Genomic DNA, 72,089 nt, shown 5'->3' on the forward strand with positions numbered 1-72,089 from the left:
AATTAAAAAATATTGTGCATCATAGCCAATAATCTATAGCTTCGTACTGCCATGTAATTTTTTGGAAAGGAATAGAAAATTGAAATCATTCTTGGGTATTGAAAATGTTTATGTGTTTAGTCTATGCGCCAATTCACAATTTAATTCTGATTTTTGAAAGACCCATGCTTTGTGAGCACAATGGTTAAGAAAAAATTGTATTTATTGTGATACATTAGCAGCTTGGTGCAAAGCAACCCCCCAAAAGGAATGGCTGAATAGACAATAGATGGTACAGGCATAGTGAGAAAAAACAAAAACCAAGTGGGGCAGGGGACTAACTGTTTCAGCAACAACTATCAGCTCTCCACTGCCGTCATCTTCTCTTCACTGAAGCATCACTTGTTTTGTATTGCTTGAATGACTCGTGTAAATGCTCATCAATATCAATGATAATATTTGCTGTACATACTGTGCTTTATGCCTTATAAAGGCTTTTCCTTTATGAAATGTAATGTTACATGAAAAACCACCCAGTGAGATAAACGGGGAGAAACAGTGACTTCCATTTTTATAGATAAGGACATCAGTCATAAGAAAAGTTATTGTGAAATATGTTGATTGTCACAAAAGTAGCAAAAGGAAGATGCATATTTGACTATGAGTTTAATGTTTGCCATTTGGAGACAAGGTGTTTTGCATATAATTGTGTGTTCCTAGAGTGGAGGGGCCGATAACAAAGGTGCAGGCATGACATGACTGTGTCTATGGAAACAACATCCAGTCTAGTGTTTGAATCATTACTATTGCTAGACTTTTGGTTCTGTGAGTTCTATTTTTTTTTTTTTTTTAATATGAGTAATTTTGAGAATTTTAACTCTAGGAGGCTGGAGTATCCATGTTGAATTTTACTTTTCAACCCTTTCTTTTACCATGCCCAGAGCTCCTGCCATCTACTGTTTCTTGAAGTATTTGTCTCTGGACTCTTGATTATTGATCCATTTTTTTGTTTTAAGAACCCTACTTTGTCATGTGTCTCTTTGAAAATCTACTCATGATCAGGAGATGCAGATCGAAATATAGACAGACACAGGCTTCCCAGGGGGCTCAGTAGTAAAGAATCCACCCACCAATGCAGGAGACATTGGTTCGATCCTTATGTCAGAAAGATCCCCTGGAAAAGGAAATGGCAATCTACTCCAGTATTCTTGCCTGAAAAACCCCATGGACAGAGGAGCATGGAGGGCCACAGTCCATGGGGGTCGCAAAGAGCTGGACACAACTGAGTACACAGGCATAGACAGACACCAGCATAGATGTGAACACTGGAACGCCTGGTTGATTATTACTCTTTATTGGAAGACTACAGTCTGTGTGGTCATGTGGCTAATACAAGATTTTCCCCATGTGATATGGTTAAAAAAAAGAGGAAATTTTCTTTTTTTCTTTGGATCCATTTGTTTTGACCTCTCAAGAGATCAAACTTAGCCAGACCAATGGAAATGACCAAATTCTATTGCAAACATGCTGAGGATTTATTTGCTAATACTTTAGTTTCTCAGTTACTGATGCTACCACTAGTATTTTTGACTTTTTTTTTGCAAGCTGAATGTTTACACAGACTTAGCTTTGCTTTGGATCTTATTTGTTCTCTTTGGCAGCTCTCTCAAGACAGGATTTGCTATCAGATGATAAGGCTCAAGAAGTAAGAACTATTGATTAAATTTTAGGCTGGTTAATTTAATTAAAATTAAATTAAATTAAAATTTGCAGGCTTGGATGAAATAACTAACTTCCTGTACTCTCTGTCCACCATTTCCTCCATGCTCACCTCTTTTCAAACAAGGATTAGAGGACAAAATCATTTTGTCATCTTTATCAGAGAAGAACTGCCATGGTAGAATATAATAGGTTCCCCTAGCTTTAGGTTTGTTAGGTAGTAGAAATCAGCCTTCACAGAGATCTTTCATTTCCTCAGACTTTAAGGATCTAACTAGTCATGTCCTTGTTTTCCTAGTCAAGATGGCAGGTTCCCTGAAACTATCCATGGATTTGCTGGCAAGTTGGCTCAGATGGTAAAGCGTCTGCCTACAATGTGGGAGACCCAAGTTCAATCCCTGGGTTGGGAATATCTCCTGGAGAAGGAAACGGCAACCCACTCCAGTATTCTTGCCTGGAAAATCCCATGGATGGAGGAGCCTGGTAGACTATAGTCCATGGGGTTGCAAAGAGTTGGATATGACTGAGTGACTTCACTTTCTTTCTTTCTTTCTTTCTAATATAGCTGTCCATGTTCTCTGGGTGACTCTTGGGTAGCTGTTGATGCTCTCTGCTTTTTGATAGGAGGGGCTTGAATATCTGAGCCTGGCTTATAAAGGGGCTTCCTGGGGTCATGGCTGAATTTTTGAAATTGGTAAGTTTGTAAGATTTAGCATGTATCCATGCCCTCTGCCCTAAATCTATTTTCTGAAGAACTTATTAAAAATGACATACTCCTGGGACCCATTAAAGAGATTTTGATTTGTGAAGGTTTGGACTGAGGTTTGGTAACCTTCATATTCAGCAAATACCCAGATGGATGTGATAATTTGGGGAGCAACTGCCTTAAAGGTTCTACAGCTATGAATGGAACAGATAAGCACCCTGAAGCTACCAGATGAAAGGATATGTTTCCCCAAAAGTTTCCAGAAACTTGGCAGATTTTGAGCTTAGTAATTGGTTGAATTTCTGCTGGGTGTCCTTTCAGATGAGGTTTAGCTCCAGGCAGAGGGTATAGCCTGAGAGTCTATGTTGTATCATTTAGTTCTTGTTAAGGGCAAATGGTCTGGTGATTTCCTTTAGACACCTGGCTCTGAAAGTGATGTGAGACTGGCAATCTTCCCATGGAAGCGTCTTATCTATAAGAAAGGTGGTATAAAATATTTTCCATAATGTTGCTACAATAAATATATAAGGCAATGCATACAAAGCAATGAGCAATGTGCCTGGAAATAGTAATGCTAAATAAATGTTATTGTTGAAGGCAACAGATGAAGCTTAGTAACCAGTTTTTAGTAATACTTTACCTTAAAGTTTTTAATATATTCTTCAGGCATCTATTAGTAATTACTTGTGTGCTATGATCAAAGTACTCTGGTGTGGCCAATGTTACCTGAATATAAGAGGTGTATATAAAGATGACCTCAAAGGGATGTACAGGCCAGCTTTGGTAGGACATAGGCTAAGATGAGGGTTTGGAAACTATGGTTAAGGTTAAGAAGGAATTCAGCATCCTTGATTATTTGAGTGTCTAGTCTCAATTCCAAACTAGGGCTGATGAATCCTCTCAGGTCTGAATAAACCCTGGTCCAGGGTTATAAAAAGGGCAAACTGTAGGTCTCTTATAAATTCTAAGTTTTAATAGTTTTCATAATCTGTTATGATTTTCACTGTCTAAGGGTTGGATAACCAACAAAAATGTTTTGAAAATAAAATTGAAGGATGATCTTTCTTCCTTTATTTATTTAAGAATTTTATTAACCAAAAATTTGAACAGTTGGGAATAAAAATGCAAGACAAATTCTTAACAAAACTAGGTAGTGTTATAGAGTTGATCCTTGAACAGTAAGTACAGCTTTGAAAAGCATGAGTCCACTTATATGCAGATTTTTTCAATAAATAAATACTACAGCACTACACAGTCCCCAGTGGTTGAATCCATGGGTGCAGAACCACCAGTATAGAGGGCTGACTATAAAGTTACATGTGGATTTTTGGCTGTACAGGGACCATTGCCCTAAACCTCTGAGTTGTTCAAGGGTCAGATGTACTAATACAATTCCTGGTCTGTGGATGTGGAGCTAAGTTTATAGAGGGCAGACAATGGGACTTGGGCATCCGTGGATTTTGGTACCTTTGGCAGGTTCTGAAACCAATCCCTCTGCAGATACCAAGGGACCACTGTGTATTTTCCTTGCTGGTATATGGCGGTGAAAAGGATTTCTTCAAGTTTGATGAATCTTATTGAGGTCTCTCTGGCAAGTCTTCCTAATGAGAGAACACTTCCTTTGACAGACTAATCAAAAACTTTGCAAAACATACAGAAGTCACTGCCTGAGTTAGAGATGGATACTACACAGATTATTCTTCCTAAAAGAAAGATTTTTTTTCCCCTATGTCTTTCAGAAGTCTGCAGTGGAGGAGGAAAAACATTAAAATAATGTTAACTAAATCTGAGTTCTATGGTGCCTAAAAATCTGCAACCCAGAGATAAAGAATTCACATTTTATTTTAAAGAGACACAATACTGGCTGAAGAGTAAACACAATTACTTCTGCTTGAAACAGGGTCCTGAGAGAGGAAAGAAGGGTCTTGGAACCAGTTCTATTTCCTAACTGCTCTGAAGCTCCTGCCTGCTTCATTAGCAATGGGCAAGGTAGTCTGTTTAATTAAGAAGTCATTTAAAATAATTTGCAAAGAGCAGGGATGTGTCAAATGTGCAAAGTTCCTCATAGAGAAGCACTTCAGGGCTAAAATGATGAGACTGATGGCAGTTTGGGACCTCAGAATCTTTCTTTGGCATCTTGAAAGAGCACCTAATTAGCACTTGTGGTTCTGTTAAAAATAAAATAAAGGCACCAATGTATAGTCTTGGGCCAGGTAATTTTCAGTGGCAAAATCCCTTCATGTGCTTCAGGAATCCTGCTCTTCTAAATAAACGAATCAAAATGAGGGCAAGTTCCCTTTACAGGGAAATGAATATCTCAAGTGAAATTGCAAAGAAAAATAGCTCAGCAAGTGAAAGACGCTGCCAGATTTCGGGGGAGTAATGTCGATGAATAGCAGATATTCTCTATCAATTTGGTTCTATTTTAGCTTGTAAAAGATTTTACCCTGGTACCTATAATGTACTGTCTTTCATGATTAAAAAAGGTGATAGTGGCCTATCACTTCAGACTAGTTTCATTGAAGGGATTTGTGAATCAGAGGGTCCTCTGTTCAAATTTTTAATTTGCCACTCACTAAATGAATGATACTGACTCTTAAAATTCTTATTTTAAATGATGATAAACTTAATTTTCATTTTTTTTAACAACATGTAATAGTTTATTCTAGAATTGCTTCATATTATAGATTCTTTATTATGACTTAAATATAATTATTATTTATATATTCAGCATATTTTATCTGATACAAAATATCCAGGAAATCTTTTTATTGAAGTATCATTGATGTACAACATTATATAAGTTACAGGTGTACATATGATTCATGGTTTTTAAAGGTTATACTCCACTTCTAGTTACTGTAAAATATTGGCTGTATTCTCTGTATAGTCCAGTATGTTCTAATAGCTTACTTTACACATAATAGTTTATACCTCTTAACCTCCTCTCCCTATGTTGCTCTTCCCCTCTTCCCTTTCCCTACAGGTAACCACTAATTTATTCTCTTATCTGTTTTTTTTTTGTTATGTTAACTAGTTTGTTTTATTTTTTTAGATTCTATATATAGCGATATCATACAGTATTTGTCTGTCTCTCTCTGATTTATTCACTTAGCATACTACCCTTCTAGTCTATCCATGTTTCTGCAAATGGCAAAATTTTATTTCTTATGGCTAAGGAGTATTCCATTGCATATATGTTCCATGTTTTCTTTATTCTTTCATTTCCTGATGAAGTCTCAATTTGCCTCCATATCTTCACAGTTGTAAATAATACTGCTATGAACATTGGGGTGCATGTATTATTCCAGATTAGTGTTTTTGTTTTTTTTTGTATATATAACCAGGAGTGGAATCAGGGAGTCACTCACATGGTAGTTCTATTTTATTTTTTGAGAAGCCTACATTCTGTTTTCTACAGTGACTACACCAATTTACATTCCCACCAACAATGTACGAGGGTCCCCTTTTCTCCACATCCTTTACAACATCTGTTATTTGTGTTCTTTTTGAGGATAGCCTTTCTGACAGGTAGGAGGTGATATCTCATTATGGTTTTAATTTGCTTTTCGCTGATGATTAATGATATTGAGGCTTTTTTCATGTGCCTATTGGCCATCTGTATAACTTCTTTGGAAAAATCTCTATTTTTTTTAGCCTACTTTTACATTGGATTGCTTTTTTTTCTTTTGCTATTGAGTTGTATGAGCTATGTTTATGTTTTGGAGATTAAACCCTTATAGGTCATATCATTTGCAAATATTTTCTCCCCTTCAGTAGGTTGTCTTTTTGTATTGTTGATGGTTTCCTTTGCTGTATGAAAGGTTTTAAATTTAGTTATGTATTTGTTTATGTTTGTTTTTATTTCTCTTGCTTTAGGAGACAGATCGAAAAAGATATTGGTGCAATTCACATCAAATAATATTTTGCCTATGTTTTCTTCTAGGAGTTTTATGCTTTCTGATCTTACATTTAGATCTTTAATCCATTTTTTAGTTTATTTTTATATATGGTATTAGAGAATGTTCCAACTTCAGTCTTTGACATGTAGCTGTCCAGTTTTCCTGGCACACTTATTGAAGAGACTGCCATTTCTTCTTTGTGTATCCTGGCCAACTTTGGACCTCAATTAACTTCTGGAGTCCCCGTTCTTTTCTGTTGATCTTTGTGTCTGTTCTTGTGCCAGTGAGATGCTGTTTTGATCACTGCCGTTCTGTTTTGGCCTGCAGTTCCTGCTGAAAAGTGAGCTAATAGCATTATGGAAATTCCTTTGTATGTTATTTGTTGCTTTTCTCTTGCTGCCGTTAATATTCCTCTCTTTAATTTTTGCCAGTTTAATGAAAATATCTTCCTCTTAAATTAATCCTCTATGGCAGTAGTCCCAATCTTTTTGGCACAAGCGACCAATTTCATGGAAGACAATTTTTCCCATGGACTGTGGTGCAGGGTATGGTTTCAGGATGATTCAAGCTCATTACATTTATTGTTCTTTATTTCTGTCATTATTACATTGTGATATGTAATGAAATAGTTATGTAGCTCACCACAATACAGAATCAGATCATCAAGCATTAGATTCTTGTAAGGGGCATGCAGCCTAGATCCCTTACAGGTACAGTTCACAGTAGGGTTCCCACTCCTATGAGAATCTCATGTCACCACTGATCTGACCGGAGGCAGTGCTCAGGAGGTAACACAAGCAATGGGGAGTGGCTGCACAGACAGATGAAGCTTTGCTCACTTGCCCACTGGTCACTTCCTGCTGTGCCATGTACCAGTCCATGGTACATGGAGACCCCTGCTCTATGGGACTCTGCACTTCCTTGGTCTTGCTATAATAAAGTGTTTATAAAGTGAATTAAGTTAAAGTGAAGTCACTCAGTCGTGTTCGACTCTTTGCGGCCCCATGGACTGTAGCCTACCAGGCTCCTCTGTCCATGGGATTTTCCAGGCAAGAATACTGGAGTGGGTTGCCATTTCCTTCTCCAGGGAATCTTCCTGACTCAGGGATCGAACCCGGGTCTCCTGCATTGCAGGCAGATGCTTTACCCTCTAGGCCACCAGGGAAGTCCTTGAAATTTTCTGACTCTATCACATTACTCAAAGTTTTGTGTACTTTTGCTATTTTGTTTCTGGTTGGAAAGCTTTCAACATTTCTTATGAGGCAGGTCTAGTGTCAGCCAGTAAAGAATCTGCCTGCAATGCAGGAGATCTGGGTTCGATTCCTGGGTTGGAAAGATTCTCTGGAGAAAGAAATAACCCATTCCAATATTCTCGCCTGGAGAATCCCTTAGACAAAGCAGGCTACAGTCCACGAGATCTCAAGAGTTGGACACGATTTAGTGCTTACACCACCACCACTGTTGATGAACTCTCTCAGGTTTTGTTTGTCTGGGAAAGTTTTAATTTCTCCATATGTGAGTGATAACTTTGCCAGACAGAATTCTTTTGGCTGACGGTTCTTGTCTTTCAGCGTTTTGAGAATGGCATTCCACTTCCTCCTGGCCTGTAGAGATTCTGCTGGGAAATCTGCTGATAGTCTAATGGCAATCCTTTTTCTCTGATTACCTTTAAAATTCTTTATCACTGATGTTTGACACTTTTAATATGTGTCTTGGAGAAAATCTTTTTGCACTGAGGTAATTAGGTGTTCTCTTAGTTTCATGGACTTAAATATCCAGTTTCTTTCTCAGATTTGAAAAGTTTTCAACTACTATTTCTTTAAATAAACACCCCACTCTATCTCTTCTTCTTCTGGGATACCCATTTTCCTAATATTGCCATTTCTAAAAGAATCAAATAATTCTTGCAGAATGTCCTCATTTAAAAAAAAAATCTTATTTTTTCCTTTGTCTACAGGTATTATTTCTGTGTTTCTATCCTCAAGCTCAGTAATTCTCTACTCCTTATGGTCTGCTCTATTTTCAGTGCTTTTCATGCATTGTTCATCTTGTTCATTGAGTTCTTCAGCTCCAGTATTTCTGTTTGGTTCTTTTTTAGAGTTTCAATCTCTTTGGTAAAGTTAAAGTATCCTTTCTGTTCATTATTATTCCTAAGCTCATTGAATTGCCTTTCTGAATTTTCTTATAGCTCATTGAGTTACTTTATGATGGCTATTTTGTATTCTCTGTTAGTTACATTGAATATTCCATGAATTTAAATTTGGTTTCTGGAGAATCCTCACTTTCTTTTTGGGGTAAGGTGTCACTCTGCTTCTTCATGTGCTTGATGAGGTGTTCCTCTGCTGGTGCATTTGAAGTAGCAAACACCTTGCTTTTTAAAAAAATGTATTCTAATGGTTTAACAGGTTAGAAATTAGAGACCCTTTTTTGTATTATCTCGTTTTCTTTTTTTTTTTTTAACTCTTGTTTTCTAAGAGGTGATTTTATGTACAAGTTTTTGGTTTCTCTTAGCTGAACCTCTGGTTATATTTTATATATATATAACTACTCACACTCACTCACTCTCAGAGGAGAGTGGGCAAACAGATGAGAGCTGCTGCTATGGTCCCCTTTGGCTCACCAGTTATGAGCCCATATATATATATATATATATATATATATATATATATACTTCCACACTTCAGTGCCTCTGTCAGAAGTATCATCTGGATGCCCTCATTGCTGTTTGAACCTGGTATCCCTGGCATCATTGCCTGAGATTCTGAATGGTGCTCACTTCTGCAGCATCCAGCATCTCCTGCTGCTGTGGGTGGGAGGTATGAGGGGTCAGAGTCATGGGTGCCTCCATGGTTGGAGGTATTGGTTCCCAGGCCCCACTGTACCTGCTGCCCAGTTACCTGTGTCTACATGAGCTGCAGTGGCTGGGAAGCCAAAGTCTTCTGTGCTACATCCCCTGCTGCTACTGGCTTATCTGGGGCTTGGGGCTCAGCAGCTATAGCTTGTGGGCTGGAAATGCAAGTACAGCCTCCATTGTTTGCCCCCTTCTGCCTCCTCTCTGGTCTAGTCAGCCCATCTTGAGAGGTACAGATGTATGGAATTCTCTGGCATCCTGGTGTATTGGGTAGAGGCATCTTTGTCGAGCTGTGGATGTTTTACTGGTTGTGGATTTAAGGGAAGAGACAAAGGGAGTATTTCACTCCCCTGTGGTGCTTGTGTCACTCTCTACTGTCTCTTTTTTAAAACTTATCTAAGTCTCTCTTTCTTCATTCTTTAATGATAAATACATTCATGCTCACTTCACAGAGCTATTGTGAGGATTGATTATGATATATGGAAAGTACTAAAAATTGTAGCTATTATTATTCATATTGTATAACTTTGGGGATTTGTTCACTCAACAAACATTTTTTTTTTTTTTAAAGAAAGTAAAGTGTAAGTTATTTAAGCGAGAATATACTCCCAGAGTGGAGAAGGCAATGGCACCCCACTCCAGTACTCTTGCCTGGAAAATCACATGGGCGGAGGAGCCTGGTAGGCTGCAGTCCATGGGGTCACTAAGAGTCCAACACAACTGAGTGACTTCACTTTCACTTTTCACTTTTGTGCATCGGAGAAGGAAATGGCAACCCACTCCAGTGTTCTTGCCTGGAAAATCCCAGGGACGGGGGAGCCTGGTGGGCTGCCGTCTATGGGGTCGCAGAGAGTCTGACACGACTGAAGTGACTTAGCAGCAGCAGCATACTCCCAGAGGGGGCTTCCCAGGTGGCACAGTGGTAAAGAATCCACTGTCAGTGCAGGAGACACAAGAAATATGGGTTTGATCCCTGGTTTAGGAAGATCCCCTGGTGTGGGAAACGGCAACCCACTCCAGTATTTTTGCCTGGAAAATCCCATGGACAGAGGAGCCTGGCGGGCTACAGCCTGTGTGGTCTCAAAGAGTTGAACATAACTGAGCGATTGAGCGCACACACACACACACTCTGTCTCACTCTCAGAGGGAGAGTGGGCAAACAGGTGAGTGCTGCTGCTCTGGTCCTCTTTGGCTCACCAGTTATGAGGGGCATATAGATGGAGGGGCAGAAACAAACCGCTTTTGAATGCTTGTTATATCCTAGGCTCTGTATGGTTTCTGAATGGTGGTGTTATTAACATCTATTTGACATTACTTTGTCCTCTAAGTCATAATCAATGAACATGTGCGAAAAGAAAATGATTTTAATATTTAGTCTAGGAAGATATTATTTTATGATACTAGTGGAATTGGTAAAATTTTTCAAAATATGGCCAGTATCACCAGGTTTGGATGCTCCTATAATTCACTGTCCCAGAATAGAAAATGGGAGAATAGAAAACGACTTTCTTCTTCAAAGAATCAACCTTATTAGCACTGAGGATATTGTCCTGAATATGCCATGAATACTGGAGTTCTTCAAGTTGAAGTCTCTAATTGGGTTAGTCAGGACCCTCTCGTTGAAATAATTCTTTCACTTGTTATTTTGAGCAAAAAATTTCTATAATTTGTGTTAGATTTATATAATCTGTGTTGTTTATTTAAAGATCAGACACAAACACACAGCTTATATCATCAGTGGAATTACTATGGATACAGATTCTACTCTGACTTTCATCTTAGTGAAAGGACTTGAGAAGCAGATGACTTTGGACTAAATAAAAATGTGATTAATACTCATTAGGACTTTTGCTAACTTTCCTGGGCAATTAAAAGAACTGGTTACATTCTGCTGTACTTTTCTCATTGGGAGATCACTATCTTTTACCTACTAGGATTCATGTTGTGTTTTTGTGCTGTGCTTAGTTGCTCAGTTGTGTCTAACTCTCTGTGACCCCATGGACTGTAGCCCACCAGGCTCCTCTGTCCATGGGGATTCTCCAGGCAAGAATACTGGAGTGGGTTGCCATGCCCTCCTCCAGCAGATCTTCCCAACCCAGGGACTGAACTCAGGTCTGCATTGCAGGCAGATTCTCTACCATCTGAGCAACAGGAAAGTCCAAGAATACTGGAGTGGGTAGCCTATCCCTTCTCCAGAGGATCTTCCCAACCCAGGAATCGAACTGGGTCTCCTGCATTGCAGGTGGATTCTTTTCCAGCTGAGCTATCAGGAAGGCACATGCTGTGTTTTAATCTTATAGAGGTAACACTAAGCAATGGCTGTCAAACTTCAATCACATTATGTGTGTGTGCATGCTAAGTCACTTCAGGCGTGTCCGACTCTTTGCCACCCCATGGACTGTAGCCCACCCAGCAACTCTGTTCATGGGATTCTCCAGGCAGGAATACTGGAGTGGATTGCCATGCCCTCCTCCAGGGGATCTTCCCAACCCAGGGACTGAACCCTTGTTTCAGACATCTGCATTGGCAGGTGGGTTCTTTACCACTAGAGCCACCTAGGAAGCGCAAGTTGCATCATAGTCATTTGGAAAGCTTGTTAAAATATAGATTTCTTGGCCCCACCCTCCATAGATTCTAATTCACTAGATCTGAGGGTGTGTGGGCAAGAATGTGCATTTTGAACAGGTTTCCAGGTGATGATGATGCTGGTTTGGAGGCCATACTGTGAGAACCACTTGATATGAGTAATCCAGTCTAGCTTTTGTCAGATGCTACAATTACACTAGTACAGGCTGCTGCTGCTAAGTCGCTTCAGTCATGTCCAACTCTGTGAGAACCCATACACGGCAGCCCACCAGGCTCCCCTGTCCCTGGGATTCTCCAGGCAAGAACACTGGAGTGAGTTTCCATTTCCTTCTCCAATGCATGAATGTGAAAAGTGAAAGTGAAGTCACTCAGTCGTGTTCGACTCTCAGCGACCCCATGGACTGCGGCCTACCAGGCTCCTCGGTCCATGGGATTTTCCAGGCAAGAGTACTGGAGTGGGGTGCCATTGCCTTCTCCGAGTACTAGCTAGTACTTGTATAATACTTGATGACAAACTGTTTTCTCATAAAGTCTCATTTTACCCTCTGGTAACCTTGTGAGGTAGGCATTATTAGATCTGATTTATAGATGAAGACTGCTAACAATTTCTAGTTTTTCTTTTTTAATAGGCTGTGAGTTCTTTGAGGCCAGCTTCCATATCATACTCAATTTTCTATCCTTGACAAGTAGCAGGGGTCTGGGAATAAATGTTTGTAGAAAGAACAGCAGGATTGGCTCTGGAGTACACAAGAGTTCATGGCAGAGCTCAATTTTGAATCTGGACTCAGTCTAGTGCTTTTCTACTCTTGGGTATACAAATCAAAAAGCAAATTTACTTTCATACTTGAGAAAATGTAGTAGTTTTTCTGTTTTTTCCCCTGAAATCCTGGGTTTACAAAATGAGGTAGTCAATGTGCCAATGTAATTAAAATTTGTTTTGAACTGTAATGTGCTGGAGAAGACTCTTGAGAGTCCCTTGGACTGCAAGGAGATCAAACCAGCCAATGCTAAAGGAAATCAGTCCTGAATATCCATTGGAAGGACTGAAGCTGAAGCTAAAGCTCTAGTTCTTTGGCTACCTGATGCAAAGAGTCGACTCATTGGAAAAGACCCTGATGCTGGGAAAGATTGAGGGCAGGAGGAGAAGGGGACGACAGAGGATGAGATGGTTGGATGTCATCACTGACTCAGAGGACACAAGTTTGAGCAAATTCTGGGAGATGGTAAAGGAGAGGGAAGCCTGAAGTCCATGGGGTCACAAAGAGTTGGACAGAACTTAGTGACTGAACAAAAACAATGTTAACCACTGACGAACAACAGATCAGTGATGTTGTACACATTTATTCTGTTCTCTTTCATTGTGATTTCTTTACCAAATGCTTTGTGCAGTAGTTCAGAACAATAGAAATGATTGTTCAAGCTGAAACCATAAAAAGTGATCATAATAATCAGTAGGGAAAGTTACACATCCGAACGTTAAGTATTCTCTTACTGTCAATTATGAATGTCTAAGAAAACTTAAAAATGACTAAATTCACTTAATACATTGTAACTTGGAACATGACAAATACTTGCAATATTTATTGAGAATTGTGTTATTTCTTTGTAAATAACTCATCAGACATAGTTTGAACAGTGTTTACTTTCTCATCATATAACTTAATATATGGAGTGAGCATCTTTCATTGCCTTGGAAAATCATCATACTCTTTTCTAAAAGTTTAGATTGGTTTCCAACATTTTATCCTTTGCACTTCGGCATTGTAAAAACCCTGAGAGTTCTTTTAATGTGAAGTTTTTTGCTGGTTTCACTTCCTCTGGGTTATCTTCATCCTTTCATTTAAACAATTTCTTCATTTATACTGATAACTTCTCCTTCATTACGTTTCTCTGGCTGCACAGCTGGAGTCTTTTAAATGGCAGCAGTGCCAGCCTTCCCATGGTCAGTTATTTCTTCTATATCTCATTGGAGTCTGGGTATATGTTTTGCAAAAGCATCTTTATCTGAGCTAATACTTCAACATATGGCTTAAGATTAATCAATTCATGCTGACATAAAACCAGCCTTTACTGGCAGATGAAGGTCTTTCTTTAGGCTCCTGCTAATTATGGTTTTCTTTTGATGTGGCAACTGGGTTCATTGCTTTGGCCTGAATGGTAGCCAAGCTGATTGGGATTTGTTTTTAATTATAGTCTTCAAGCCAAAGTAGAAGTAAATGCCTCACTTCAATGACATAAAGGAGGTTTTCTGTTTCTAATGCAGTTTAACTAAAAAAATGTCAAAATGAGTTTACATTGCATTCTGTATTCATTGGACCATTTCAGTGTGGGTTATACTTTATCTTCTTGCAGGCCTGGGTCTTAGCGCGTCTTTGTCAGCATTTTCTAATCATATATAATTTTACTTTACTTTATATTTGATGCACTTTCATCTTTGCCAATTCCTTCTTTTGAGTATCCATTTTTGTAAAATATCATGTGGGTTTATCGCTTATCGACAAGGAGGCAACACAACTACATGCTTTACTGTCTGTGTGTGACCCGAATGGCAGATGTGGTTTGATGAATAATCTACAGAATGTGGAAGAAGTGATGTCGTGAATCATTGATCATGATGCCCATTGGTTTCCATGTAGTGGTTTGTAGACTGAAAATCTAGTAGTGAAGTTTGGACTTTATGCAATTATTATATTCACAGTTTTTGTACTGTGTCTGAAATTTGGGCCATGCTATTAATATTATTTAACTGAACTATGATAAATAAATTTCATGCTTATTGAAACTGTGCAGTGTGAGCATTCCCTAAAGTAGAGAATGTTTATCTGCATATTGGATGGAAAATATAATTTTGAAGCCATCCATTGTAAAATAGTACTCTCCAATATTCTCTCAGTTGTTTAAAGAAGCAAGTTTCTTTCTTTGGGCTCCAGAACAACTGATTCAATTAAGAAAAATCTGACACACATATTCTAGTATAGCTTAAATATATATTGTATTAGAGAGAGGGAGGGAAAGAGAAAGAGATCTATAAATTCCATTTGTTTTTTAAATTCAGTGTAACATAAATCATTTAAAAGTTGGATGGGATATATGAGGATTGTAGAGATCATTTAAAAGTTGGACATATATGCGGACTATGTTAACATTTAAGATTTGTGCTATTCTAGCCTTCTTCTTATGTTCCTTCCCTCCATGAGTATTTCAGTTGAATAAATAAAACGGACAGTGCTCAGTCCTAGGTGACCTAGGTTCCTTGAAGGAGGGGAAATTTGAACTGGCCTAAGAGATCATTTATCAAAGTCCTTGAGTTTTTATTTTTTTCTGTGTAATGACTTTATGCAGTGTGTGTGCCCTGCTATGATGGAACAGCTGAAGAAGTTTTAAGGCATTCATTCATTCACTGACAAGAATAGTACTTGGTACCTAGTTGGCATTTTATAAACACACACTTTATGGAGTTCCATCCTGGCCCATGAGACTACAAGAATAATTCACACACTATCCTGTTGGGCACAGAAGAAGCCTCCCTGTGCCATGGGTACCCGCATGCTCAGTCACTTCAGTCGTGTCTGACTCTTTGTGACCCCAGGGACTGTAGCCTGCCAGGCTCCTCTGTCCATGGGATGGACGTTCCTGGCAAGAATACGGCAGTGGGTTACCATGCCCTCTTCCTGTGGATCTTCCCCACCCAGGGATGAAACTGCGTCTTCTGCATATCCTGCATTACAGGCAGATTCTTTACCGCTGAAGTCACTGGGGAAGCCCCCGGCCGCCAACCCTGATACCATGACTTTTTGCTAAATCTCCAGTATTGGACAATGATAATACTAATGACACTTCTAATTTATTCAGTGCATCCAATATACTGTCAACTCTATTAGACCTTTGCTGACATTACTACTGTAGTTCTCTGAAGCCAGGATTCAGATGGAGGTTCCACTTTCAAGGTGACTCACTTGCGTATCTGGAAAGTTTGGCTGGTTATTGTATAAGGGGCTCTTTTCCTCCCTGCTGTGCCTCTCCATGGAGCCATGTGAGTGGCCTTACAATATGGCTGCTGGCTACCTTCAGAGAGAGTGATCCGACAGGTCAAGACAGGCGCTGCAGTGCTCGTTATGCCTAGCATTGAGTGTCATGCACTGTTGCTTCCTTAGTATTCTTAGTTTCACAGGGCATGATTCAGTGGGGGAGGGCCCTATACAATGTTATCAGTTCTAGGAGGTTTTATGTTTGTGAGACATAAATTATTATTATCCCACTTTATGGATAAGTAAACTGTGGCACAACTAGTAAGTGGTAGCACTGTGATTTGAGTGCAGGCATTCTGGCTCCAAAGTTCATGTTCTTAATCATCATGTTATCACGTAAGTTAGACTTCAGTATGGGCTATCATTATTAGATGCTGTTTGCATGTATGCTGGGTATCATGAGCTCTTTGTTCTATTTTTGCTGGTCTGTTTTTCAATCCTATAGCAGCAATACTGTACTTTTTTTTTTTTTTTTACCATAGATTTATAACTTAATATCTGGGATGATTCCCCCAGTTCATTCTTCTTAATGAGATCCTTGGGTATTCTTGGATCACTGTACTTCTATATTCATTTTAGAATAATCTGTAGTATTCCATGAGAAATCACGCTGGAGCATTGAATGGAGTTGTACTGAACATTTAGATCAATATTAGAAGAATTGATGTCTTTATGATTATTTTGTCTTCTTTTCCTCAAACACTGAATTCTTAAATATGACATATATGTCCATTGACTGTGCTGTCCTTTCACAGATCTGGTGACGTTTCTGTTAGTTCACTCAGGTCAGTGCTTGGCTGTGTCAGCTTTCTTTTAGTGGTGGTCACTTACTCTTGTAAGAAGTTGTTTGCAACTTCAGTCTCTGCTTGTCCTAGTCTCCTAATTTAGGAAGAACATTGGCCCCACTTGTGTTTTGGCATGTGGTAACCTGCGGTTCTTGGACAGTTCCTCTCATTCTTACTTTTCTATTTTTATAGCTCTTTACATCCTGAAAATACCCTGAGATCACTTCAACTTTTTGCTTATTGTATCTATCCACCCCAAAGCCCCATCTTACCTCTCCAGATTACTGGGGATTTAAAATAGATTTTGTCAGATCTGCCTAGAGAAAGAGTTGGGAAGAGGATAGAAGGGAGAGGTATGTTGTGAAAGGTTGGACAAATGGGTGAAGGGATAGCAATAGGTATTTGAGTGATGAGCTCTAAGCCAGTGACTGTTGCCACAAAGGTTCATTTGTGTGCAGAGCCTTGAGTGTCTTTTATCCTTGGAGCTCATACTTGTAATACTTCGCACTCCTCATTTCACATGTCTTCAGTCTCTTAGAGTGCTTGGTAACCCATGCAGAAGCAGGATTCAGCATATATCTGTCCTGTAATACGAAAGCACATTTCTTTTGGTTCCACTTTATGTAAATGACATTGCATTATTCTTTAATCCATTGACTAAATATGATCAGTGAACTTTCTTATTTTTGATGAGATTTCATAAATAAGAAACCCAGCTTTGGAGGGAGGGGGCAAAATCCTAAAGGTGACATTAATGCTGTAAGTTCTTGGGTATCCTATAGGTCCCTGTAGAGGTTATTTAGATAACGGCTCCTCACTGAATTGAAAGAAGGTATTTAGAACTCAGCAATAACTTTCTCAGGGCTTCCCAGGTGGTGCTTATGGTAAGGAGCCCCCCTGCCAATGCAAGAGAGATAAGTGATGGGGGTTTGATCCCTAAGTTGGAAGACCTCCTGGAGGAGGGCATGGCTACCCACTCCAGTATTCTTGCCTGGAGAATCCCAAGGACAGAGGAGTCTGGGTGGCTGCAGTTTATGGAATCACAAAGAGTTGGACACAACTGAAGCGACTTAGCATATATGCATGCAGTAACTTTATGAACCCTCAAATCTGCCTCCTTGTTTTTCATGTATAAGAAGTCTCCAGTGAAAGGGGTCTCTATATACACAAAGCTAGCATTTTTAATCTTAATTTTGCAAGGACTCTGATCTTAACCAGAGTATTTAAAAATATATGTTAATAATGAAGTTCAATAACCTAGGGAGGGTCCTATGGAGTTCTAGCAGCAGAGTCATTGTGGACAACATTTCTTGTGAAACTTTAATGCTTATACTGCTGGGAAGGTGCTGAGAGTAAAGTTTTCACTGGGTGAGGTGTACCCATTGATGTTCAGTGTTTACTGGCATAATGGAAGCACTTGGGAACAAATATTCTCTTGTTTGTGTTAAGCCTCATTTAGAGCCAAACCTTTCTTCAAATACTTTATTCGCAATCAAATTTTTGGTGGAAATGCAGCACTTCTCTAAAAGAGCAAATTCCGTTTGTATCTCAAAGTATTTGCCGTTTCAGTGCTTTTTTTCTCTTTTCTCCCAAGAGCAATTCTTTTCACTTTTTCAACCTTATTTCCCTCTATGTTTAGTTCATATCCTTAGGTGAACAGAAAAGATGGAACAAAGAAACAGTTTCCAAATTTATGCTTTTGGTTGGATAATTGGCATCATAAAGAATGGAAACTTCAGTGCAGGTTTTAAGGCATGGCTTTCATATGTTTGTGTGATTGGGTATAGAGCTGAAGTTCATTCAGTGCAAATTGTAGCTCTCTCTTTTCACTTCTGGAATGTAGCCCATGAGTAGAAGGTATATTGGGAATTACCTTCAGTTCAAAATCTTTTCTTGAAAATCTTTTTGCCTCTTTAGAGCTAAACATTTTTGTTCTGAGGGTCCTAATAAGATGAGTCAGTTAGGTGTCTAATGCTTCAGTAAGCATGACTTCCCCTTGGTGTAACACAAACAGAAATGGGGCCCAGCCTTTTCTCCTGGTGCAGGCAGGGCCACCAGGGCCCCTGGAGACAAAAACTAAGCACTTAAAGTTGGAGCCATTGTGGTCCTTAAACAACTGGGATGTGGTTAGCTTTTCTTCCTCTCTGGAAACTTATCCTCACTGCTCTCCTTATCTTCTCTAGGTAAGAAGAGATTCTATGATTCAGAGCTAGGATCAATTTCATGTATCACAGTCATACTGTTGTCTCCATTACTTGCAAAAGAAGCAGAAAGAGAGACAGGAAAAGAAACCCAAAGGCAAAAGGGCCAAGTGTGTGCAAGTCAGGCTGGTGGAGCGAAGAAAGTGGGGGAGGGCAGGTGGGCAGCAGATGTTCTGCCTACTCCATGATGTTGGACAAGTCAGCGAACCCTTGGCTTCACTGTCCTCATCCACAGATTTTGGGTTTTCAGTTTGGGTTCTTTCTTTCGGTATATAAGAGTACATGACATCTTCAATCCTTTCTGGGCTTCTCTCAAAAGTCATGGATAGCCTGTCATCTGTGGACCAGCAGAATTGGCATCACCCTGGAGCTTGTTGGAAAGGTTGCCTGTCAGGTTCCATCCAGTGTACTTTTACCAAGTCTGCTGGCTGATCATCTGCCTATTGTAGTTTCAGAGGCTGTTCCATGGGAAGTCTGTGACTGCCTTGTTTTAGATTAAAAACAATGAAACCAACACCGACCAACCAACCAGTTAAACAAAAGACCTTAGGGATTTAATTTATCCTGAGGTCTCTTCCATATTATAGGATCTTGGGGCTGTGGGGAAAATTGAGTGCCCTCCACCCTAGTATTCAGTATGTCCCAATACTGCTTGTCCTGTAGGTGGTTAAGGCCCTAGGGGAAGGCTGTTAGGTTTAACATCCATCTCCTGCCTCAGTGAAGATGTGCCAAAACTGACCTCTGGTTCTGTGCTTCTTTGTCTTTTTCAGAGTAGCACCAAGTACACGGTGCCAGGCTTGTGCTCATTGTGGTTTCCCTTTGTGGCATGTCACATTCAGGAGGCAGGCAGGCACCACTGCCCTCTGCTCAGAACTAAGAGGTCACAGCAGGTCACAGCAGCTGAAGAACTGACCAGAAGTCCCAGTGTCTCTGCCTCCAACTCCTGGCCTCCTCCTGCCTCTAGGTGGCCACAGATTTAAGGAGGGCACAGACTTCCTTTAGGGCTGCATTTACCTTTTGGTGGCATATAAAACCCCTTTTCTTGTGAGATAGGCAGGTTTTTGCCTGTTCTGTAAGGTCTGAGACATGGATAATATGAAGATCAGTATTAGGATATTTCCTCCGAGAAATCCCAGGTGCCTGGGTAGTGCCGCTGGGCCACGTGACCTGTTTGCATCTAATGTGCACCCAGGGAGCAGGACGGTTGCCTGCTGCGGGATTCCTAGTAGGTGCTCCCTGGGCTCCCCACCCAGCTCAGCTGCACCTGACGGCCTCAGGGCTGGTGGTGAGGATGCTGCTGGCTTTTCCCTCTCAACTTGCTTTCTTTTATCTTCTTTCATCCTGGGAGATAAGATTCCCTCCCATACTTGGTACTTTGCCAAGTCCACATATTTTGCTTGTTTGCAAAAGCTAGAATCAATATTTTGCTATTCACTCATCAGGCTGCAAATACATTTTTATTTTCAATTCTTCCTTTCACATAGGTTCTGTAGGGGGTCTCCCCCCCTTTTTTTTTTGCACCAAGAGGAAGAACCTGCAGAGCTGTCTCCTATGGATACAGGACTGTGGCTGAGATGCATTTCTGCTCTTTAGGACAACAGTGTCTGCTGGGCAGAGCAGCTGGAAACTGAGCAATTAAAGCATCTTGTTGGCAAGATGTTGAAAAGTGAATCATTAGCAGGTATACTGATCTTCTGACCCACAGCCCCTCTCAAAGCCGATTAGAAAGCTATTTCTGGTTTGCTTTGCCTTCATTTAAGCATGCATTTCATGCTTTCTAAATTTTGATAATTTGGCATGTCCAGCTAATGAATCTGTCAACATATTGGAGCAGAGTTAAAAGAGGAAGGTTATGTCAAGATTTTGCAGCTGGTGAAAAACAGCAGTAAGGTTCCCTTTGAGTCCAAATGAGAGCCGGTGATCTGGGAAGGGTCTTCCCCAGGGAAGGCTTGTGGAATTCCTGCCACATATCAGGAAGGACTATTGTAATCAGAATTGCTGAATGATCTCGGGAACTTGATTTTGCAGTGAGATATTTTCTGTGATCCAGAAGGTGCTTCTCTGAATTTAAAGCAGACCCTCTGTGGCAACTCAGTCTGATTTTCCTCCAGACAGGTGTGGGCAAAGGGAGGAGAATTCTGCTGTTACTCTCACTGCATGTGTAGCCTTGAGGTTTAGCAATTTGTGAGCAATATAGCCTATTTACCTGCCTTGAAGAGATAAATTTGGTACTCTGTACACAGTAGGCATTCTGGAAATGTTACTTGACTAATGATTTAGTTTGTTTCTGGGACCAAGTTGGGAAAGAAATTTTGTTAGCAGGCATAGGCAATAGGAAAGTAATTGCAGGTGTTTAATAAAAATTCAGGGAGGCTAAGCCACTTTGGGACATCACATGAAATAATTGGTAGATAGAAGTTTTCTTTTAGAGACTCCACAGATGAACTCATTTTAAATAGGTGCTGGCAAGATGTTGCTACAGGGTACACCAGTAAAATAGTTAGTTCTCCTTATCTTTTTCCAAGGTCAAGAACTGCTCTACTGAGTGAAGATGAAGGGAAACATTATTATTATCCAGGTATTTTCTTATAGAAATTATTATCTCCCTCACCCCTGCTAAGGAGACTGTAGAGATACTGGAGCTGGTAGAATCACTCTCTTGCAATTAAGATAACACCCAAATTCTTTTTGTATCATGGTCTGAAAAGCCCAGCATGATTTGGTGTTTTCTTACTTTGAAACCTACTCATATATTTCTGCCCTCTCACTTGATTGCTTCTGTACGGGCCCTTTTCCCACTGTTTGAGTGGTCTCATTTACTATCTTCCCGTTAGAAGCAGAAGTCTCTCTTTTATACTATTTCAAGAACATCATAATTTTCCATATAGAATGTATCAAAGCTTTTATTTGTATTTTCACTTCTTTCAAGTATCATAATTTGCTCACTCATGTCCAACTCTTTGTGATCCCATGGACTGCAGCCTGCCAGGCTTCTCTGTCCATGGAATTCTCCAGGCAGGAATACTGCAGTGGGTTGCCATGCCCTTCTCTAGGGGATCTTCCCCATCCAGGGATTGAATCCAGGTCTCCTGTATTGCAGGCAGATTTTTTACCATCTCAGCCACCAGGGGAAGCCTAATTTTCCATGTAGAATGTATCAAAACTTATATATATATATATATGTGTGTGTGTGTGTGTGTGTGTGTGTGTGTGTATAAGCTCTTTTTTCAGGATGAGCTACAGAGAATAATTTGTGCATGTGGTCTTATTCCCTATGGCGAGGTTGCCACTGGGAGGTCACTCTGCAAGTGTGGGGACACATCTAAGGTATTTGGGACACAGTGAAAGGAGGGCAGTAGTAGGCTGGCAAGAGTGGTGCTGGTTGCTACACTGACTTGCCTTCCTAATTCAGCTCAGCCGGCTGGGTGCAAAATAGGGCTGATTCTAACCATCTCACAAAGCTTGTATGGGGAGTGTAACTGGGGAAGCCTTTTCAGGTGTGGCACTTAATAAGTGCACAACCAAATCTTAGTTTCCTTCAGATGGCTGGCCTAGAAAATTCCTTCAAAGAGCTGTTTCTTGAAAGGGTAAGATGGTAAAATACTTCCATATTGGTATACATGTGAACTTTGCTGGTAGAAAGGTCACACACACATCTTTGTGAAAAACAATTTGGTAATATATACCAAGAAACTCAAAATTTTTATACCACTGGTCCCTGTGATTATACCTCTGCCATTAATTAAAATTGTAGGAAAAAGTTTGTATTTAGTGATGTTCATCATCACATTGTTACAATTATAAACTGGAAACATTTTAAATATCCAACAGTAAGTAAATGATGATGTAATGTGTGATGTGTCTGCAAGATGGATTATAATGCAACCGTTACAAGTAATGCTTTCAAGGAGTTGTTAATAACATGGGAAATGATAATAACTGTTAAAAAGAGTGGACTATAAAATTATATCACCCCAATTTTATTACAAAATGGACTTAGTACTACATATTAAGAATATCTGGGCATTTATCAAAGATTTATTATATGCTGGGTATTGTTCTAAGGGATTTACACATACTAGCACCAGAATAAGCACTAGGAACTCAAGGGTTAACCTGATTAGTAATTCTCCCATAAATTTTTAATTGCTAAAATTGGAACTGAAATGTGGACTCCTAATTTATCTATCTATATTCAAATATACTACCTCCCCATCTCTCCATTCATTCATTCTGTATTCATACAGCAGCAGACAAATCACCTTGAAACAAAAATCTGATTATTTGATTTCCCAGGACTCTTAGGATACAGGTCAAAATTCGTATCTAACTATAGAGCCTATGATTTTAACTAGGACTGTTAACTGTTCTCCAGATGATATTGTGTTTTTCTCCTATTGGGGAAGTTATGGAAAATTTTTGTTTTCTTTTTTATGTTGTTCTGCATTTCCCAAGTCAATTAACATATATTGTGTTTATAATGGGAGACAGGGTGTGCAGGGAAGCAATGGTGGTGATGGTTTCTAAGAAACCATTTTTGTTTTTTAAAGAAAGAAAGCAGAGCACCACAGCTGTGCCCTGAAAGGTCCTGGAAGGTGGTAGATGAGGACATGAATCACAGACATTTCACTGGAGCTATAGCTGAGGCTTCACTTGTGACATACAACATCCTCAGCCCGAGCCTCCTGTTCCTATCCCCTTGTTGACAAGAATAGCAGCTTCATTGAGGCCTCTGCAAGGACACTCACTGGAAACCGTGGATGGAAACAGCCCTGAAAGAGCAAACATTGTGTTAGGTTAGGGATACCTCATTGCTGAGTTCACTGCTCTCATGGGCGTTGTCTCGGGAAGAGGATCCCCTTCTTAAACTTAACTCCCTGGCAGTGTTTGGTGTTCTCAGATGTGCAGGGTTCTTAGTAATCACCCCAAATTACTATTTTTCTTCCACCACTTTACCCACTGGACACATACCTATCGAGTGAATTCAAGTCTGTCACCAATACTCAGGTATTTACCACTTAGGTATCTCTTGGATCCATCCATTAGTCTCCATCTCATGGTCACCATTTCAATCCAGGTCACCTTCTAGTGGCCACTGCCGGCATCTCCTCACTGATCACCCCACATCCAAATGTCCTATCTCCCCACCTAGCCACTCCCTCTCTGTCCACAATGCAGCAGAAAAATCGTCTTGCAACTCAGTGTGATTTTTGATGATGTGTTTCCTAGTGATGTTAGGGTGAAGAACAGAATTCTCGGTTCTGCAGAGCCTGTTGCAGGACCTGGTCTTTACTCTCTCCGTCCTCTGCTCTCACTGTGCACCGCTTGCCGTGTCTGCTCGGCTTGCTCAGCCTCTGCAGAAGACACTGTCCATCCCTTCCCCTACCCCTGAGGTTTCCTCTGTCTGGAACACGCTTCCTCATTCTTTCATCAGACTTAGCTCAGTGGCTGCTTCTTCAGGGAAACTCCTCAATCTTCTTTGCTAAAGTGTTTGTCTTTATTTGATTTCAGTTTTCTCAATTATATACCCTGAGTACTACTCACTTTGACAGTCATCCTGGTTATATCTTGACATTGGCTCACTTGGCTGTGATTATTTTGTTGATAGGTGTTTCCCCCAAAATTATAAGTTTCATGAAGGCAGGGATTATGCATGGTTTTGTTCATGTGGTATACTAAGCCTAGCATAGCCTACAACACATTAGACAGTTCGTACATGTGTCTTGGATGAAGGCACAAATGCCTAGAGTGTGGCAGGCATAGCATCAGATCCTGGTAAGAAAACATGAATGATGCATGGGACCTTCTCCCAGGAGCTCACAGTCTAGAGAGACAGGCTGTTAAGTGAGTGGGTTAGTGTACCTGGACATGGTTGCTATGACTGTGGTGTGAACTGGGTCTGTGGGAGCACCTGGGAGGGGCATCTCAGGTGCAGTAATGGTTTAGGAGAAGGTGTTTGAGATGAGTTTTGAAGAACCAAGAGGATCTAATGAGGAAAAGGCCCGGGAAGGGGACTGTGGGTGGGTGAGGGGCAGGCCACTTAGAAGAAACGACACGGGAAGCCTGTGCAGATGGGGTCCTAGGAAGGAGGTGTGTGTAGAGTAAGTGGTGTTGGTGCCTGTTATTAGTAGAAGTCTGAGCCCTGCTGCCCAGTGCATGTTGGTATCGGGGTCTCCAAAGAAAACACACTGCAGTCACTGCAGTCAAGCACTGGGTGGGATATGTTTTGCTTAAGTGGAGAACTACATGTGTGCTCAGTCATGTCTGACTCTTTGCGACCTCATGGACTGACTGTAGCCTGCTGGGCTCCTCTGTCCATGGGATTCTCCAGGCAAGAATACTGGAGTGGGTTTGGGTTGACATTTCCTCCTCCAGGGGATCTTCTCAACCCCGACCCACGTCTCCTGCATTGCAGGCAGATTCTTTACCACCGAGCTACCACGTGGAGAAGAGGTGGAGCAAAATCAACCCCAGTGTATAGGTTGCCTACAGCCAGCAGATCCTGCTGGGCAGCTCGTATAGTTTGGTTGATCTACTCAGCCCCTGTCCCCTCCCCAAGGGGGACAGAGGAAGCAGTGGGGCTGGCCATATGCTGTATGATGTGCATGCTTAGGCAGAAAAGAGGAGCACAGGGAAGTTCTTCCTGCACAAGGTGGCAGATTCAGCAAGGCCCTGAGGACTCGTCTCTTGGTGAGGATGTTTCTCAGGCCCAAGGTTTATACTTACTTGGCCCAGTAGGGTCAAAAGGCCGCATGCAGGGAACTGCTTTTCTCAGCAGAATGGTGTACCCATCCTGTATTGATCTATTACATCATTCTTGAGGCGAAGTCTCTTTCTTTCCAGGAAAACTTATATTTTTCAAGGAGCAAAAATTCTGGGAAGATCTTGAACTTTAATTTAGCTAATTTCTGAGTGTTAGCAAAGGGTCTTTATGTATTTCTCTACTATCATTTAAGTTTCATTTTTATTCAGAAATACATGTTGGTATTCAAGTAAACAAATGTTCTCATAATTAATTGCTCCCCTCAATCTCATAAATAGTTGGAAGTAATTGGAAATGGAATAAATCTCTTTCCATTAAGCTTGGTCTGGGCATACTGCAAAAAGCAGGCCCTACTGTCTCTAGTCTTTAGCTTCCAGGTCCTGAGTTCGGCTTTGGCATCATATACAATTTCAAAACTAGTTTTTTCCTGTGTTGGTATCTGAGTTTCAGAAAGCTTGACTCCTCCATCTGTGTCACCATTGAAAGCATAGACTCTGAAGGTAGATATCTAAGGTTCAGAGCCTGGTTCCACTGCTTATGAGCAGCGAGAACTTCAGCAAGTTACTTTAACTCTCTGGGCCTCAGTTTACCTTATCTGTAAAGTGGGAACAATATTATTATCATATAGGTGTTTTATAAGGATATGTTAATACACGTACATTTTTTACAACAAACCATGCACTCAATAAACTTTATAAATATTTAAGTAGGCAAAACCTTTTGGCAAATTCTAAAGGTTGTAGACATGCTTGTAATCATTAATTAAAGGTGAGAGTAAGCGTCAGTTGCCTATGTGATCTTTGAATGGATTTTTAGGTTAGGCAATCTTCCAAAAGCAGTTACTGACAAACTTACCAGATGGAGTTTAAACATCTCCAGGTTAGAAGAGGTAGTTGTAGGGGTGGAGACTGGGTGGGAGCTCAGAGACAAAGCCCTTCCTGGACAAGACAGAAGAGGCGGGAAGAGTAGCAAGCTAGTCTCATGCATGGATTGGTTAAGATTCAGGGCTCCAAGTTGTGTGCTGCCTACATTTGTATATTTGTGTGGTTTGTACCCCAGCATAGCAATGCACACTGTGCTCCAGCGGTGTGCCAACTGCCTGATGCTCAGGATGAGTAAGGCAGAGTGTTCGCCCTCACAGCTCATGTTTGGTGGGGGGATCTAAACGTTTCCACAGATTACAGTTCTAAACCACATACACTGAACTAAGTATAGGTAGAGAGCGATTTCCTGGAGAGATGCATTCCAAGTGACAGAATGTGAGAAAGCTCTTGGAGAATGTAGCACTTGGGCTCACCTTCGCTCGGCTGAGGGAGGGAGATTTCAGTAGGTGCTTTCAGAACAAGAGGATATGGCAAACAGAAGGTGCAGCTGAAATAGAAGGCTGGTGGCTGGAAATTGAACAAATTCACTTACTTTTTTTGGGTTCCAAAATCACTGTGGATGGTGACTACAGCCATAAAATTAAAAGATGCTTTCTCCTTGGAAGAAAAGCTATGACGAACATAGCGTATTATAAAGCAGAGAAATCACTTTGCTGACAGAGGTCTGTATAGTCAAAGCTATGGTTTTTCCAGTAATCATGTATGGCTGTGAGAGTTGGACCATAAAGAAGGCTGAGCACTGAAGAACTGCAGTTTTTGAACTGTGGTGCTGGAGAAGACTCTTGAGAGTCCCTTGGACAGCAAGGAGATCAAATCAGTCAATCCTAAAGAAAATCAACCCTGAATATTCATTGGAAGGACTGACGCTGAAGCTCCAATATTTTGGCTACCTGATGCAAAGTGCCGACTCACTGGAAAAGATCCTGATGCTGGGAAAGATTGAGGGCAGAAGGAGAAGAGGGTGACAGAAGATGAGATGGTTGGATGGCATTACCTACTCAATGGACATGAGTTTGAGCAAACTCCAGGAGATAGTGAAAGACAGGGAAGCCTGGTGTGCTGGAGTCCGTGGGGGTGCAAAGAGTCAGACATGACTTAGCTTCCAAACAGCAACAAGGGAACACCAAGTAAATCAGGCAAAGAGACTGTAGGGTTAAATGGAGTTACAATCACTTGTTATGTGAAGAGAGTCTGGGTACTCTCTTTGTTTATTTATTCATGGCTCAAGAGTGCACATCTGACCTGCATAATGAAATCTTGACTCATCTCTCCTCCTCCTTCTCACCCACCCCATTTTGTTTGTCCTTTGTCTCCCCTCAAGTTTATGCTTTGCTGGAATAAAGACCGAATGTAATTCTCCTGTGATAGGAGACAACTGGGAACAGACAAGGAGGGACTAAAAGATCGTGTCATCAAAGGCAATAAGAAGATTCATTTGAATGTGTATCTAGCTCATCATTCCCAAAGCCTGCTCTTCTGCAAATGCAAAGTAATGTGTGGTCCTCCAACCTGCTGGGCGATGTCCATTATCCTATCTGTCTTCCTTTATCACTTAAGTTCACTCTGTGGTTAACCACTATTTTAAATCCATCTTTCTTTCCTGGAACCATTTTCTCTTTTTACTGGGACAAAGGAATCTAAGCTGATAGCTTCCTGCGAACAGCGTGAAAACCTTTTAAGTTACATAGAGTTGATGGATTTTCACCCCCTCCTCTAAATACAATACATATGCTATCCCTGGGGTTCACTTAATGCTTCCCTGCTGATGATGAAACTGCTGCCTGACACAGACGAGGACCCGACACACTGCATCGCTGCACACTCTTGTTCACATTGCAGTCTAACCAGTGAAGCCGAAATGAAGAGTCTAAGTCCCCGATCCTGTGGAGGCGCAGAGCAATATTAAATGTTGTGCTTGCTGATGCTTCTCCTCTTGAATGTGAAATACATTTGCCACAGCCTCCAGATCCCAGTGTCCTAAGTGGTCGGGTGATTCTGAATTGTGTACCATGGACAAGCTGGACGGGGCTCAGGGGAGAGGCTTTGAAAGAAAAAATGATGTGGATGCTGAATGCCTCCACTTCTGGGAGAGTCCTTAACAAGAAAGTCTGCCTGTTTTGGGCTAGAATGAAGTTACCATTCTTTTGTTTGCCCATTGGGAAAATAACCCTAGCAGTCTGCCTGTAGTTCTTGGGCTGGTTGCATCTACAATTTTATGTATGAGAAGTCTGACAAGAAATAGTATTAAATGAACATATAAAGGACCTTGGATTGGATAGCTCAGAGCCAAGAAAACCAAACAAAACAGACTCAGTAAAAACATGTCTTGTGCCACAGACTATTCTGTGTACCTGACTCGACCACTTCCAATAATGTTTTCACATCTGACAGTAGAGTGATTTATAATTTAGAAAATGCTTTCACTGATTTTATCTTGACTGAGTCTTGCCAATGTATCAGGGAGAGAGGCTAGGCAGAGATATTATCTCCAGGGGACTGGTGCAGAAGCAGAGGCATAGAAAATAACTGAGTGGTCCAAAGTCACACAGCTAGTAAGAGGCAACACTATGCCTAAAAGTTAGACCTTCTGATTTAAACCCAATATCTGTTTATCAGTTTGCCTCCTAGTTGAAATACCTTTTGCCCCATAAAGCCCTCTGTGGAGAAGGTGCCCTTCCCAAGGTCTTCTGGGAAAATTTCCCTGCCTACAGCAAGCTCCATGTCTGGCTCCTACATTTATTATGTGAACCACCAAATCTGGCAGATATGTGGCTTTTCTTATTTCCTATTTTAAAAATAGTTCTTTTTGTGTGACTTACCAGAAAGCAAGCTTCCCAATGTGACATTGTTGGACACACAATAAGCATTTAACAGACCCTGACTGACTTGTTATATATTTTTACTAGTATCATGGAAACTGTACATAAGTACATAAGGAACATGACTTTACATTGAGTAAAGCGGTACATTAAAGTGATTTAAAAAATTCTTACCTATCACTTTGATTCTCCTAAATGTCATCAACCTGATGAAATACATTTCCTGGCTTGTCCAAATGTAAAATAAAAATATAAAATTTGGATAGTGGTCTGTAGTCTTTTTTGAGCTTTAAGAATCTCTGAGGATATGTTGCAAATTATGTGTTTGTATGCAAATCTAGGATGCAGACAGAAAGAGATCTGTGGAAGCCCTTCTTGGACCATAACTAATGGTTTTATGTTGCCTGATAGTGGCCACTTCCAAGCATAATGCAACTGCAACCAAAGGAAGGATAAACATCAGCCTTCTTGAGATTGCCACGGTGTTCCATCAGGTAGCTAGCCTTCCACATTCGCTTTTCTTCTTGTCAGTTCTGCAGTTCTTCCTCCTGTGTGTTTGGAAAGAAGAGCACTCCTCTGAAAATTCTACTCCTGACAGTCCTTTGTTGTATTCCCACCCCATGCCAGACACCGTTCTGGCTACAGTGGAGATGCAGATGTCTTGGGATGTTTCCTGTCTGCAAGAGGCTTGCAGTCTACCATTTGTAAAATACATAGCCAGTGGGAATTTGCTGTATGATGCAGGGAGTTGAAACCAATTCTCTGAGACAACCTAGATGGGTGGTATGGGGTGGGAGGTGGGAGGGAGGTTCCAGAGGGAGGGGATGTATGTATACCTATGGCAGATTCATGTTGATGTATGGCACAAACCAACACAATATTGTAAAACTGCTGCTGCTGCTAAGTAACTTCAGTCATGTCTGACTCTGTGCAACCCCATAGATAGCAGCCCACCAAGCTCCCCCCATCCCTGGGATTCTCCAGGCAAGAACACTGGAGTGGGTTGCCATTTCCTTCTGCAATGCATGCATGCATGGTAAGTCGCTTCAGTCCTGTCTGGCTCTATGCGACCCTATGGACAGCAGCCCACCAGGCTCCTCTGTCCACAGGATTCTCCAGGCAAGGATAAGGGAGTGCGTTGCCATTTCCTTCTCCAATTGTAAAACTGCTATCCCTCAATTAAAAATAAATAAATTTAAAAAAGAGTCTTGCAATCTAGCTTGTGATTTTAAAAGTCTATAAGTTCTGCCTGGGGGAGAAGTATAAGACTTCTAGGAAATCTTATAGTTGGGGGTTTAAAACACGTGGTCATCCTCCAGGTAGATGGCGTTTTAGCAAAGCACTTGCTGGCTCATGCTCAGGGTCAAAGGCTCTGGAGAGCACAGTCTGCTTAAGGCACAGTGACTAGTTCAGTGTGGCATAGAGTCAAGTGCTAGGCGAGGAAGTGGGTTGGTGGAAGGGCAGTCAGGGCTCAGATGGTGAAGGGTCTTGAGACCTAAGATGTGTGCTCTTTGTTCTACTGTTGCAAATACCCAGGTAGGGGAGCTAAAAGCTGTTTGGCGATCCTTTGTATTATGGCTGGGTTAGACTACGGCCACTTATTACCACTGGCTACACAAAAGGACTTATTGGCTTTTGTCATAATCCAGATGCTAGAAACACAGCCATTTGAACAAAAAGACCTGCCTGTTCATTGCTTGATGTATGAACTATAAAAACTTTTCAGTGCCACAGGAACATTACCTTGGATTCGGAAGATGTTAACACAGCTGTTTATAAACACTGTCAATCCATAAGCAGCAAGGGAAAGCCACAGAGTGATTTATCTGGCTACCTGAGCAGTTTGAAAACACATTAGTGACGTGGTAGACACACTGCTGGTATTTTAAGTAGCAGCCAGAACCTGTTTCTAGCTGAATGGGCATGTAGTTTCTGTCTCTGACTGCTTATGCATCGTATAGCTCTGTGCTGAATCCTTGCTGTTTGCCCGTTAAATTCAGTGAACATAGTATAATTGTATTTTTTGCATTTGTTTATTTATTCTCCAACATTGATGGCAGGTCCCAAAGGCCAGTTCCCATTAAACTCTTGTGGGTAAGTGGGTCGCAATTCACTGGACTCATCCTCGTCAGGGCTTCTCTGTAACCAGCTCCATCCAGTACCAAATTGTTATGTATATGCAGAAAGTGAGCTATATTCCCTCATCATTTAACTTCCTGAGAATTTGGGGGATGCAAGTTACAGCTACATCCCCACCCCATCCACACTACTTTGAGATTATTAAGTTATTTACCATTGCTTTTTGGAAACTATGTACAAAATGTCCTGCAGAAATCGTCTCTTAGTCCTGTCAACCAATTCTGGGGTACCTCAAGCTCTTATCAGTTCAGTCTGGTTCAGTTGCTCAGTCATGTCCAACTCTTTGCGACCCCATGGACTGTAGTACTCCAGGCTTCCGTGTCCATCACCAACTCCCGGAGCTTGCTCAAACTCATGTCCATCTAGCTGGTGATGCCGTCCAACCATCTCATCCTCTGTCATCCCTTTCTGCCTTCAATCTTTCCCAGTATCAGGGTCTTTTCCAATGAGTGAGTTCTTCGCATCATGTGGCCAAAGTATTGGAGCTTCAGCTTCAACATCAGTTCTTCCAATGAATATTCAGGACTGATTTCCTTTAGGATTGACTGGTTGATCTCCTTGCAGTCCAAGGGGCTCTCAAGAATCTTCTTCAACTGTGTGGATCACAACAAACTGTGGAAAATTCTTAAAGAGATGGGAATACTAGACCACCTTACCTGCCTCCTAAGAAACTTGTATGCAGGTCAAGAAGCAAAGAGCTCTTATGGGTGAGGGAAATGATGAAATAAGATGAATGGTTGAGCTTTAGGAAAGTTTAAAAGTACAGTTGTTAAGCTTGCTTTGCCAAAGAGCCTGAGAATGTTCTGTGTGGCACGTTCCCAAACAAGGGGCCATGGTAGACAGCCTGATCTGCCTTACATTTTGGATGAGTCTTTACAGCCAAGGGATCACAGATGACAGGGTAGGCAGTGAGCATAATCCAGGTCAGAATGCCACTGTGATGCCTGTGTTGTTTAAATAAGCCCTATGGTAAGCCTGCAGGTGTCGGGCTTTGGTTCAGCTATCTGGATGTAGCACTGGGAGGCATTGTGTCCTGTGTATCTGCTCTTGATTCATTTGTTAGACTTCCTCTGTAGGATTGTAGGACTTGGAGGAATCTCCAAAACATTATCTATTCCATTTTTTCCTCATCTTCCTCTTTTTTGGACCATATTTAAGCCATATTGGGCTTCCCTGGTGGCTAAACTGGTAAAGAATCTGCCTGCAATGCTAGAGACCTGGGTTCAATTCCTGGGTTGGGAAGATACCCTGGAGAAGGGACTGGTTACCCACTCCAGTATTCTGGCCTGGAGAATTCCATGGACTGTATAGTCCATGTGGTCACAGAGAGTTGGACCCAACTGAGCGACTTTCATTTTAAACCATATTAAATAAATGGATACTATTTTTTTCTGCAGCTCAACAGAAAACTGTCTGCCTTGGTAGTGTGTTCTAATATCTCCTTAGCCCCTGAAATATTTGCTTAGTTTGTGAACACTCCACTTGAATCCTCGCCTCCATCCCCCGATAGCTTGTTGAAGCTGGCCAAAGCCAACTTACTTTTAATTTTCCTCTCAATTCATATTTTCATGTCTTTGGGTAGTTTTTTTTTTTTTAGAGTTTAATATTTATTAAGTACTTATCATATGCTTTGTGCTGTAGTAAATTATTTAACATGCATGATCTCTTCTACTCTCCTGACAGGTAGGAACTCTTCACCATTTTCAGTATGAGAACATTGAGGATTAAAGAGGTTAAATAACTTGTTCAGAATTACATGGCCAGTGATTCGTGGAGCCTGAATTTAAGTTCATAGGTGTCTTATTACCCTGAATTCTAATATTTATGCTGTATGACCTCTAACCACGTGATATACTTCAAGTATCCTTTCCCATGTATCATTGTACATATTTTGCTAATACTTTGCAGACCTTTTAAAAAATTTTTGAAATAGTTTTATTCAAACCATTGTAAATCATTATCAATTTATGATCAGTGTATGTGTGTATGTATGTTTGTTTATTTAAAAGAAATAAACTAGAATAGAATATTATAAAATAAAAAATAATAAAATGCACTGACATAGTAATGATAGGTATATATTTGTGAAACATTTGTTGTAGGTGTATACATAGGTTTATAGCTGTATATGTGTCATTGAATCAATGCAAAGTGCATTTATTTCTGTGAGTCTTGGTAAATTTTAAAGAAGCAATGTATGATATAAAAGCAGTATAAGTTCTTAGCTATATAGATACTTAGATTTCAGTGGGAATGGAGTATATATATAAATGTTGGCAAGATAACACAGTAGTGGGTTATTCAAAGCCAAAATCTACATCTGTAGATAATAGTACAGTCATAATCTTCTTCTGAATTTGGCAATAAGGAGTTCATGATCTGAGCCACAGTCAGCTCCCAGACTTGTCTTTGATGACTGTATAGAGCTTCTCCATCTTTGGCTGCAAAGAATATAATCAATCTGATTTCAGTGTTGACTATCTAGTGATGTCCATGTGTTGTCTTCTCTTGTGTTGTTGGAAGAGGGTGTTTGCTATGACCAGTGCATTCTCTTGGCAGAACTCTATTAGCCTTTGCCCTGTTTGATTCCACATTCCAAGGTCAAATTTGCCTGTTACTCCAGGTGTTTCTTGACTTCCTACTTTTGCATTCCAGTCCCCTATAATGAAAAGGACATCTTTTTTAGGTGTTAGTTCTAAAAGGTCTTGTAGGTCTTCATAGAACCATTTAACTTCAGCTTCTTCAGCTTTACTGGTTGGGGCATAGACTTGGATTACCGTGATATTGAATGATTTGCCTTGGAAATGAATAGAGATCATTCTGTCGTTTTTGAGATTGTATCCAAGTACTGCATTTCGGACTCTTTTGTTGACCATGATGGCTACTCCATTTATTCTAAGGGATTCCTGCTCACAATAGTAGATATAATGGTCATCTGAGTTAAAGTCACCCATTCAAGTCCATTTTAGTTTGCTGATTCCTAGAATGTTGACATTCACGCTTGCCATCTCTTGTTTGACCACTTCCAATTTGCCTTGATTCGTGGACTTGACATTCCAGTTTCCTGTGCAATATTGCTCTTTGCAGCATGGGACCTTGCTTCTATTACCAGTCACATCCACAACTGGGTATTGTTTTGCTTTGGCTCCATCACTTCATTCTTTCTGGAGTTATCTCTCCACTGATCTCCAGTAGCATATTGGGCACCTACCGACCCGGGGAGTTCCCCTTTCAGAATCCTATCATTTTGCCTTTTCATACTGTTCATGGGGTTCTCAAGCCAAGAAAACTGAAATGGTTTGACATTCCCTTCTTCAGTGGACCACATTCTGTCAGATCTCTCCACCATGACCAGTCTATCTTGGGTGGCCCCACACGGCATGCTTAGTTTCATTGAGTTAGACAAAGCTGTGGTCCACGTGATCAGATTGGCTATTTTTCTGTGACTATGGTTTCAGTGTGTCTGCCCTCTGATGCCCTCTTGCAACACCTACCATCTTACTTGGGTTTCTCTTACTTTGGTCTGGGGTATCTCTTCATGGCTGCTCCAGCAAAGTGCAGCCGTGGCTCCTTACCTTGGATGAGGGGTGTGTCCTCATGGCTGCCCCTCCTGACCTTGAACATGGAGTAGCTCCTCTGGGCCCTCCTATGCCCATGCAGCCACCGCTCCTTGGATGTGGGGTTGCTCCTCTTGGCTGCCTCCCCTGACCTCAGACATGGGGTAGCTCCTCTCAGACGCTCCTGTGCTGACGCATCCTGGCACTCTCGGTCGCCACCCCTGACCTTGGGCGAGGGGTAGCTCCTCTCGGCCACACTTCTGTGCTGTCCGTCGCAGCTGGCGCGCTTCTGTAATCTAATCCCTGGGCTCTAGTTCAAGAAATCATGAACTCCTTATTGCCAAATTCAGACTTAAATTGAAGAAATTGGGGAAAACCACTAGATTGTTCAGGTATGACCTAAATCAAATCCCTTATGATTATACAGTGGAAGTGAGAAATAAATTTAAGGGACTAGATCTGATAGACGGAGTACCTGATGAACTATGGGTGGAGGTTCGTGACATTGTACAGGAGACAGGGATCAAGATCATCCTTGTGGAAAAGAAATGCAAAAAGGCAAAATGGCTGTCTGAGGAGGCCTTGCTAATAGCTGTGAAAAGAAGAGAAGTGAAAAGCAAAGGAGAAAAGGAAAGATATAAGCATCTGAACGCAGAATTACAAAGAATAGCAAGGAAAGATAAGAAAGCCTTCCTCAGTGATTACTGCAAAGAAATAGAAGAAAACAACAGAATGGGAAAGACTAGAAATCTCTTCAAGAAAATCAGAGGTACAAAGGGAACATTACATGCACAGATGGGCTCAATAAAGGACAGAAATGGTATGGACCTAACAGAAGCAGAAGATATCAAGAAGAGGTGGCAAGAATACACAGAAGAACTATATAAAAAAGATCTTCATGACCCAGATAGTCATGATGGTGTGACATCCTGGAATGTGAAGTCAAGTGGGTCTTAGGAAGCATCACTACAAACAAAGCTAGTGGAGGTGATGGAATTCTAGTTGAGTTATTTCAAATCCTGAAAGATGATGCTGTGTAAGTGCTGCACTCAATATGTGAGGAAATTCGGAAAACTCAGCAGTAGCCACAGGACTGGAAAAGGTCAGTTTTCATTCCAGTCCCAACGAAAGGCAGTCAAAGAATGCTCAAACTACCGCACAATTGCATTCATCTCACACACTAGTAAAGTAATGCTCAAAATTTTCCAAGCCAGGCTTCAGTGATACGTGAACCATTAACTTCCAGATGTTCAAGCTGGTTTTAGAAAAGGCAGAGGAACCAGAGATCAAATTGCCAACACTCGCTGGATCATCAAAAAAGAAAAAGAGTTCCAGAGAAACATCTATTTCTGCTTTATTGACTATGCCAAAGCCTTTGACTGTTGGATCACAATAAACTGTGGAAAATTCTGAAAGAGATGGGAATACCAGACCATCTGACCTGCCTCTTGAGAAACCTGTATGCAGGTCAGGAAGCAACAGTTAGAACTGGACATGGAACAACAGACTGGTTCCAAATAGGAAAAGGAGTACGTCAAGGCTGTATATTGTCACCCTGCTTATTTAACTTCTTTGCAGAGTACATCATGAGAAATGCTGGGCTGGAAGAAACACAAGCTGGAATCAAGATTGCCAGGAGAAATCTCAATAACCTCAGATATGCAGATGACACCACCCTTATGGCAGAAAGTGAAGAGGAACTAAAAAGCCTCTTGATGAAAGTGAAAGAGGAGAGTGAAAAAGTTGGCTTGAAGCTCAACATTCAGAAAACGAAGATCATGGCATCTGGTCCCATCACTTCATGGGAAATAGATGGGGAAACAATGGAAACAGTGTCAGACTTTATTTTTTAGGGCTCGAAAATCACTGCAGATGGTGACTGCAGCCATGAAATTAAAAGACGCTTACTCCTTGGAGGGAAAGTTATGACCAACCTAGATAGCATATTGAAAAGCAGAGACATTACTTTGCCAACAAAGGTCTGTCTAGCCAAGGCTATGGTTTTTCCAGTGGTCATGTACGGATGTTAGAGTTGGACTGTGAAGAAAGCTGAGCACCGAAGAATTGATGCTTTTGAACTGTGGTGTTGGAGAAGACTCTTGAGAGTCCCTTGGACTGCAAGGAGATCCAACCAGTCCATCCTAAAGGACATCAGTCCTGGGTGTTCATTGGAAAGACTGATGCTAAAGCTGAAACTCCAGTACTTTGGCCACCTCATGCGAAGAGTTGACTCATTGGAAAAGACCCTGATGCCGGGCGGGATTGGGGGCAGGAGGAGAAGGGGACAACAGAGGATGGGATGGCTGGATGGCATCATGACTCGATGGACATGAGTTTGAATGAACTCCAGGAGTTGGTGATGGACAGGGAGGCTTGGCGTGCTGTGATTCATTGGGTCGAAAAGAGTCAGACACGACTGAGTGACTGAACTGACTGACTGAATCTTCTTCTGATACTCCCCATTTACTGATTATTATCTTTAAGGATGTGTATGATGGTCTTTGAACATCTCAAGAATAAGGATGCAGCTAGTTGTTTGGAATCCTCAGCACCTTGAGCAGAGGAAGTGCTCTGTGAATGCTGATTGAATGAATGGAAAGAGGACTGAGGATGGTAGCCTCCTATGTAAAGATCATTATTTTAAAATAGCACATCTTGAGTTTAGCGGGACTCCTACCAGCTCTCTCATTTTATGCTTATTTCTTCCTTTTTAAAATGAATGACTTTCTACAATATGTGAAAGGACCTGAATAAGCTACAGAAATTTCCTGAGGAAGCGTGTAAGGTGGGAATTGTCATGGTGGCTCCTGGTTTGTCTTGACTCAGCTGGAGGCCTCTCCCATCAGCTTCTCCAAGCATGTGATAGAAAATGTATTTATAAATGAATTGGGCCAAGTTTACCTAAAGAAAACATGCTAGACACATGTCCTTTGGTATCTTAGTTACTTAACCTTACAACTCTGTGTCAATTTCTGGAATTAATTTAAAAGCAGAGCTAACAATTTATGAGTCAAAAGACTTTTGGAGATAATCTCTATTTCCTCTTTAGCAGAGTTACATAAAGGTGATTTTGTAAGGTTCTCATGATCTTCTCAGAAAATATATTATGCAGTTTTGCCTTAATATTTGCTATTTAAATTTGCATCAAGCGAATGATTTAATCAAATTCCATAAACAAAGAAATTAAATTTTAGTAGGGCCATAGGGTTGCCTTAAAAAAAAAAAACTGTTGTAAAAATAAGCAAGAACAAGTAAGGCATGATTCAGGAGACACCAAATCTGGGCATACTGAGAGAGAGCACTTAGAAATTTGATTTGAGGCTCTATTTTTTTATAAATTTAATTTTATTAAAAAATTTTTTTTTTTTACATTAGAGAATAATTGCTTAACAATGTTGTGTTAGTTTCTGCTGTACTACAGCATGAGTCAGCTATTTGCATATATACATCCCTTCCCTCTTGAACATCCCTCCTTGAAAACAGGCTCATCAGTACCAAATGGTATGCAGACATGGAGAATGGTCTTGTAGACACACAGGTAGGTAAGGCAAGGGTGGGGCGAATTGAGAGAGTAGCGTTGACATATATACACTACCACGTGTAAACTAGACAGCTTGTGGGAGCTCAGCGTGGTGCTCTGTGATGACCTAGATGGCTGGGATGGGGGAAGCATGTGGAAGGGATGTTCAAGAGGGAGGGGATGTATGTATGTATATAGCTGATTTCTTGGTACCTAAAAATAATCTTTATTGACTTTATTTTTTCAAATTAAATGTATTCTCTGAACAGATATTTATTGGTTGCCTTATGTTTACCTAACACTGAGCTGAATGCTGATGGATCACTGGAACATGAGAAGCAAACCTGCCCTCACAGAGCCAAAGAGGAAGCAGATGCACGAGGTGGTTCTGGTACAGACATGTGTGTGTGTGTGTCACAACACAGGTGACACTGAGTCATGAATGCCTGGGTGAGGGAGGGGCAGTCCCTGAGCTGCAGTAGCGTGTGGGGCTGCTTCTCGGAGGAAATGGGGCTTCAGGTGAGGACTGAAGAATGAATAGGAGAGTTTTCTGGGGCAAGAGAAGGGGAACCCAAGAAGCAAGAGAGGAGAAAGGGCAACTTGTATGTGTTGTTTCCCGAGAATTTCTGGAGTAGTTCCACATGACCAGAAAGCAAGAATGTAGGGTGAGGATGCAGAGAGATGGGGCTGAGAGAGGCAGACAGGGATATAGGCTTTTCTAAACCATGTTCTGGAGTTTTTACTAGATCCTGAGGGGAAAGGGGGAGCTTTGAAGGATTTGTATTAGATGGAGTGACAAGACAGTTAACCCAGTAGAAAGTAATGGTGCTTCTCAGCAGCCTGGAGACTGCCTTCCCTTTTACTCTGCGGGAGAGAACAGAGTGGCAGTTTCCCTCCACCTCCTCCTCAAGCGGAATTTTCCAACGATGGGCTGAAGGGAAGGATCACATGCCATGTCTGCTAGACCCAGAGCTTCTGTGGTGATAGGCAGAGCAGGCAGTCACAACAATACTTCCAATTAGATCTCCTAGTGTTTTATAAAACTCTCGACTACCTGGAGAAAAAAAAAAATTTTTTTTTTTCACTCTAACAGAAGAGGAAAAATGGTAACGCAGCAGTCCTGCATGACAGATGCGTGACGTTAAGCCCATTGGCCTTTGTTTAAAAACGGTGCTGTGATTAACAAATATTTTCTCCACCTTCACTGAAGGTATAAAAAAAAGAAATGAATTTATATGGCAAGCTCTTTCTTTGTTATACATACCTGTTATACATATCTTAAAGGTGCTTGTTATACATATCTCCCTGGTGTTTCTACTTATTTTTGCCTGTAGGTTTTATATTAGTCATCCTAAACTTAGGCCCCAAAGAGAAACATGTAAAATTAGACACAGGTACAGACTTTTTCATCTTCTGACTTCCCTAGTGTGGCTTTCAGTTTGCTCTATTCTGCTTCATTGCACCTCTGGATCACTTGGTTCTTAATTATTCTCATAGGCCTTTGCATTTCTGCCTTCATCCATCATTCTTTAAAGGTCTTAGCACTTTTCAGAAAATGATTTTCATGTGTATCTTAAAGGTGCTTGAAAAATCATCATTATGGTTATTGTTTAGCTGCTAAGTCATGCCAAACTCTGTGATTCTTTGAACTGTAGCCCACCATGCTCCTCTGTTCATGGGATTTCCCAGACAAGAATACCGGAGTGGGTTTTCCATTTCCTTCTCCAGGGGATCTTCCTGACCCAGGGATTGAACTCACATCTCCTGCATTGGCAGGCGGATTCTTTACTGCTGAGTTACTTGGGAAGCCTGAAAAACCCTTAGAAGACAGCATTCTCTCTTTAGCAGTAAATCCCTCTTTCCTTTCTCCTATCTCTCTGCACTTGTTTTTGTGAATCTGCTTGAAATCTCAGGCACATACACACCACTCTGTGTGGGTCAGTGGATGTTACTTGAATGACAAACAAAGAAACAGTTTTCAACACATGTTAAGGCAAAAATACAGCAATACATTATCACTCTGGGGAACAAGAAAAGATTTGGGTACATCATTCTGAAAGAAACCATCACACACACACAAATACAGTGTCTTAATTAAGAAAAAAATCTTTGTTGAATGAGTAAATTACTAAAAATGTCTTGAGTGGTAAGATAAACCAGAGCTGGTTTATCCTACCACTTAGTGTATGACCAAACTGCTTGTCATGTCTCCTGATACTTCTGTTTGTCCTGACATCAGTTGTCCACTTGCTTTTGACCTTTTGACTTATGGAAGCTATATACTTCTAGAAAATGCCTTAGATCTGGCCTGTGTCTGGGCTTACTTTATAATCTTCACCTTCAATCTTTAAAGTCCTCCATGACATAACTCCTAGCCCTCTGCAAAAGGTTTACTAGTAACTATGGTTTTGGTGTTAATGTAGGAGCTGGGTTTTACCAAGATTGTGAATAGGAGTTTGCCAAGCTCTTTCTGGATATTGTTAGTGCTGGCTCTTCTTCACTTCTGTATAGTCACATGGCTAACTCCTTCCCATCATGCAGACCTCATCTCCTAAATTCCCTCTCCTGTGCTCATCCCAATATTTCTGACCCAAGCCTTCATTGCCTAGTTTGGGCAAGCTAAACTGCTACTTCAAAAATGGACTCATGATGGTGCTTATTTTTCACATAATATTGAGAGTATTGATGTGCTTGGTCCAGGTTATTGGAAAATTCTACTCCATTGGGTCATTCTTGTATCCAGGATCCTCTTATGTTTTTCTGTCTGTTATACCCGAAGTATTGTCATCATTGGAATAATTAGAGCTGGACTATCTCTGCATTCAGTTTCTAGCCAATGAGAAGAGGAGAGGGAGCATGGAGGAAGTCTAGAACCCAAAGTGGAACATGTCATTTCCTCACCTACTTCATTGGTGAGGACATAATCACATGACCACCCTTGCTTCAAGTGAGCCTGGGAAATGAAGTTTGTTGGGCATCCATATGCTCAGTACAACTCTACTTCTATAGTAGGGTGGATTCCTTGGAGAGCTAGTAGTCCTCACACCACTAAATTACTCTGTTATCATAATACTCTGTTTTATTTTCTTTATGGAAACTAGTATTATCAGACATGATTTAAATTAATGAGTTTATTCATTTTTCTTGTTTACTCTCTCATTAGAATATGAGATTTATAACAGTAGCAGCACGCTCTGTTTTTGTGTTACTTCTGCATCTTTAGTGCATAGAAAAATGTTTGTCATGTAGAATGTATTCACAAAAGTTTGAGGTCCCTGAGACTGGAGAACCACTTGCTAAAGTTGAGAGCTACAAGATTTTCATCAGCGATGCCTCCTTTTTCACATCACCTAAGAAGCTCACACATCAGGGCAGTTAGGGGGTCAAACTTGAGATTGTATGCTGGAGCTGCATTTAATTGAGTTCTTGCCCTCTTAGAAATGACAGACCCCATCTTGAACTGGAAATGTTTGGTCACTGACTCCTCAGAAGAACAACAGCTCGGTTGCTGGATTAAATCCATTTATCAGGCATACTTAAATCAGGACTAATTCTGTACTGCAGAATACTGATGTCATGTCTCTGAAAGATGGGGACAAGATCTCAGTTTCCATCATGGTTCATTACACTTGCTGGGGCATCTACCTTTTTAGCAATCAGATTATGCTCTTTCTGTTTGAGGTCTGCCTCAGGCTCTGCCTGACATGAACAGATACTAAATAAATGAGAACCTTTTTCAAGGGAAGGAGTAAAGTTTTACTCAGATCTTCTGCATTAGCATCTCCCTGGCTTTCTCTACTCCTGTCTCTGCAGCCTGACCATGACCCCACCTAGATCAGCTCTAGCTCCTTGCTGTATACTCATCTACAACTTGTCTTTTGGTTTGTCCAAATTTCATCTGGTCTTAACTCTCCATTTGGCATTCATTCTTCACTGGTGTTTATGATTCCAATGTTGGAATAAAATGGCAAAGAGGTGATAAATCTAGACTCTAAGCTCTATGTGAGTAGGGTCAAAGTCTATCTCAGGTATTATTGTACATCCATTACCTAGCACAGCCTGTCATATAGTAGGTAAGCAAAAGGTAAATGAACACTAGCAATGAAGAGATATGCATTACACTTTGAGAAAAGTACAGTGAAGGAAACACTAAGATGCTAAGATGAAGCAGAAAGGGTACTCAGAGAAGACCTTGTCTAAAAGACTAATCTGAGCCTGTGGAAGAAAACTCTAAGGTAACATACTAGAGTTGCTCAAAGTGCAGTTTGGATTCAAAACATTGTTCTGTCAATTGTACTATGAGCTAGTCTGCTCCATCTGTTTTAACAAAATGCATAGACCGAGTGGCCTAAACAACAGACATTTATTTCCCATGATTATGGAGGCTGCGCTGTCCAAGATCAGGGTGCAGGATGATTGGTTCCTGTAAGGAGACTACTCCTGGCTTGCAGTCCACTGACTTCTTGCTGTGTCCTCATGTGGCAGAGAGAAAGTTGACCCCTTACTCCCCTACCTTATAAAGCTGCTAATGCCACCATGAGGACCCACACTCATGACCACATCTTAACCTTGTTATCTCCCAACACCTCATTCCACATATCATCACATTTACAAGTAAGGCTTTAACATATGATATGGAGGGATACAATTCAGTCTATAACCTGATCTATGTAAAATTTTTCAATTTTTCCACTTGGTTATGCTTCATTTTTCTCATCTCTAAAGGAAACATGATAAATAGAACTTACCTCATAGAATTGTTGTGAGTATTAAAATGAAACAATATTCTTAAAGCTCTTTTAAAAAGAGCCCAGACACATAGTAAGTGCTATTTGAGGATTTGTTAATAAGTAAAAATAAAGTGCATGTCAAGCAGATGAAAAAGTGTGGACACAACTTCTGAGGAGACAATGCTCAACAATCTCTGAGCACAAGAAGGAAGCTAATATGAGAAGAACAATGAGTAATGGTGAAGAGAAGCTTGGAATGAAGTGGGAGAGGTGGCCCCAGGCAAGACCAAGCCAGACATTAAGGTCCGAATATTGTAGGTGTGCTTTGTTGTAGATGAGATGGGAAGTTGTTCTATTTGAATCAGGAAATTTAAAGATTATATATATATATATTTAAATTGCTTGGATGATCTGTGGAACGTGTATTATAAAGGGGAAAGAAAGGAAGTATTGACAATGGTCTCCATTGTCAGGAAAGGATAATTATGTTGGTTGGAGCAGAGTAGTGGTGACAGTCTGGGGAATAATCCAGAGCCTTGAGTTATCTTTTGGAGGTCAAAGTGATAGAATTTATTAATTAAGTGAATGGAGGAAGAAGGTGATATGAGAATCAAGAATGATACCTGGATTTCTGATATAAGTTCTTGGCTCTAAAAAGATGTTAAATAGTTAGTTGAAGAATGCAGGGAGATGAAAAATTTATTCGGTAGTGGGATCAGGACTTCACTTTTAGATCTGTCAAACTCAACATGTATATGTGATATCTAGGTGGTGGTGGTGGTGGTTTAGTTGCTAAGTCATGTTCGACTCTTGCAACCCTATGGACTGTAGCCCGCCAGGCTCCTCTGTCCACGGGATTTTCCAGGCAAGAATACTGGAGTGGGTTGCCATTTCCTTCTCCAGATATCTAGGTGGAATGCTTAATTTTTTATATTATCTATATAGGAGTTTGGTGGTGAGGTGTGAACCCGAGATGATTTGGGGGAATGACCTATACTGGATGGTGTTTAAAGAATGGATGAGTTCACTTAGAGTATGAGAAAAGATGTTGACAGAGTTGAAGGAAGGGTTGGGGATTACTGTGGAATGGGTGTTAGGATGACAAAAGATGGTTAACTTAAACAATTTTTAAAACATTTTTCTATATTATTAAAATTTTTAAAAATACCAAAGTTTAAGCAATGCTACATGGTGCAATGAACAGCCATACACTTACTACCTGGATTCAAGAATTGTTTACATTTTGCCATATTTTGTTCATCTATCTACCTATCTCTGTATCTGCCTCTACATTTGTATTTATATCTGTCAGTACCTATCCCTCCAAACTATTTCAAAATAGGCTATATGTATTATGATACTTTACCATGAAATATTTCAGCAGGCATCTTCCAAAACTAAAGACATTGTACTATATGACTGCAGTACCATTGTCATATATAAGAAAATTGGCAAAAATTTACTAACATATCTAATTCATATTCAGATTTACTCAATGTTCCCCACATTGTCTTTTATGTATTTAAGACTGCCAACATTTAAAGATCAGGTAGGCAAGCAGAAGCTATGAAAAGGGATAGAAAATAAAGGTCTGCATAGAAAATAAAGCAGGAAAGCCTGGTTTCAGGAAGGCCAATAGAGCGGTGATTTCAAGGATGCGAGTCTGTTAATACCATGACCTTCAGCAGTTAGCTCTTTGTCCTAGAAAACCTGGGTCTAAGGCTATTTGAAAGACAATGAACAGCATGACTTATTGATATCCTTTCAGACTAGTGATTTATGATAAATTATAGGTATTCATATATCAATTGATTTGATAAAGAATTAAAGATGAGAGGAGATAAAATCCAGTGTTATTTGGTGCAGGACTGTAAATTGACCCTTGCTTATTAACTTGTACTTTATCATTATATTCGGTAGTTTTATAATGCTTTTCTCCTAGCAACTGACCCAATTTCAGTGATTTTTCTCCTCTTTAGATTTTTCACTCCCTGCATGTTCCATTAAATATGTCATTAATTTTATGTTATTTATAATCCCTATTCTTTACTCCTCTTACCAATTAGAATGGTCATATAATTTACCACTCAAATTGGAACACTTTTTAAAGTAAAAGGGGACACATTAGTAGTTACACAGAACTAGAGGTAAAAGATAGACTGTTCCATACAAGCTAGTTTGTATGGTTGCCCCATCTGTGGACAAACTGCCTGTGCCCTTTCTTCTTCCCCTCTCTCATCTCTGCTTCATAACTTAATATATCAGGAATGGAAGGCTCCCTAGGAACTCTTGATTGAAAAGCAACCTCTCCATATAGCTTTAAAGAAGTCCTTGACTAAAACACACAAAACCACAACCTTTCAAAAATTCAAACACTTTTAAATGGTTTCTAACCATACCTTACTTTTTCTAATATTTCTGATTTCTAAGGTTTTCCTCCCTTATAAATTTCTATTTAACACATCATTTATGATATTTCTTTGTAGTTAGTTTACTTTGACTAATCTGCAAGAGTCTCTACTAAGTCCTTGGCTAAAAAACACACAAGTTAAGGTATATTAATACTTCAAATATCTGTTACCCTATTGCATATATTGGGTTGGCCAAAAAGTTCACTTGATTTTTAAGTAAAAATAAAAGACATGTTTTTCATATTCACTGAGAACTTTACTGAACAATGTAGTTACTAACTGAACAAATTTTTTGGCCAACCCAATAATTGATGGATTACATCCTTGCAGTAAAGTGATTATAGTCTTGTAGTAAAAAATGAAGTCAGGTTAATGGAGGCACAGTTGCCAAAAGTATTTGAAAAAATTTTGTATGTGATATGCTGCTGCTGCTGCCGCCTGTGGATTTCGTTAGAATGCTGCTGCTGCTGCCGCTAAGTCGTTTCAGTCGTGTCCGACTCTGTGCGACCCCATAGATGGCAGCCCACCAGGCTCCCCCGTCCCTGGGATTCTCCAGGCAAGATCACTGGAGTGGGTTGCCATTTCCTTCTCCAATGCATGAAAGTGAAAAGTGAAAGTGAAGTTGTTCAGTCGTGCCCGACCCTCAGCAACTCCATGGACTGCAGCCCACCAGGCTCCCCCGTCCCTGGGATTCTCCAGGCAAGAACACTGAAGTGGGTTGCCATTGCCTTCTCAATGCATGAAAGTGAAAAGTGAAAGTGAAGTCGCTCAGTTGAGTCCTACTCTTAGCGACCCCATGGACTGCAGCCTACCAGGCTCCTCCGTCCATGGGATTTTCCAGGCAAGAGTACTGGAGTGGGTTGCCATTGCCTTCTCCAGTTCAGTCACTAAGTCATGTCTAATTCTTTTGTGTCTCCAGGGACTGCAGCATGCCAGGCTTCCCTGTCCTTCATTACCTCCCAGAGTTTGCTCAAACTCACGTCCATTGAGTCGATGATGCTGTCCAACCATCTTATCCTCTGTTGCCCCCTCTCCTCCTGCTCTCAATCTTTCCCAACATCAGGGTCTTTTCCAGTGAGTCAGCCCTTTGCATCCTGTGACCAAAATATTGGAGCTTCATCTTCAGGGTCAGTCCTTCCAATAAATATTCAGGGTTGATTTCCTTTAGGGTTGATTGGTTTGATCTTCTTGCTGTCCAAGGGACTCTCAAAAGTGTTTTCCAGCACCACAGTTTGAAAGCATCAATTCTTCAGCACACAGCCTTCATCAGCTAACTTTCACATCTGTACATAAGTACTGGAAAAACAGTAGCTTTGACTATACATACCTTTGTTGGTAAAGTGATGTCTCTGCTTTTTAATATGCTGTCTAGGTTTGACTTTCCTTTTAACACTATACAGAACATTTTCAGTGCCCTAAACCTCCTCTATACTCTGCCTATTCATTTCCCCTCAACCCTGCCCACCATAACTACTGATCTTTTGTTGTTGCCATGGTTTTGCCACCCAAGTGTTTTTAAAATATTGTCAGCAATTGGTCTACTCCAAATTAATTTGGAAGGACTTCAGTTTTGCAGTTGTCTATCAGTACTCAGCATCTATTTGCACTGTCTTCTGTATCAGCATCTATTTGCATTGTCTTTTGTATTACTGGGCTTCCGTGGTGGCTCAGACAGTAAACATCTGTCTGCAATACAGGAGACCCGGGTTTGATCCCTGCATCAGGAAGATCTCCTGGAGAAGGAAATTGCAACCCACTCCAGTATCCTTGCCTGAAAAATCCCATGGGTGGAGGAGCCTGGTAGGCTACAGTCCGTGGGGTCTCAGAGTCGGATACGACTGAGCGAAGTGACTGTCTTTTCACTTTCTGTATTTCAGGGGCTGGTAAGCTAAACGCTGTTTCTTCTAAGTCCCTTTCCTATTAGAGTTCTGGGTATGATTTAGGCTTTACCATTAAGATGGACTCACGTGAACTTTAGGAGACAGAAAGTAGGCAGAAGCCATCTTTTTGCTGCAGTGGTGGCTGCAGCAAGTCAGATGGATATGTTTACTGTGGCCAAACTCCATGTGCCAGTGGGGAGTTACCATCATCGTGGATGTCGAGGCAACAACAGCACTAGCACCAGTTTTCTCATCCCTGGTTTCTAGCCAGAGTTGTGTGACCTTGGAGCTAGCAGTCCAGTGGTGGCCTCTTGACTTCTCTGCTCTTTTCAACAGTTTATAGGCACTGAATTTCTATGTTTCATTCAGAAGGGGTATGATCCCCAAAGGGGTTTTGTTTTCTTAAACTGAGTCTTGAATGATATAATTTTATATCAATAGTATTCAGTTTTTATATTTATTTAAAGAAGTACTTCTCTATGGAACATGTAAGTAGGTTATAAGATTTATACACATTTCTGGATAAAGAGTGTGTACAACTTATGGCACACATACACATATGCATACATATATTCCTTATGTCTATATTTCATATAGATATAACTTCCTACTCTTAGGAGAGTTTTAGAAATGAATAATTGCAGAAACTTTATATGAGAGTTGAGACAATTTTATTTTGATGGAGGAGAAGAGTAAGAGAGGTAAATAAATGGTGGACCACAGGGGATTGGGTTGCTAAGTGTCATCCTGTAAAGGGCCCATAAAGTCCATAACATTCTCAGACATTGAAAATTGGATGGTAGTCCTCCCATATTCCCTGTCTATCTATCTACCTATGTATCATCTATCTTTGTATTGGTTCATCCATCCATCCATTCATTTATCAATCATCTATCTGACTCTCTGAATATATGTGTGTAAATGTCTCTCTCTATAAATAAATAGGTAAATGTTTCCAAAAACTTTTGCCTTTGTCCGTCTGTATTGACTACTCTGATGCTTCAAAAATATATCAAATATCAAATTCCTAAGTTTTCTCTCTTTCGGACTCCTGCTCTGCCAGTGCTCTGAACAGAGTGAAATTGCTTAGCTGTGTCTGACTCTTTGTGACCCCATGAGCTATACAGTCCATGGAATTCTCCAGGCCAGAATACTGGAGTGGGTACCCTTTCCCTTCTCCAGGGAATCTTCCCCACCCAGGAGTCAAACCCAGGTCTCCTGCATTGCAGGCAGATTTTTTTGTTTTGTTTTTTATGAACTGAGGCACAAGGGAAGCCCAAGTATACTGGAGTGGGTACCCTATCCATTTTCCAGCAGATCTTCCTGACACAGGAATTGAACCAGGCTCTCCTGCATTGCAGGTGGATTCTTTACTAACTGAGCTATCAGAGAAGCCCAAATGCATCAGACTGTGGTCAAATCAACTTTAGAAGGGACAAAACTCAATGGACTTCTTTACTTAAGAAGTCTCAGTAACTATAACATGCTTCTGTGCTCTGCATTTCTCCAAGAGGTCATGAAATTCACAGATTTTCTCAGGCATCTGACCTCAAAGAACACCCTTTATACACAGAGCAATTTTGTGGTATTACATTCTACAAGACATGTTTTGCAATTAGTATAGACCAAAAGATTGAGATGGGCAAAGTGAATTTTTGATTTTTAAAAACCTTTTTTAAGAATAGTAAATAAGAAATGAATTGGTATTTCTTGTCTTCTTTAAACCCTTTTAAACATCAGTTGGATCACTCATATTTAACATACTCCTCCCAAGTAGCCGTGGGCAGACAGCCACTTTCTGGAGCTTCGCAGAGGTTCTAAATCAGTTTCCCAGCGATTTGTTTCTGCCTTCATTTCTTAGAGTCAGTAGTGGGCAGGAAATCAATCTCGTATAACATTGAACACTGTTAGCAATATCAGAGAGCTTTTCTCACTGGGCTAGGATTCTGAAGAGGAGAAAGTAGAGTACAGGGGTCTTTGTGGAATGAAGACTTCCCTAAATAAACTCTAAATTAAGTAAGCCTCCTTTAAGTGTGGGTGCTGTTTCAGTGCTATGTGAAGTGGGTAAACATGCGGATGTTGAGTCCTCTTTTTCATCACCTCCTTCATATGAGCCTTACTAAGGAAATTCTGAGTGTATTTTCTACTACTGTGATAATTTCCCTAACCATATTCTCAATCCTTCACTAACATTCTCTTTGCGTGGTTGTCATTCAGTTGCTAAGTCATGTCCAGCTCTTTGCAGCCCCATGGATTGTAGCACCCCAGGCTCCTCTGTCCTCCACTCTTCTGGAATTTGCTCAAATTCATGTCCATTGTGGTGGTGCTATCTAACCATCTCATTCTCTGCCATCCCCTTCTCCTTTTGCTTCAGTCTTTCCCAGCATCAGGGTCTTTTCCAGTGAGTCAGCTCTTCACATCAGGTGGCCAAAGTATTGGAGCTTCAGCTTCAGCATCAGTCCATCCAATGAATATTCAGGACTTGTTTCTTTCAGGATTGATTGGTTTGACCTGCTTGCAGTCCAAGGTACTCTCAAGGCCTTCTCTTCAGTAGTAACTGGCAGTAAGGGAGTGGAAAATCTCTTTGTGTTAGTTAATTTAAAAAGAAGCAGGCATAGGGGTACAGGAGAATAAAAACTCCTCTTCTAAACATATCAAGCATGAGTGCACCATTAGATGTTAAAATGGAGATGTTGAGTAACTGTTGGACAGAGGTGTCTAAAGTTAAGGTAAAATTTGGGGCAGGTCACATGTGGGAGCTATCAGTGTAAAGATGATGTTTAAAGCATGTAGAATAACCTAGAAATGTAGTTAGGTAGGGCAGAGAAAAGGCTTAAGGACTGATTCCTGAGGGCAAACCAGCCTTGAGAGATTAGGAGGTTGAAAAGGATGGAGCAAAAGAGGCAGAGAGAATTGATCAAGGTCTTGGAAGGAAGAACAAGAAAATATGCTATGCTTGGGAAGCCAAGTAGAAGCAATGTGTCAGGAAGGAAGAAAAAATTAGTGTCAGATTCTCTGGTATCAAATAAGATGAGGTGGCCTCCCAGGCGGCTCAGTGATAAAGAATCTACCAGCCAGCGCAGGAGGTGCAGGAGACGTGGGTTCAATCCTGGGTGGGGAAGATCCTCTGGAGTAGGAAATGGCAACCCGCTCCAGTATTCTTGCCTGGAGAATCTTAGAGACAGAGGAGCCTTGCCAGGGACCAGCCCCGGCTGATCCAGGGAATTCGAAACGGGGACGGTGTCGGCGACCTATTTATTTAAATATTTAATCAAAGATATAAAAAGTAATAGAATGAGGATAGCTCAGTGAGGAAATTCAGTGGAGAAAAGAGGCTGAATAATTCAGCCAGAAGGTGAGAGAAAGAACGACATGGTGAGACCAAGTTTCGGTGAACAAGGCCCACACTTTATTTTCCAAAGTAGTTTTTATACCTTAAGTTATGCATAGAGGATAATGGGGGAAGGGGTAGAGTCATGCAGCAAGCCAGGCTTTCTTCCTGCAAACTTATCATATGCAAAAGTTTAGGTGATTTGCATCATCTTCTGGCCCGGAGGCCTGTTAACATTTTAAGAAACTTATTTTTCTCTAAAGGTGATTATTTTAAAGTCAGGCGCCAGCCTCCAAAAAGCATTAGATAAAGTTGCATTCCTACAGAGCAAAGGTGTGGTGGGCTATAACAAGAAAAAGAATTAACTCAAGGGTCCCAGGTTACAAACATTAAAGCTACTACTTACACCAATTATATTAATCAATACACTGCCAGGGACACAGCAGGTAAGGGATATGGAAACTTAGCAGCAAACATTGGCCCAAAAAGTGAAAATCCCTTCACCAATACAATTTCTAATCAATCTTTTAACTACTCAAAAGAATCTGTGTTTAGACAGTTTAGAACATCTCCTGCCTCTCACAGTTGGGAGGCTCTGAACAATGACATGTGGCCAGAAAAACCTATTCAGGCAGGCTAGAGGATTTCCAAAGGAGTTTGTAGGTTAAACACTGTCACACCCAGGAATTATTAACTGGAGCTGTAAGCTAACTCTTTTTTCAGAGAGAGGTAGTGGGGGACAGCCCCCCGTAAAGTCAGAGGTGTAGGTGAAAGCACAAAGCAGAAAGTAGGCAGACTCTGGTTTTGGGGCTAGATGCTCGAGAATTTCCAGGGGGACTCCTGAGGCTCGATCCCGCCTTTGTGTATGCCGAGCCTCCTTCCTCATGACCTTTGTCATGGGCGGAGTTCCTCACGCTGCCTCCCGGCAGTGATAGAATTCCAGTTGAGTTATTCCAGATCCTGAAAGATGATGCTGTGGAAAGTGCTGCACTCAATATGCAATATGCCGGCTCCTGGCAGAGCCTGGTGGACTATAGACTGTAGGGTACTCTAAGAGTCAGACACGACTGAGCAAGCACAAGGTCTAAGAACTTTCCATTGGATTTGACAGTGTTGGGGTCATTGGGAATGCTGAAGAAAGTAGTTTCTAGGAAGGAGGCATCCTCTGTATATTGCCAGCCATGGATGATATATAAACTGATTTTCCAAGGGAGTTGCTCTGCTGACTTCCACCAAAGATTGACCCCTATAATTGTCTTTGGATCAGAAGTTACTTTAGTCCATATAAACGTTTTGTTCCTGGTTTGGTGACTGCATGTCGATGGATTAGAGATAAAAGGAATTTATTTTGTGGCTAGAATTTTTTTCTTGTGATCTTTTGATTTAAACTTGGTTCATGTACACAGAGGATATGCTGAATGTGTGATGAAAAGCTGTAAAGTAAACATTTGAAATGAAACCCTGATGCTGAGTTTTTCAAATTGTTTTTTCATTTTAATGAGGCTTTTTCTTTGGCACCAAAGCATCTATATTTTGTCCTAGACTGCTTTCTAGCTAGTACTGTGATAACAAAATAAACTTAATTTTATATACTTTAATATGATTTTTTATATTGAGGTGGGTTTACATTGTTCTAATCCTTTATTCTGGGAGTTGACTTTTTAAAAAATCATAAGAAAGTAGGGTAATATGGATGTTATCATGTCCATCTCCTAGTTTCTAGATGAGCTATGATTTAAGAAATTAGAATGGGCCAATTGTACATCCTAATATATGTGCTGCCAAAGCAAGCACAAATTATACATCCTAGTATTAAATATCTCCAGGAAAGGATATTAGAAATGTACTAGGAAATTGTAATAGCTTTTCCTGAAACATTCAAGCTTTTTCTAATAAATATTGTAATTCCAATTTCAACTGAACTGAGGTTACACTGAGCGGTCAAGAATAGCTTCTCAATACCATTTGTATATTCAATATTTTTTCTACCTCATAGTTCAGTCTATGTGTCAAAATGGAGAAAATGAGTTATGTTGTTTCTCCTTTTCTCTAATTTTTTTTTTTTTTTTTGGGAAAATAAGGCTGCCTGAAAATGAACTAGGATTTTCAATGTCACCACCTCCTATGCCTATTTCTTCATTTGCAAAATAGGCTAAGAGTTTCCCCTTAGTCATGTCCTTTAAGTGTTAGGAAGTCTGACTAGATTATTGGACTAGGTACCTTTCCTGTTAGTAGTCTCCTTGTACTAGGAGAAAGTTAGTTTGCTCAATCTGTAATTTGAAATCTGAAAGAAAAACTGTCTGCTATATTTGTTATTTGAATTCTGTGAGGACGTTTAGGCAGCAGACATCCAGCTAGCTTCAGGACATTTCATATTAGGTGCAAAGTTGGATCCTTAGTGTTACCAACTCACATACTGATATTAGCTTTTCTTGCTCCCTAACATTTATCATGGTAGAGCCTTTGAGCAAACCTCTAAAGCAGTTTCCAAAGATAAAGAAACTGCAAAGTCGATTTAATGCATTCTTTTTTTTTTTTGGTGAGCTGTGAGATTATGAGATAATTTGCAAAATAGCAGTGCCTGGCAGGATAATCAAATAGGACTGATTTTGGGCACATACATTTTCAACCTCAGTGATTTCTTGTTTTGATTACAAACATGTCTTTAAAGGAGTGGCTGAATTTTGTCATTTCATATCCTGTAGATGGCAATGTTGCACTTGAAAAATAAACAGATAAACATGTAAAGAAAGATAAGCTTCCCAGGTACAGCATACTTAATAACCAGTGAGGGGGAGCTTTAATGCCAACTCAAGGTATAAAGTTCGGGAAATATATTTCAACTGTAGGGTATGTATGGAATAGACAAATATCTATAAGTGCCAGTATTTACATTTTAAATTGTGTGTGGTTTTAGAGAATGTTTGGTTTAACTGTGCCCCTTTTTTCTAAGCTGTCTCATTTTTCTTTAACAATGCTTCATTTCAGGGCTCCTACTTAGGTTGTTTTCACATTGCTGAAAGATGAAGAATCATCATTGCTAAAACCTACAGACTTTTAAAATATACACGATTTAGTGAGCCACTGTGGAACCAGGCAGACAAAGGACCCAGGGACAAACACATGTAGCCTTCTCCTGGAGTTCAAGGGTGGTACTGCTGGCCCTGCGCCCTGAGGAGTCAGGCATTGAGGTAGGAGACTAGTGCCTTCTCAAACAGCTCGTTTTGTTATTCTCATTCAGTGGATTTGATTTCAAAAGCAGCCAAGAGACAGCCAGATGAGAATGTTTTAATTAAAATATAAACCCTCAATAAGGCAGATATGCTAAATCACTTGCTTTTAAATGGAGATGAAAAATTCAAATGCATGTAAAGGCATACTGCAAACTTAGAGCAGGAAAACCTACGCTGAGAATATTAGCTCTAGAAGCCTAATTTCTTGCCACTTGGACCTTAAGGTACCTTTTTTCTGACCATAGACTGAAGGCACATGAACAAACAGAATCATGCTCTTGTTTTGGCCCATTTTTGGTCCTTAAACTGTGAAATCCCCAGCATTATTCTTATTGCTCAGAATATAAATTTGTTGCTAAATTTAATCCAGACTAAGAGGCAATTATATGCTCTTTGATAAGAATGGGAGAGGAATAAAAGTAGACTGGGGTTGTGGAAAAATTTTGAAAACGGGATTTAAAAATTTTGGTATAGTTTCAGATGAATGAGAAAGAGCTTCTTTAGGAATAAAATATATGCTAGTCTGATTTTTTTTCCCCTCTAAATCATGTCTTTGTTTACTGAATATGAATTTGAGCTGTTAGGAATTTCTGGTCATACTCCATTTTATTGTGCATTTATGCTCTGACTTCCTTTCTTTTATACATGCATGAGAAGTTGTGCAGAGCACAGGGGTTGAGGCTGGACGGCTGTGAGGTGACACTTGGCTGTGCCCGCCTCAGCCTGGTGACTTGGTGTAAGTCACTTGATTGTGGTGAACTCAATTTTAATCAATAAAATAGTAAAACTATCTGTACCCTTTAGGTATTTTGACTCATAATACCTCTTCAGTAAGCAGTAGCTTTTGTGGTTTTTCTTTTCCTCTGAGAAATTATCTCTCATCATTTTTTTTCCTTTTGTCAACAGAAGCATTACATAGAAAGTATTCAATAAAGATTTGTTAGAATGAATCACTGAAAAGGTGAATTAATTAATACCTGAAGAAAGTTTGTTAGTGACTTTCATATCAGACAATTCCCTTCCACTTCTCTCTTTAGACTCAAGCTTAAGCAAGGAGTAACCAGATTGCAAAGTTCTGTAATTAAACCATACAAAGAGAGGAAGCAAAGCAAAAAGAAGCCAATATATTTAAAAATTCATTATGGCATGTCAAGTGGAATCACAGAAGTGTTCCTATTGAGTAGAATTTCTAATGAAGTTCATATAGGACTCTGAAGTCTTCAGTGTATGTATGGGAACCCTGACTTTTGCATTGTAACCAGGAAAATAGCAAAACCTCAAATTCCACATCAAAAGAAAGGCTAATAATTTGTTTGTTTGTTCACTTATTGTGTGCATGTGTATGTTTTTGCTTTAAAGCAAGGAGACTACTGGGGTTCTGTTCTTTATATGAGTGAGTTTAGAGAGCTTTATAAAACACATGGAAAATGCTACTGGAGTCTCTCAAAGTGAATCATTTGGGCCTAATATGGTTTTAGAGGATGCAAATCTTTGTAAATTAGTTTTTTACTATGAAGTGAATGCTTCAGCTAATGATCACAAATAAATCTAATCCTATAAAAAGTGTGGCCCAGCTGAGAAGTCTGTGATTACAAATTGGATTCCGGATATAAATTCTTCTTCTTTTCCTGGGTTCAGTGTGTTTTGTGAAACAGCCTGCCAATAAGAAATAATGCATTTGGATAACTTGCTTTGAAGCCAAAAACAGAAGGCAGGCTTTTAACTTTTGAAGTAAAATACTGCCTCATGTACAGGCTTGATATCTTGAACACATTAGTTTCTATCAATGAAGAACATCAAATGTCTCTAATATTGGGAAAATGCTTACCCCATGTCTGGTATTGTGTTAGACGACTTACATGGTTGATCTTTCCATGGGTACCTTGTCCTAATAGGTGAACGCCATTGTCATCAACTTTACTGTAGAGAGAAAAAGAATGCTGACAAGGTTAAGTAAGGAGTCTATGGCTTCTGGGCAGGAAGTGGTATGTTTGGGCCCTGAACCCAGGCCATTTGACCACAGTTGTGGGCTAGAGACTGTACTCTTGACGATACTCTCTAGCAAACATGTTTCTGTGAAATGCTTCTCAGTGTTCTAGTTGAAAGAGAGAATATTAAACAGAGGCAGGATACGTGCATGTTTCTTAGTCTGGGGTATGTTTGCTTCTCTGGTTGTGTGTCTTTCTCTCTCGTCCTAGGTTCCTTCATCTGGATATATTATGCTTCTCTAGAGGTTATATTATTACACAGAATGAATATATCATGCCTCCAGCATGCATCATTTTTACGTTCATGTTGATTAAGTCAATGTCAGAACATAATTACTATTGCATGCTTGTATAAAATTATTTCTAGTGAAAATGATTGAAAAATACTCATAATTTTAAAAAGTTTCATCTTATTCTTTATGTTGACATAAGCATGAAGACTGAAAAGTAGCATAACTTAGCTTTAGTCCTCTGGTTCTTTTTAAAGCATTTTTTATTACTGAATTCTGCTGAAGTATTGTATGTTCGGCTTTCATGGTGGTCAGATATAATAGGAAGTTTCTGTGGCATTAAAAAATACCAACCCCACTGCTGAGGTTTTCATTCATTACCTTGTTCAAAACCCCTAGTAAAAGAAATTCTTACAACATTTTCCTCCAAAAGCTGGGAACTTTCCCAATGATTTCAATGTCTGCTTGATGACATTGTGCTGTCTTTGACCTGAATTGCTAGGAATTTAGTATTAAGGTTTGAACCATTCTTATTTTTCATCCAGTCAAGACTTTATATAATATTTTTCTCCTGAGTTCTCCTGCCACAGTTCTTTTAAAATATTTTTTCATGAATTAATAGTCTTGAGTCTCTTTATATGCCTTTACTTCTAATTGCCCCTGAATTGTATTTGGCAATGAAAAGGCTACAAAAGAAATACACATAGAAACAAACATTTATAAAGTATACATTTGTTTTGCCAGTTCATATGAGTAGAATTTTCTTCAACAGGGTGAGCAATATAATAAAATTTCAGTGTATGCCCGACAACTTTCTTACTCTTTTTTATTTTTGGTGTATGGATATAATGGTTGTGAAATGATCTTCCACAAACCATACTTTAAGTATTTCCTGATTCTATTAAGATTTTGATTGATATTTGTTCATGACCATGTAGATGATACTGAATGTTTGGACAGACTAAGTATTAACTAGACATAGTGATCCTAAAAATATTATAAAATTATGATACAAGGAAGAGGGATTATATTATACACTTTGTTAATTGGGAAAATCATGTCTCATTCTATAATATTAAGTGTTCTCTGTCTTAAGAAGAAAATATTCACAACTCAGTGGGGTGACTTAGCTTTTTACATGTTTTCTTTAATTAAAATTTGCATTTTCCCACTCAAATTGTGGAAAAGATATTTTTACAATAGTACAAGATCTGTGTTTACAATTATGTGTGAGATAAAGGAAAAAGCTTTTTGTCTTTAACCAACTTACTTTTTGAACTAGTCACGATTCAGTTATTATTTATCGTTTATTTATTTGTATATTCAATTCACAATTAAATCCTGATTTTCCAAAACTCATAAAGTTAGTGATTTCTCATCTGTTGCTCAAATTGTTTAAGTGTACTTTGTTTAGAAAAAAAATTCATGAATATGCAAAGCAAGATAATTTTAAAAGGTGCATGCTAAGTCATTTCAGTTGTTTCTTTGCTACCCTTTGGACTGTAGCCTGCCAGGCTCCTCTGTCCATGGGATTCTCCAGGCAAAAATACTGGAGTGGGTTGCTATGCCCTTCTCCAGGGAATCTTCCTGACCCAGGAATTGAACCCAGAAACCAATTCTAAAAGTATTGTGACATTGAGGATGCTTGAAATAAGTTGGTATGTGTCTGTGTCATCAATGCTTCATGAAACTCTGACTCATTTCATTAGTAGAAATATCTATCCGGAAAGTCAATAAAGAGTGCTGAGAGCATTTGTGAAATGCCATTGACTTTTGCAATTGCAAGAAATCCATCTCCCTAAACATGAATTGTGCTATGTATGTGTGTCTTCCAATAACCATCTTCTCATCAAATAATTTCAATGTCAGTAAATAGAAGGGAACATGAAAATCCCTTGTGTCTATTCTTCCTTTCAGAACAAAAACTCTGACCTTGCCACATCTATAGAAAGTTAATATACCTGGAAAAATTCAATACAGCTCTTTTGGCTAGAACTGTAGCTTTAGTTTACATTTTGGAAACTATTGTAAAGGTAATTTGATGTCTTTATTTTTAAAAAACACATTATATTAATAATTGCAGGAAACATGAATGAAGTAATCTTTTCAATCAAATTCTTGTGCTTTTATGGAATGACTATTGTGTCTTTAATGACTTGGAACCATTTTCTTCTTCCTGGAGAGGACATTATGCTTTTGTTAGGTAGTGATTTTTCCCCCCTGCTCAGTTATTTCCTCCTCTCCTAAGTGCCAGAAATGTCCTGAAAAGAGAAAACAGGGCACACTGAAGCCATTTTCTCAGAATATATTATCTAGAGCATTTTTGTCCTTTTTTTTTTCTTGTTATTATCTTTGCTTAGGACAATATTCTTTTATGTTTATTATGCACTATTCCTTTCAGTATGTTTGGAAATTGGGGGCATTTTTTTCTTCATTTTACAAAAAGAGGATGTGAAGTTACAGAAAAGTATTTAGATTGTCTCCTAGTACCTCAAAGTACACGCGGGCAAAAGCTTCAGAGGGTCACTGGTGCACTGTAAAAAAAAGACTTTGGACTTGACTCTTGGCATTTCCAGGGCTTCCCTGGTGGCTCAGCTGGTAAAGAATCTGCCTGCAATGCAGGAGACCTAGTTTAATTCTTGGGTCGGTAAGGTCCCCTAGAGAAGGGATAGGCTACCCACTCCTGTATTTTTGGGCTTCCCTGGTGGCTTGACAGGTAAAATATCCACCTGCAATGCAGGAGACCTGGGTTTGATCTCTGGGTTGGGAAGATCCCCTGGACAAGGGAATACCCATTCCAGTATTCTGGCCTGGAGATTTCCATGGACAGAGGAAATCTGTAATTTAATTACAGTTTCAGCTCCTCCAGAAATAGAGTCTTAAACCAATTAATCAGGAATCACCTGATCAGCACCAGTTAGGAAATCTGCCTGCTAAACTCCTGCCATCCCCTGAAGGAAGATAACCTTGAAATAATCAATCTATTTTTTTTCCCTATTATAACTTCCTTGTTCCTGTTCCCTTTTGCCTATAAAAGTATTTCATTTTGTAGTTCCTCAGAGTTCCTTTCTACATGCTAGATTGCATGCTGCCTGATTCATGAATCATTGAATAAGGCCAGTAAGATCTTTAAAATTTACTCAGTTGAATTTTGCTTTTTAGCAGTAGTGATAAAGTTTCACCTCCCACAGCTCCAAAATATTAAAAAAGAGTAGATATGTATCATATTGGACTATCAAATAGTTTCTGATCTTTTTCACTCACCATTTTCTCAGAAAGACTTCAAGCTGCTATACAAGTGATATACTACTCAGGCCATGTTAATAAAATGGCATAATTAGTGATGACATTTTAATATGAAAAGCCATTGAACTTTGTGTATATTATAAATTGATGTGTTTTCTTTGAGAATTTACCATTGGCAAGTAAAGAATCTGCCTGCCAGTGCAGGAGAGGAGGGTTTGATTCCTGTATCAGGAAGATCCTCTGGAGGAGGAAATTGCAATCCACTCCAGTATTCTTCCCTGGAGAATCCCATGGACAGAGAAATCCCATGGGCTACATTCCATAGGATTACAAAAAGTCAAATGTGACTAAATACACACATACGTTATTTACAGGTTTTCTTTTTTAAAAATAAATTATTCCTAGTTAGAGAAATATATGTTTTTTTTTTTCCTGAGTTCAGATTCATGTTTTATGAATCAGTAGCAAACAAGAAAAAGTTTCAAAAGACTGACCATTTGTAGAGAAATTTATGAAAACTTTAGTACTTATTAGCTATAAAAAGAGAAAAAAAGATAATAAACTGGTTACTTCTTTGTCAAGATCCAAGGAAAGAAGTGCTTTCCTTAGCCTTCTTGTAGGTAGATGAGAAATGAGGCAGAAAACACTAATATAGAACAGCTAGGAACAATCTAAAATATGAAGTTCTGATAGGAACTTGGATTGCTTCTAACTATGGAAAGGTTTGAAAAGCAACTTCTGACAAAAAGGAAACAACAAAAAGAGAAGGTAGGGAGAACTAAGAAAGTAGCAATATGAAAAATGATGATACAGTCTTTGCAATTTAGCTTGGTCTTTGAGATGTGCCATATTGCATAGTTTAATTATGAAAGGTCATTCAAATAGAGTTAATTGCCTCTTTTAAGTTGGATAGCCAACAAGGTTTGTTCAAATGTTTTGTGTACTTTGGGCCTTAAAAGTAAAATGAAGAATTTAATCCTGCTTAGAACTGTCCTAATAGGTGAGAGTCATAAATATTTCAAAGTATTACAACACCAGACAGAATAAAAGTCTATCAACCTGACCAGATAAATATTGTCAAGGAATGTTAAGTTAGAAATACCTTGTTGTTGTTGTTCTTTAGTTGCTAAGTTGTGTCTAACTCTTTTGCTACCCCATGGACTGTAGTAGCAGGCTACAGTCCTGCTCCTCTGTCCATGGGATTTTCCAGGCAAGAATGCTGAAGGGGGTTGCCATTTCCTTCTCCAAAATATACCTAGCATTACAGTAATTTGTGAAGGGAGGAAGAGAAATAAAATTTACAACTATGGGTTCAGATTTTTATACCAAGTATTAGATATACATAATATTATGTTATGTATGTGCTAAGTGACTTTAGTTGTGTCTGACTCTTTGAGACCCTGTGGACTGTAGCCTGCCAGGCTCCTCTGTCCATGGGATTTTCCAGGCAAGAATACTGGAGTGAGCTGCCATTTCCTCATCCAGGGGATCTACTCGACCAGGGATTGAACCCACGTCTCTTATGTCTCCTGCATTGACGGACGGGTTCTTTGCCATTAGTGCCACCTGGGAAGTCCAGTATTATGCTAGTATTACTTAAAGAAATTCTCTGTTTAATTTAAGTTAAATTGTTAGAACTATTATGTTGATTACCATTGTTTCAGTGACATGACTCTTGACTGGAAGGTAGAATACATGCTCAGACCTGTCACTGGTTAGCAACACAGCAATTTATGTATTTGCCTATATTAGGGACAATTAGGATGCCTAATGTACATTAAACAAATTAAATGTATTCATAAAACTCCTGAGTGATAGCAATATGGAAATTTCCAAACTCAGTTTTAGGAAATGTGGGCTGAATAGAGGCTACTTTCCATTATTTGTGATAATGAGGATTTGGTACAATATAAAAATAAAATTCATGTTTTAGTCTCTGATTTCGGCCTCTTTACTAATAAATTTTTACTACAAGCAGGTGACAGATGTGGTTGACTTGTCTCCTTCCTCTTTCAAGTCTCTAATGAGCAATTAAATAACCTGAAGCAGAACAATCAAAAGGCCTGGAAAATTCACATGCCAGTTAATCCGTTTCTAAAAAATGAGGGTTAATGGTACTTAGCTCTGTAGTTAGTCAAGAATTCCCCAAGCATCTTTCTCAGAATGACTTTGAAAAAGGGGACACCCAATAATAGCATAATTTTCAGTAATGGTACCATTTACCTGGCCTATAATTTACCAGTATCTTTTCAAGTATTTTCCTGCTCAAGCATTACAATTCTAAGGGTCCACCAATATAGATTCTTTCTTTGGGTAGTACTCCTCTTTAGATGCTTTTTCCTTCCTCTTCCCTTCCTCCTTCCGTCCTTTCCTTCTTTACATTTTTTCTTCTCTCTTTTCCTCTACATAGTCATTGAGTGCTTGGTATGTAGCATACACTGCTGGGTATGGACATGTAAAGATGAATAAATATAAACATTTTGATCTAATTCTGGGTACTATCTTCACAGTCAGTCAGAAACGTGTAGCTGTAAAGTAATGCATCTAGTTAAGACAGAAATGCCTGTGTATTTGGGGAACATATAAGAAGGGCAGGTTAGGATTAGGGCTGGAAGATTATTCCAGGTGAAGAAGACAGCCGAAGCAAGAATAGATGCTTGAGATAGCAGAGTCTGTAAGGGAAACAAGAAGCAGCCCAATGTTTCTGGACTATGAAGTAAAAAGTAAGGTTGGTGAGTGGTCATTGGAAAAGACTCTGATGCTGGGAGGGATTGGGGGCAGGAGGAAAAGGGGACGACAGAGGATGAGATGGATAGATGGCGTCACCGACTCGATGGATGTGAATTTGGGTGAACTCCGGGAATTGGTGATGGACAGGGAGGCCTGGCGTGCTGCGATTCATGGGGTTGCAAAGACTCCGACACGACTGAGCGACTGAACTGAACTGAACTGAACTGAAGATGAGAAATTGAGATGAGAGTCTTATAATACATCCTAATGAAATTAGGGTTTTTCTTGAAGACTTCAGGGATTCCCTGAAGGTTTTAAAGCAAGGTAAGAATATGATCACCTTTGCATTTCAGAGCAGCACTAGCAGTATTGGAAACTGCAACCAAAACAAGAATGGTAGTTGGATTGAGCTTATGAAGCTGATGTAGCAGGGCAGGTTCTGACACACTGTGATATTGGGCCATGGAGTTAAAGGACTGGTATGCTGTAATGCATATTTAGGAGGCCAAATGAAAGACACTTGGTGACAGATTAGGCATGAGGATGAGAAAGGGACAAAGAATAATAGTCATGTTTCTGTGCACACTCTGATGTCACCAAGTGAGTTAAAATAAGAGGAGTTTGAGGATAATATGAACTTAAGTGCTGCTTATAAGTTGCATTTAGGATAAACTATTGAAATATTTGGGCTTCCCTGGTGGCACAGAGGTTAAAGCGTCTGCCTGCAATGCAGGAGACCTGGGTTCGATCCCTGGGTCGGGAAGATCCCCTGGAGAAGGAAATGGCAATCCACTCCAGTATTCTTGCCTGGAGAATCCCATGGACGGAGGAGCTTGGTGGGCTACAGTCCACGGGTTGCAAAGAGTCGGACATGACTGAGCGACTTCACTTTCAGTGAAATATTTAACAGAGAAGAAACTTTATACATCTGTACTTTTAGGGAGATATTTGTGCAGAAAATATACGTTTGGGAATAGGGAATGTTTTCATTTCAGGTGAAATGATATGAGTGGATGAAATTTCCCAGGGACTGAAAAAGGATGGCAGAGTTCAGAAATCTCCTAAACACCAGCACTTTAAGGGTAGACAGAAGAAAAGTTACACAAGGAAAAGAGAAAGAAGGCACAGAGGAGGCAGAAAAGTACACTTAGGCACTAGTTACTTTTTAAAAAAACTTTTTATTTTATATTGGAGCATAGTTGATTAACAATGTTGTGATTGTTTCATGAGGACAGCAAAGAGATTCAGTTATACGTATACATATATCTATTCTATACATATATCTATTTTTCTCAAATTCTTTCCCCATGTAGATGGTTACGTAGTATTGAGCAGAGTTTCCTGTGCTATATAGTAGGTCCTTATTGGTAGGCAGTAGTTTGAAGAGATCTGGACATAAAGAAAATGCAGAACATAATGCTTACTGCAATCAGGTATTGCAGGAAGTCCTATTGGTCATTTTATAGGGGATGCTTGGTTGGGACCAAGGACCGTGAGCAAGTTGGATTTTGCTTTAATGACCCAAAGAAGTTCTAGAAGAAGAAGTAAAGATAAGACCAGGCCATACCAAACCCAAACAAAGTATTTTATTTCCGTGTGGAGTATTGGTTCCATCCTGCAGTGTAGGATTCTAATTTAGGAGCTTGTCCATATTTAGAAGAGCCTTGAATACTCATTTCCTCAGAATAGGCTGCTCCAAGGCAGGGTTTTTAATTTTTTTGTTTGTTTGTTTTCTTTTGAGTCTTATACCCAGTTTCATCCTTCTGTGTTTTATCATTCGGGTAATGAAGAAATGTGCATCCGAGAAAAATCAAGTGAAGGAGAGAAAAATTTTGAGTTCTCCCTCAGGCCCAGGCTTCCTGTGTCTCCCTCCAAGTCTTCTAGATGACTAGAAGTCTTCTAGTCTAGTCTTCTAGACTTTGTAAACTAGAGGCAGTTACAGATACTCTGAACATTGTTTGAAAGAGAATTCAAACTAAATCCGATGTCTGAGAGAAAGAGGGTAAGATCCACCATGGCTCATCATGATGTAAATTCTGTGCTCTAATAAATCTGCTAGACTTAGGTGCACTGAGCCAGGAGTATCCCCCATCGAATGATATCTTTCCAGTAAGAAAACCTGTGATGTATATTCATTGAAATTTGTAATTATTGGACTGTAACAGAATTTTTTAAAAATAAATTTTACAGTAATTTTAATATAAAATTTGGTAAAAATTTTTGTATATTCATTGAAATTTGTAATTATTGGACTGTAACATAATTTTTTAAAAATAAATTTTACACCAATTTTAACATTGTAGAGTTATTGTGAAGATAATATAAAAGTTTGGTAACTAAAACCCATGCTTTATTCACTTTTATTCTGTTTTCCCTTACTGTTCCTTTCCTGCTTCAGGATCCCACCCATGATACCATGTTACACTTCGTGATCAAGAATCCTTAACCCCTCTTGACTATGACAATTATTCAGAATTTCCTCTGTTCTGCTCATCTTGAAAGTTCAAGGAGTTAAGGTCTTTTGTAGAATGTCCCACAGTTGAGATTTGTCTGATGCTTTTCTTCCAGTTAGACAGGGGTAATAAATTTTTGTGAAAAAATCACAGATATAAAGTGCCATTCTCATATATAACATCAATAAAACTTAACATTGTTGATGTTTAGTTCAGATGCTCAGTTTTGTCAGACTCTTTGCGACCCCATGGACTGCATCATGCCAGGCTTCCCTGTCATTCACCAACTCCTGGAGCTTTCTCAAACTCATGTCCATTGAGTCAGTGATGCCATCCAACTATCTGATACTCTACTATCCCCTTCTCTTCCTCCCTTCAATCCTTCCCAGAATCAGGGTCTTTTCCAATGAGTCAGTTCCTTGCATCAGGTAGCCAAAGTATTGAAGTTTCAGCTTTAGCATCAGTCTGTCCATTGACTATTCAGGACTGATTTCCTTTAGGACTGACTGGTTGGATCTCCTTGCGGTCCAAAGGACTCTGAAGAGTCTTCTCCAATATCACAGTTCAAAAGCATCAATTCTTCAGTGCTCAGTTTTCTTTATAGTCCAACTCTCACACCGATACATCACTACTGGAAAAATCATAGCTTTGACTAGATGGACATTTGTTGGCAAAGTAACATCTCTGCTTTTTAGTATGCTGTCTAGGTTGGTCAAAGCTTTACTTCCAAGGAGCAAGCGTCTTTTAATTTCATGGCTGCAGTCACCATCTGCAGTGATTTTGGAGTCCCAAAAAGTAAAGTCTGTCACTGTTTCCATTGTTTCTCCATCTATTTGCCATGAAGTGTTGGTACCAGATGCCACGATCTTAGTTTTCTGAATGTTGAGTTTTAAGCCAACTTTTTCACTCTTCTCTTTCACGTTCATCAAGAGATTCTTTAGTTCTTCTTCAGTTCAGTTCAGTTCAGTTGGTCAGTCATGTCCGATTCTTTGCAACCCCATGAATTGCAGCACATCAGGCCTCCCTGTCCATCACCAACTCCCGGAGTTCACTCAAACTCACGTCTATCGAGTCAGTGATGCCATCCAGCCATCTCATCCTCTGTCGTCCCCTTCTCCTCCTGCCCACAATCCCTCCCAGCATCAGAGTCTTTTCCAATGAGTCAACTCTTCGCATGAGGTGGCCAAAGTACTGGAGTTTCAGCTTTAGCATCAGTCCTTCCAAAGAACACCCAGGGCTGATCTCCTTTAGAATGGACTGATTGGATCTCCTTGCAGTCCAAGGGACTCTCACTTTGTGCCATAAGGGTGGTGTCATCTGCGTATCTGATGTTATTGATATTTCTCTTGGCAATCTTGATTCCAGCTTGTGCTTCATTCAGCCCTGCATTTCACATGATGTACTCTGCATATAAGTTAAATAAGTAGGGTGACAATATACAGCTTGATGTACTCCTTTCCCGATTTGGAACCAGTCTGTTGTTCTATGTCCAGTTCTAAGTGCTGCTTCTTAACCTGCATACAGATTTCTCAGAAGACAGGTAAAGTGAAAGTGAAAGTCTTTCAGTCATGTCTGACTGTTTGCAACCCCATGGACTCTACAGTCCATGGAATTCTCAAGGCCAGAACACTGGAGTGGGTAGCCTTACCCTTCTCAACCCAGGGATTGAACCCAGGTCTCCCTCATTGCAGGCGGATTCTTTACCAGCTGAGCCACCAGGGAAGTCTGGAGGCAGGTAAGGTGGTCTGGTATTCCCATCACTTGAAGAATTTTCCACAGTTTGTTGTGATACGTACAGTCAAAGGCTTTGGCATAGTTAATAAAGCAGAAATAGATGTTTTTCTGGAACTCTCTTGCTTTTTCAGTGATCCAATGGATGTTGGAAATTTGCTGGTTCCTCTGCCTTTTCTTAACATTGTTGATGTTAACCTTGACAAACACAACTTGCAATAATGTTTGTCAGGTTTTTCTACTGTAAAGTCACTCCCTTTCTCTCTTTTCATACTACACTCTTTGGAAAAAGGTCACTGTGTGCAGCCCATACTTAAAATATAGGGAGTTATTCTTCATCTCCTTCAGGTGGAATATCTATATATCTATTATTTGGAATTCTTCTGTACAGAATTTCTTTCTTTTTTTCTTTTTCTGTCTCTTATGTCATTAATTTACATCAGTTTGAATTCATGAACATTTTTTTATATTTTGGGTTATAATCCAATACTTTAATTTTTTGCTCAAATTGTTCCAGCTTTGGCCATTAGGAGCTCTTTCAGCATCCATTTGATACACTCCCATCATTGTGTTTCTTTGAGAGCTTCCTTACTTTCTGACACTTCAAGATGCTCTAAGCTCATCATGTAAGATTTAGGCAGGAAATATACAACCAACATTTCTGTAAGGAACCTTGGGTCCTATTATTGGAGAATGGTATTATAAACCAAGATTTGGGTGCTAAGTTTGTTCCTTGTTGTTGGACTCTCATTGCTTTTAGCCTCTCTCAGCTAACAGAAAAAGAAATCTATTTCTATATGTAACCTTTATTTATATTAAGCTGAACATTAGTTTAGAGTGATATCTCCTATTCTAATTCATTACCATATCGGACATTTCAGCTTCCCCCCTTTGCTTATTTGTAACCTCCCACTCCATCATCCACCCAGCATCCATTTATTGTTCAGTCTCAGTATAATATTACAGCAGTCATTTTGGAATTGTTAAGCTGTATCTCCACAGGAAATAACTTTATCAACTGGAGTACAGTGTCAACCACAGTTCCTTTTGCCTTTCTTCTTTCTGAAGCTACTTAGATCAGCACTTTATTTTTCCGCCCACCTCAGCGAAGCTGTCTCCATCTTGATCTCCTAAATGAATTTTTAAAAAATTGAATAAAATTCACTCTTTGTGCTGTAAAGTTCTTTGGGTTTTGACAGATGCTCAGTGTCTTATATTATACATTATAGTATCATACCACTCAAAAAATGATTTTACCACTCTAAAAAATCCTCTATGCTTTACCTGTTCAACCCCTCCTCCCACCACCATCAAACACCTGGCAAATGCTGTTCAGTTTACTGTCTCTATAGTTTTGCTTTTCCAGAATGTTCTAAAATTTGGATGATACTGAACAGCTGACCCTTGGATAACATTGGTTTGAACTGCATACGTCTACTCATACACCTATTTCATTCTTCAGTAAATGTACAGTCTAGGCTTTGTATCTGCAAATCAAACCAATCTGTAGTTGGTTGAATCTGAAGATGTGAAACCTGAAGATATGAAACATTTTTTTCATGGATCACGCTAATGGTATTTCATTTAATTTCTCATCACCAAAACCAAGGTCATGTAGATTTTTATGTGATGTTTTATTCAAGAAAATTGATAGCTTTGGACTTTACATTTAGGTGCATGATCCATTCAGAGCTCATTTTTATGAAAGGTCAGTGTCTGGGTTCATTTTTTGGCTTGTGAATGATCAGTTGTTTTAGCACCATCTTTTATTATTTTTCCCTTGAATTCTTCACTTCTTTGTAAAAAAAAATATCACTTGACTATGTTTGTGTGCGTCTATTTCAGAGCTCTGTGTTCTGCTCCATTGAACTGTGCCTATTCTGTGGCCAATATCACACTATCTTAATTGCAGCAAACTTACGTAAGCCTTAAAATTTGATAGTGTGAGTTTTGTTTCTAGGTTTGTTCTTCCTCTTCAGTATTGTGTTGGCTCTTCTAGGGCTTTTGCTTTTCCATATAAAGTTTAAAATCAGTTTGTTGATTTCTACAAAATAGCTTGCTGGGATTTTATATTTTAAATATACAGACAAAGTTAGATTGGACTGCCATCTTTTAAGATTGGGTCTTCAAATCTATAAACATTAAATGTTTTTCCATTTATTTAGATCCTCTTAGATTTCTTTCATTAAAGTTATGTACTGTTATAGAAATAGTTCTTATAATATTTTGTTAAACTTATACCTAACTTTAATTTTCTTGGTGCTATTGTAAATGCTATTGTTATTTTAAATTATAATTTTCATTGCTGGTTGTGGTAAGTATAATGATGGCTTTCCAAAGATACCCATGTTCTGATGTTCACTTCAGACTTATGAGTATTTAACCTTACATTACACAGTTGACTTTGAAGATATGCTAAATCTAAGAATCTTCAGATTTGGAAATTATCCTGGATTAGTTGACAGGCCCAATGTAGTCATTAAGATACTTTGATTCAAATGCTATTTAGATGTTGTTTAATCTCCATGTATTTTGTGATTTTCCAGTATATAAGTGTTATTGATAGCTACTGTTTATATTATATAGTTTAATTCCTTTTGGTCTGAGATCAGCGGTTGTATGATTTCTTTTTTTTATGGCCCAGAATGTGGCTTAACTTGGTGAATGTTTCATGTGAGCTTGAGAAGAATGTATATTCTTCTGTTAATGAATGAAGTAGTCTATGGATGTCCATTATATTCAGTTGAAATTGGTGTTGTTTTTGAGTTCAACTATGCCCTTTTTCTGTGCCACTGGAGTGGTGGCTGCACAGGTGGAGTGGCGGCTGCATGCTGCTGGAGCAACTATGTGACACCCAACGTCCAAGGGCAAAGGAGAAGCCCAGCAAGATGGTAGGGGGTGTGTGATATCATGTTTAGAATCAAACCCCATACCTGCCAGAGATGCTCAGAGGGCTCAAACATAGCTTGTGCACACCAGGACCCAGAGACGCCACAGAGACTGAGACAGCACTGTGTTTAGGTGTCTCCTGAGAGGTACGGGTCAGACTTGCCTGTGAGTGTCCAGGAGTCTCTGGTGGAGGTGTGGGTTGGCGGTGGCCTGCTGCAGGGTTGGGGGTTTGAATAGCAGTGCCTGCATGGGACATTTTGAAGGTGATCATCATTATCTTCATTACCTCCAGCATAGTGTGGCCTCAGGTCAAATAACAGGGAGGGAATATAGCCCCACCCTTAAACAGAAAATTGGATTAAAGATTTACTGAGGATGGCCCTGACACAACTGAGCAACTGAACTGAACTGAAATGAGGATGGCCCCGCCCATCAGAACAAGACCCAGTTTCCCCCTAATGTGGTCCACTGGAGAAGGAAATGGCAAACCACTTCAGTAGTCTTGCCTTGAGAACCCCATGAACAGTATGAAAAGGCAAAATGATAGGATACTGAAAGAGAAACTCCCCAGGTCAATAGGTGCCCAGTATGCTACTGGAGATCAGTGGAGAAATAACTCCAGAAAGAATGAAGGGATGGAGCCAAAGCATAAACAATACCCAGCTGTGGATGTGACTGGTGATAGAAGCAAGGTCCCATGCTGTAAAGAGCAACATTGCATAGGAACCTGGAATGTCAGGTCCATGAATCAAGGCAAATTGGAAGTGGTCAAACAAGAGATGGCAAGAGTGAATGTCGACATTCTAGGAATCAGCGAACTGAAATGGACTGGAATGGGTGAATTTAACTCAGATGACCATTATATCTACTACTGCGGGCAGGAATCCCTCAGAAGAAATGGATTAGCCATCATGGTCAACAAAAGAGTCCGAAATGCAGTACTTGGATGCAATCTCAAAAACGACAGAATGATCTCTGTTCGTTTCCAAGGCAAACCATTCAATATCACAGTAATCCAAGTCTGTGCCCCAACCAGTAATGCTGAAGAACCTGAATTTGAACAGTTCTATGAAGACCTACAAGACCTTTTAGAACTAACACCCAAAAAAGATGTCCTTTTCATTATAGGGGACTGGAATGCAAAAGTAGGAAGTCAAGAAACACCTGGAGTAACAGGCAAATTTCCCTTGGGATACAGAATGAAGCAGGGCAAAGACTAATAGAGTTTTGCCAAGAAAATGCACTGGTCATAACACCCTCTTCCAACAACACAAGAGAAGACTCTATACATGGACATCACCAGATGGTCAACACCGAAATGAGATTGATTATATTCTTTGCAGCCAAAGATGGAGAAGCTCTATACAGTCAGCAAAAACAAGACCAGGAGCTGACTGTGGCTCAGACCATGAACTCCTTATTGCCAAATTCAGACTGAAATTGAAGAAAGTAGGGGAAACCACTAGACCATTCAGGTATGACCTAAATCAAATCCCTTATGATTATACAGTGGAAGTGAGAAATAGATTTAAGGGCCTATACCATCACCCTAATACCAAAACCTGACAAAGATCCCACAAAAAAAGAAAACTACAGGCCAATATCACTGATGAACATAGATGCAAAAATCCTTAACAAAATTCTAGCAATCAGAATCCAACAACACATTAAAAAGATCATACACCATGACCAAGTGGGCTTTATCCCAGGGATGCAAGGATTCTTCAATATCCGCATATCAATCAGTGTAATACGCCACATTAACAAATTGAAAAATAAAAACCATATGATTATCTCAATAGATGCAGAGAAAGCCTTTGACAAAATTTAACATCCATTTATGATAAAAACTCTCCAGAAAGCAGGAATAGAAGGAACATACCTCAACATAATAAAAACTATATATGACAAACCCACAGCAAACATTATCCTCAGTGGTGAAAAATTGAAAGCATTTCCTCTAAAGACAGGAACAAGACAAGGGTGCCCACTTTCACCATTACTATTCAACATAGTTTTGGAAGTTTTGGCCACAGCAATCAGAGAAGAAAAAGAAATAAAAGGAATCCAAATTGGAAAAGAAGAAAAACTCTCACTGTTTGCAGATGACATGATCCTCTACATAGAAAACCCTAAAGACTCCACCAGAAAATTACTAGAACTAATCAATGACTATAGTAAAGTTGCAGGATATAAAATCAACACACAGAAATCCCTTGCATTTCTATACACTAATAATGAGAAAACAGAAAGAGAAATTAAGGAAACAATTCCATTCACCATTGCAACGGAAAGAATAAAATACTTAGGAATATATCTACCTAAAGAAACTAAAGACCTATACATATAAAACTATAAAACACTAGTGAAAGAAATCAAAGAGGCCACTAATAGATGGAGACATATACCATGTTCATGGACTGGAAGAATCAATATAGTGAAAATGAGTATACTACCCAAAGCAATTTATAGATTCAGTGCAATCCCTATCAAGCTACCAACAGTATTCTTCACAGAGCTAGAACAAATAATTTCACAACTTGCATGGAAATACAAAAAACCTCGAATAGCCAAAGCGATCTTGAGAAAGAAGAATGGAACTGGAGGAATCAACCTACCTGACTTCAGGCTCTACTACAAAGCCACAGTTATCAAGACAGTATGGTACTGGCACAAAGACAGAAATATAGATCAATGGAACAAAATAGAAAGCCCAGAGATAAATCCATGCACATATGGACACCTTATCTTTGACAAAGGAGGCAAGAATATACAATGGATTAAAGACAATCTCTTTA

Source organism: Bos mutus, chromosome 1 (genome assembly GCF_027580195.1).
Source record: "Bos mutus isolate GX-2022 chromosome 1, NWIPB_WYAK_1.1, whole genome shotgun sequence".
NCBI lineage: Eukaryota > Metazoa > Chordata > Mammalia > Artiodactyla > Bovidae > Bos > Bos mutus.